General features: G+C 43.4%; 4 protein-coding genes and 1 pseudogene across 4 annotated transcripts in view; 3 read left to right on the plus strand and 2 right to left on the minus strand.

Moving 5' to 3' along the window:
- Window positions 1–3,161: 3,161 nt before the first annotated feature.
- Window positions 3,162–5,660, minus strand: LOC134464526 (uncharacterized). Its single transcript, XM_063217958.1, has 3 exons — window positions 4,020–5,660; window positions 3,340–3,396; window positions 3,162–3,248 (listed from the first exon to the last, which is right to left on the minus strand). Exons 1-3 carry the CDS (start codon window positions 5,657–5,659, stop codon window positions 3,239–3,241), a joined length of 1,707 nt encoding a protein of 568 aa, XP_063074028.1. The 5' UTR covers window position 5,660; the 3' UTR covers window positions 3,162–3,238.
- Window positions 5,661–8,450: 2,790 nt separating this feature from the next.
- On the minus strand, window positions 8,451–11,079 carry LOC134464216 (protein enabled-like). The gene is made up of 3 exons (XM_063217691.1): window positions 10,273–11,079; window positions 8,667–8,723; window positions 8,451–8,572 (listed from the first exon to the last, which is right to left on the minus strand). Exons 1-3 carry the CDS (start codon window positions 11,030–11,032, stop codon window positions 8,451–8,453), a joined length of 939 nt encoding a protein of 312 aa, XP_063073761.1. The 5' UTR covers window positions 11,033–11,079.
- A 31,971-nt stretch (window positions 11,080–43,050) lies between these two features.
- Window positions 43,051–44,158, plus strand: LOC134464527 (P2X purinoceptor 7-like). Its single transcript, XM_063217959.1, has 3 exons — window positions 43,051–43,116; window positions 43,531–43,688; window positions 43,947–44,158. The coding sequence occupies exons 1-3, from the start codon at window positions 43,072–43,074 to the stop codon at window positions 44,110–44,112; spliced, it is 369 nt and encodes a 122-aa protein (XP_063074029.1). The 5' UTR covers window positions 43,051–43,071; the 3' UTR covers window positions 44,113–44,158.
- Window positions 44,159–60,209: 16,051 nt separating this feature from the next.
- On the plus strand, window positions 60,210–63,686 carry LOC134464753 (caspase-10-like; annotated as a pseudogene).
- A 7,851-nt stretch (window positions 63,687–71,537) lies between these two features.
- LOC134464754 (caspase-10-like) overlaps window positions 71,538–72,089 on the plus strand; it is a 3,686-nt gene continuing 3,134 nt past the window's right edge. The window contains exon 1 of the mRNA XM_063218099.1: window positions 71,538–71,851. Coding sequence (XP_063074169.1) covers window positions 71,707–71,851 — 145 coding nt within the window. The 5' untranslated portion in view covers window positions 71,538–71,706. The remainder of the gene's footprint in view (window positions 71,852–72,089) is intronic.

Consider the following 72,089-nt stretch of genomic DNA (forward strand, 5'->3'; position numbering starts at 1 on the left):
ATCAGCTTCAGCTGAATGCCACCCAAAACAAAGTGAGAATGGTGGTCGACTTCAGAAGGACCTCCCCACGCACTAGTGCGCGTGTCTCTATTGAGGGAGAGGACACGGGTGGAGACAGATTTTGACACCTACAAAGTAACCTAGGTGTACACACTGGACAACACAAACCGTGTGAACTGGGCTGCTAATTCAGATGCTCTGTACAAGAAAGGTCAGAGCAGGCTTTACTTCCTAAGGAAGCTCAGATCCTTCAACGTCTGCAACAGGCTCCTGCTGATGTTTTACCAGTCTGTCATGGCAAGTGTCCTTACCTATGCTATCGCCTGTTGGGTAGGTAGTATTAGGAAGAGGGACGCTGGACACCTTGACAGGCTGGTGAGGAAAGCTAGGTCTGTGGTGGGCATGGAACTGGAGGACCTCACTACATCTCCGCTTCCCCAATCATTGACAGCCGAAAACAGGACCCTTAGCAGACTGGACTCCATACAGGACAATGACAGACACCCCCTGCACCAGCTTCTGGCTAACCAGAGGATCGTGTTCAGCTACAGACTCCGGGCCTTCCCCTGCCGTACAGACAGACTACAGAAGTCATTTGTTCCTAGGGCCATCCAGCTCTTCAACACCACAACAGAAAGAACATAATGAAAGAGATTGTCATTGGTGACTGGACTGCCTAAACCACCACCCGCAACCCCCCACCCCCTTCCGACTCTTTTTCTCTACTGAACAGCTACACTTCACACCCCCCCCCCCACCCCCCCACCCCATGGAGCAACGCGCCTGCACTACCTTGGACACTTCAAGGGATTGCCTTAAGGGGGATTCAGAGTAGCACCTCCACGGAGGTGCAGTACAGAAAAGCAGCCACCACGCCCCCCTGTGCAGCGATAAAACAACCCCTGGCTGCGCTAGACGCATGGTTCTCCCAGGCTGAAATGTCCGTGAACTGAGCTATGCCCTTGCACTGTGATTGGTTAACGTGCTTGCAGCAGTTCAGCGAGTACTTGGCCCTGATAGGTCAGTGGTGTTCTATTCTTCTACCCTGCGTAGGTTTGAAGGAAAAGGAAAAACACGATGCGGTTGACTTGGCAGGAAATCACTGGAGTTTACTTGACAGGGAGAAGAGAAACAGTGTTTTATTTCAGTAGTACAACTCCCAAAAAAATCAATTAAAAATATCCATAAAAGGCCATCATGAAAATGATATAAGTTTGTAGTGTGGTAGTAGCAAAGAAGCCTCTTTGTTCGTTTGTAGTGTGGCAGCTAGCTCATAAAAACAGGCTTCGCTAATGTCCTGTAGAGTTTGAATGGGTTTGGCTGACAGTTGCTAAGCTAGCTGTTAATATGGCCATTAGATGTATCTATTGTATTTAAAAACGGCTTTTGTTTGGCATTTTAACCACCTGAACTGTAAAACATGAATAAAGAGAGAATCTTGTATGCTATCATTCATGTCTAATTACGCCACAACTTTTTAAATTAATAGCAAGAAGCATCTTTGTTAGTGGTAGAATTACGTTTCAGGTGGCTAGTCAACTAGCTTTGAGTTTGTAATGACTGATTTAGCTGGCTAGCTACTACTAGGCCCCAGGTGTGAATGGCCATTCAGGCTGTCTATTGTCTTTTAAATGGCGTTTGGTCTAGCATTTAATCTCATGTACTATTTGACTAAAAAGAAACTGATGTTGTACCATCTAATTATGCCCCAACTTTTAGAAGTAGGCTACTAGTGGAATATTAGTTTTAGATAGCCAGCTGGTTAGCTTTGTGATTCATTCTAGGGACTGGGCTCAACTGAATGAGTTAGTTCCCCCCCTTTTGTCACGAGGTGAATTGACATCATTAAATTCTCGGCGGGAAAAAACACCACGCATTCGCACGCAGGACGACTATGAGGAATATACACCCCACTGACAGTACGTCTATACTTAACACCCAAGTCTGCACAGTATGACTATGTATCAGGCTTAAAGTGATACTGTCCCATTTTTGGAAATGAGATTATTTTACACCTCCCCTTGAGTTAAATAATAGGGTTTTACCATTCTCCTGTACTTTCAACCATTCTTTGGGTATGGCAGTGCAAACTTTACCTGCAAGCTAGCAGTTAGCATTGAGTCCTATGAGACCAGTTAGCCGCCGGCTGGTCTCATAGGACTCAATGTTAACTGCTAGCTTGGAGGTAAAATTGGCACTGCCATACCCAGAGAACAGTTAAAAGTACAGGAGAATGGTAAAACCGTATTATTTAACCCAAGGGGAGGTGCAAAATAAGCTTATTTCCAAAAATGGGACAGTATCACTTTAACACAGGACAATAAAGTCACTACACCCCACCTACCTCACCCATCTTACCCCTGGGATAGCAGATGTGAACTACTTAACTTTTGTGTTTTTATTCTTACTGGACTCTCTCAACCACTGGAAACTGCCTTAATTTTTTTGTTTTGTTAATTAACCTTAGGGACTTCTACAATGCACAATCATTAGAACTACTTTGGCTCTTATGTGTACTGAACATGTTTATCTTGACTTGTTGTGTGTATGTATGCAACATGATGCCCTACAAGGAAGGGGAGAGAGAGAGAGAGAGAGAGAGAGAGAGAGAGAGAGAGAGAGAGAGAGAGAGAGAGAGGAGAGATAAATGAGGAGAGAGAGAGAGAGAGAGAGAGAGAGAGAGAGAGAGACGAGGATAGAGAGAGAGAGAGAGAGAGAGAGAGAGAGAGAGAGAGAGCATGCGCATTACAGTAAAAGTATATGTTTTTTGTATGTTTGGATTTGTGTATTTATGTAAGCTGACACCTTAATTTCCTTCGGGATTAATATAAGTACTCTACTCTACTAACCTGTTTGACTAGGAATGCAGTCTCTGAATGACAAATGTATGAACGCCTAGCAGTGTGGGTGCCCACAGCGAGACCACTTGTGCAGAGCAAGCAAAACAAATAAACAAACACGTAGCCATTAAATGAACTCAAGTCAGATAAGAGCCCATTGATACCTTCCAATGATCAACCATTACAGCAGAGAAAAAAAACGACTTGCTTGAGTTAGAATTCTCAAAATGCAGTGTTCAATTAAACTAAACCTTCACAAATAATGATCTAGGTTGTGTGCTTAAAGTCATACTTTTAGACGAAAGGGGAGGAAGACAAAAATATTTAAAATTGCCCATTTATTCAATTCAATGCACTTATCCATACAAATTGCACTCCCGAGCTTGGGGAACAGCGACTCATCCCTTCCTGCAATGGAGAAAAAGGAGAAACATTAACTACAATACTGAATTTTCACAACAGATCAATAGTTTCTCAAATTCAAGTTAATGTGTGCCACCTTGCAGGGAGTACAGCCTGGCCTTTCACATCAGCTGGTGCAGGAGCATCGGGCTCTCTAGAAAAGAGGGAACAAAGTGCATATTCCATACGAGAAATTAATGTTCCATGTGTGTATAGCATTTGGGATAAAATAATTCTGTTTGAAGAAGCCAATTGATTAGAAATCCATCAAGTACCACACACACCAGTCATTTTACATTATGAATCATACCACACCAACTAAGACAATGTTCTAGCATGGCAGCATGTTAAAGGGACACAGATTTAGTTTTTCATTTCCAGAATTCATGCTGCCCATTCACTAATGTTACCTTTTTCATGAATACTTACCACCACCACCAAATTCAAAGTATTCATCATGACTAGAAAAATTGCACTTTTCATACATGAAAAGGGGGATCTTCTCCATGGTCCGCCATTTTGAATTTCCAAAAATAGCCATTTTTAGCTGCAAAAATGACTGGACTTGGACCATACTAGAAAATATTTGCTTATTACTTAGTAAATTCTCATGTAAATATCAAATTTGGCAATAGGCAACCCAGTGTCAATGAGCAGCATAGTTGCAGTACATTTTTTTGACCATTTCCTGCACAGTGCCCCTTTAAACAAAGGCTAAGTTGAAACAGGAATTAGAAAAAACAAACATTTTAAAAGTTTCATGCCTAAGTATTCTACCTTCCATCCTGGGTCTTCTGTTCAGGATCAGCAGTCTCAATAGGAGGAGGGAAGTCCAGGGGGATGTAGGTGGTTTGGGAAAAGACCCTCTTGCCTCGCGAGTAGCGATGAAAAGACCGCACAACATAAGTGGTTTGGAAGCCTGATGGTGCGGTTAGAGTGATGAAGCGATCTTGGCTTGATGAGGCAGCCTCAGCCTCAGCTGAAGGGGACTCTGCACCTGTGGAACCAACAGGGTCTGAACTCACAGTAGCTGCAGCCTGTGGCACCTTAGCCTGCTGTTGGTGAGCTGAAGCCTGGGCCATCTGGACTGGCGCCTGGGCCATCTGGACTGGCGCCTGGGCCATCTGGACTGGCGCCTGGGCCATCTGGACTGGCGCCTGGGCCAGTTGTTGGGTCATCAGAACTGGCGCCTGGGCCATTTGAGCTGCGGCCTGAGCTTGCTGTTGGGCCATCTGAGCTGCAGTCTGCATCTGGGCCTGGGCTTGTTGTTGGGCCATCTGAGCAAGGACCTGGTACATCTGGGCCAAATCTGATGAGCTAGCCCCAGTGGAAGCAGACGCTGTGGAGGAGCTGCCTTGGGGCACCTTACCATGCTGTTGGGGTGATGCAGCCTGGGACATTTGGACTTGCTGTTGGGGAGCTGGAGCCGGGGGCATTTTAACTTGCTGTTGAGACAACTGAACAGGGGCCTGGGACATCTGGGCTGGGGCTTGGGTCTGCTGCTTTGGCATCTGCATGGCCACCTGGGCCATCATTGCTGGGGCCTGGACTGCTTGGCTGACAGACTGTGTTTTCTGACCCCCACCAGTAGCACCAGATGAAGCCCCCTGCTGGCTTGCCTGGTGCATGCCATAGAAGCCTGTTGGAAGCATGGGAACTGCCATCCATGGGATACCTGGGCCCCCATTTGAACCTGCCTGGTTTCCTGGCATCTGTGCCTGGGACATCTGAGCTGCAGTCTGGGGCATTTTGACTTGCTGCTGGCCCATCGGAACTGGCGCCTGGGCAATTTGAGCTGCACCCTGAGCTTGTTGTTGGGCCCGCTGAGCTGAAGCTTGCATCTGGGCCCGGGCTTGCTGTTCGGCCATCTGAGCAAGAGCCTGATACATCACCGATGAGGTAGCACCAGTGGAAGCGGACGCTGTGGAGGAGCCGCCTTTGGGCACCTCAGTCTGCTGTTGGGGTGCTTTAGCCTGGGGCATTTGGACTTGCTGTTGAGACATCTGCACAGGGGCCTGGAACATCTGGGCTGGGGCATGGGTCTGCTGCTTTGGCATTTGCATAGTCACCTGACTCATCATTGCTGGGGCCTGGACTGCCTGACTGACAGATTGAGTTTTCTGACCCCCACCAGTAGTGCCAGATGAAGCCCCCTGCTGGCTTGCCTGGTGCATGCCATAGAAGCCTGTTGGAAGCATGGGAACTGCCATCCATGGGATACCTGGGCCCCCATTTGAACCTGCCTGGTTTCCTGGCATCTCTACCACGTCTTGAGTGGAAGTGGTGAATCCTTTAGCTCCACCAACATTGCCCTTTCCAGGTTCACTGGTACTTGGATTACCTCCAGTCTTAGTTGAACCAAGATCACTCATTGGCTTCATAGATCCCAGAAACCCCAAACCTTGGGGAATGCCCATCCCTGGGGAGGGGAAAAAAAAAAACATGTAGCGACATCAAATAAAAGGCCAGAGGTTTAAGATCATTATTCATCTAAGGCAGTGTTTCCCAAACTATGGTACGCAAGGTGATGGCAGGGGGTACGCGAGAAGATTTTCAAAAAAAAAAAAAAATGCAGGAAAAAAAATCAATACCTTTAATATTCGAATCAGGAATGGGCATTGATGTTTTGGGTATGTCATGGGTATTGGTTAAATTGTTTCAGTATCCTACACATCTTAATTTATTTTTCCATTGGGGTTAATCGCAAAATCAGCTGTTTAGGAGAGTCGTGGAGGAGGAGACGAGTCCCTGCGGCAGTCTCTCAGCCTGCATAGTGCAGCATCAAATGAATAACAAAGCATCATCACACTACTTTCTGGAGTTGTTGAAGAGTTTCTGGACAATTTGCTTCAATCCACAAGTACCTGTGATTACGCCAAGAGTAAGATAATAACTTGCTACTTGTTTGGAATTTTGACAAAATGAGCTTTGTCAGATCTGGTTCGTCAGGCATATTGCAGGCTATGTGTTTATTAGCATGCTCTTAGCGAACTGCTATGTTCATGCAATGTCATTTTTTAGCCAAGAGCAGTCATCGTACCTACTAACACGTAATTCGCAGTGAACAAAGTAATTTGTTGAGCTTGGCGCTGTGTGTTCAATTTAGTTTCAATGTAGGCGCAGTCACAGGTCCATCCAATTTCATTCAAATATTAACTTTGGCTACAAAGTTGACATGGCTACCAGCATGGCACGTTTTAATCTACATGGACACCTATAAGTACCCTCTCCTTAGTAAGTGCTGATGGATCGCTAAACAACTGGTTGAAAACATGTGAATTTAGCAACCTTAATGGGCCATTACATCTCTGGCTGGAAGCCTTTCATAGTGACCAACTGGTGTAGCCTACAGAACATGTTGCAACAACTTCAGCTTGATAACAGGTCTAAGTGAGGGAATTTAATGGTTTAAAAAAAAAAGTTTTTTGGGGGGGCGGGGGGTACGCGGATGGAGCTGAAATGCTTCAAGGGGTACGTGATGTGAAAAAGTTTGGGAAGCACTGATCTAAGGTCCAACTATACTATACCTTGGTGTAGCTGCTGAGAGCAGATGCCATGCACCAAGAGGAGGCAAATCCAAGAGAACCTGCAAAACACAGTGATCATTTCTACCTTAATAGAAAAGCAACTTCAAAGACAATGACTGAATAAAGTATTGGAAATCAACCTTCTCCAAATAAGCGACAGACCAACTGGACCACTTACCTGAACATCATGGCAGTCCCAGACACCAAGCTGTGTTGTCCACACTACCAAGCTCAGTTTTTATATGCTTCCCTCTTAATCAACCTGGTGGCTACAGCTGATATCACTTGCTGTGTGGGTGATCTGGGTGAACATCTAATTAAGACTCATTAAGGTTTTAAATGGTTTGTTTAATTGATTCATTGAGTCAATTACAGTCATTGGTTAAAGATTGCTCTGGGATTGGCTGACCAGGGATGCGTTCCTCAAGGGTTGTTGTTAACCGGTTAGCAACTTACTAGGTTGCTTATGGGAAATTGCATTGTCAATTTAGTTAGCAATGACACCATTGAGAAACGCCCTACAGATTATTTATATATTTGACCAGTTTGATTTTGTATCATCAAACAACAAATAATTAAACCGTCAGTTTGTGTAGGTCCGGAGTTATGACAAACCTTTTGCATATACCCATGCATGGGCAGATCTGTGACCTGAGACAACTCGGTAAAGGAACATGTGGACAAACTTGATTCAACTCCTCAGAAATTGGTTGTCAGTTAATCACATTTAAAGCGTCAATATGTTGTGTTCATGAGCTTGAAATAGATGTGTGATTATCTAATGATTTCAGCCAGACCAGAGAAAGTGAGCTGACAACTATATAGATGGTATCAAATGCTTGGTCACATTTTACATATAGGAAGATGTAGTCATCTGCTATGCAATGCATGTAACTAGACGTTTAACACAAGTAGGCCTAATCAAAGGTAAAGATGACTTTTAGCTTGCAAAAAATTTGAAAAAACCTGAAAATCTAGAAGAAAAAAAAATCACACAATTAAAAAAGGAGGAGTCCAACACCATTACTAGTAACAGGCCAAAATATTGTGTAACCAACTTCCTGTAGATGTAGATGAAACTTCAATCTTTCAGTTTTGAGAGAAAAGAGTTGAGGGAGCAGTACCCTGCACAACATCCCTGGCCCTTACATCCATGTCTTGGTGGACATGTCCAGAAGTCTCAGTATCAGAACTCTGGATGGTCCATTTTATAGATCACACCACTCAGGACATTCTGCCACAGCTATAGAATACGATCCAAAATGATCCATTCCAGTGTGGATTGTTGTCAGCCCAGCCCATTATATTAGGAGTCCATTACAGAAAAAGAACCATCTGGACGTGCCAAGTCAGCATTTTGTGCAGCAACTGATCACTTCAAATGATTGAACAAACAATTTTTGTAACCCGTTTGACTAGGAATGCAGTCTCTGAATGTCAAATGCATGAAATCCTAGCAGTGTGGGTGCCCACAGCGAGACCACTTGTGCAGAGCAAGCAAAGCAAATAAACAAACACGTAGCCATTAAATGAACTCAAGTCAGATAAGAACCCATTGATACTTTCCAATGATCAACCATTACGGCAGAGAAAAACAACTTGCTTGAAATAGAATTCTCAAAATGCAGTGTTCAATTAAACTTAACCTTTACGAACAATGATCTAGGTTGTGTGCTTTAAGTCATACTTTTAGACAAAAGGGGAGGAAGACAAAAATATTTAAAATTGCCCATTTATTCAATTCAATGCACTCATCCATAAAAATTGCACTCCCAAGCTTGGGGAACAGCAACTCATCCCTTCCTGCAATGGAGAAAAAGGAGAAACATGAACTACAATAACGAATTTTCACAACAGATCAATAGTTTTTCAAATTATGTTAGTTAATGTGTGCCACCTTGCAGGGAGTACAGCCTGGCCTTTTGCATCAGCTGGTGCAGGAGCATCAGGCTCTCTAGAAAAGGGGGAACAAAGTGCATATTCCATATGAGAAATTAATGTTCCATGTGTGTATAGCATTTGGGATAAAATAATTATTTGAAGTAGCCAATTGATTAGACATCTATCCAAACTACTACTACTTCTACTCTCACACACACACACACACACACACACACACACACACACACACACACACACACACACACACACACACACACACACACACACACACACACACACACACACACGTCATTTCACGTTATGAATCATGCAAAGTCAGAGAATCTGGAGCTCGCACTCAAAAAAGACTTGAAAAGAGATGTCCAAAAAAAGTGGGTTTTTAATGATCTCACAATATGCCATGCAGTATTTACAAAGGTGCAAAGGTTTCGGGTGATCCCATCCTCAGTGCAAAAGTGACATCAGAAGTCAGGAGGCAATCAGTTACGAATAGCCAATCAGGACACATATTCAATGATGGGTGATTCAGTTGCTGTATGGAGAGATGACAGTAGACAGTAGATCATGTGCTCAATCACAGTCACAGCAAAACAGATTAGACTTTTGTATCATGCAGTGTCTATATTTCAAAAAATCATGATTCAGCAAGGCAAGAAACAATTATAGGAAACAGGTCAAGTCCAAATCCTCATTGAGGCCCTTCGGAGACAATGTTTGCATATAAAAATCCATTTGGCTTCACATTGTAATAATTTGGATTCCACAGCACGGTTTCTGCGGCTGGGGGTCACACGGTCAATCCCAATGAATTGCAGTTGGGCCGTGGTGTGTGGTGCTGTGGAGAAATGTCTGGCAATGGGTGACTTTGGGTCATTCCTGGAGATGGCGCTCCTGTGTTCATTTATGCGGACCCTCAGTTGCCTATTGGTCTTGCCGATGTATTGTAGGCCGCAGGGGCATGATAGTAAGTAGATCACAGAAGAAGAGCTGCAGGTGATGAAGTTGTTGATGTTATATTCTTTGCCCGACCCATGGCACATGAATTTGCTGATCTTCTTGCTGCCTGTGGTGGTACTACAAGATGTACAGTTACGGCAAGGAAAAAAACCCACAGCAGCATCAAGTCTGTCTTTTGGCGCCTTGGAGTGGTCAAAGGTGTCGGCATGGACTAGTGATTGCCTCCTGACTTCTGATGTCACTTCCTTTTTAAACCTACAGTATGTGAATGTTTGTTCTGGTTTTTTTGCACTGAGGATGGGATCACCCGAAACGTTTGCACCTTTGTAAATACTGCACGGCATATTGTGAGATCATTAAAAACCCACTTTATTTGGGCATCTCTTTTCAAGTCTTTTTTGAGTGCGAGCTCCAGACTCTCTGACTTTGCATTACTCCATATTCCAAGCCAACGCACCACCACATAACTAAAGCCACATTGAAAGGCGCAGGCCCTCTTTTTGAATTTTTTAACATTATGAATCATACCACACCAACTAAGACAATGTTCTAGCATGGCAGCATGTTAAACAAAGACTTTAAGTTGAAACAAGAATTAGATAGATAAGATTAGATTAGATAAGTTTCATGCATAAGTAGTCTACCTTCCATCCTGGGTCTTCTGTTCAGGATCAGCAGTCTCAATAGGAGGAGGGAAGACCAGGGGGGAAAGACCCTCTTGCCTCGCGAGTAGCGATGGAAAGACCGCACAACATAAGTAGTTTGGAAGCCTGATGGTGCGGTTAGAGTGATGAAGCGATCTTGGCTTGATGAGGCAGCCTCAGCCTCAGCTGAAGGGGACTCTGCACCTGTGGAACCAGTAGGGCCTGAACTCACAGAAGCCGCAGCCTGAGGCAACTTAGCCTGCTGTTGGTGAGCTGAAGCCTGGGGCATTTGGACTTGCTGCTGGGACATCTGGACTGGCTGCTGGGACATCTGGACTGGCACCTGGGACATCTGGACTGGCACCTGGGACATCTGGACTGGCGCCTGGGCTTGTTGGGTCATCGGAACTGGCGCCTGGGCCATTTGAGCTGCGGCCTGAGCTTGCTGTTGTGCAATCTGAGCTGCAGCCTGCATCTGGGCCTGGGCTTGCTGTTGGGCCATCTGAGCAAGGACCTGGTACATCTGGGCCATACCTGATGAGCTACTCCCAGTGGAAGCAGACGCTGTGGAGGAGCTGCCTTGGGGCACCTTACCATGCTGTTGGGGTGATGCAGCCTGGGACATTTGGACTTGCTGTTGGGGAGCTGGAGCCGGGGGCATTTTAACTTGCTGTTGAGACAACTGAACAGGGGCCTGGGACATCTGGGCTGGGGCTTGGGTCTGCTGCTTTGGCATCTGCATGGCCACCTGGGCCATCATTGCTGGGGCCTGGACTGCTTGGCCGACAGACTGAGTTTTCTGACCCCCACCAGTCAACAATTTTCAAATCACGAGTTGAAATATCCAACTAAAACTTTTAAAACGTCAGACATCTTTGATGATCTAATGATGTAGGCCTAATAGACTTCGACTGGAAAGTTTGAAAGGTTTTAAAAATGGGCTCCCCATTGTAGTTTGTAAAGCAAGAAGAAGAGCAGGGTGAACCGAGGGAGAACATTGTGAGCGCAACATGCGAATGCCAGCTATGACAGTTGCAATATATTGCAATAGGGGCTCTAGAATTGCTTCTGAAGCTGAACATGCGTAGCCTACACATGGCTTTATACCAAACAAAACCAATTATATAATATTATTTCCATAGGTATTTGTGTGTAGGACATTAACATTATTCTTAAACCACTTTTGGAAAACCTGTGAATGACTGTTAGAAAGCATAAATCCTCAGTGGATGTGCTATTTGATGGCATTAAATTCTGCTTATTAATAGCCTATCTTTCTATATTTAAACACGGGGGGGGGGGATTTCTGAAGGCGCCCCTGTGTAAGTGTTCTCTGCCCTTTTTACTGCTGCTTGTTAGGGTTTATAGTTATTTATTTACTTAAGTAATTTATTTGATTGTTACTTGTTTTGCCTATGCAGTTAAATGTTGTTCATTGTTGTCTTATTTATAGCCTGGTCCTGACCATCCCATAATACTACCATTTCATTTCATATTCATGGTCTGGCATTTGTTTGCTCTGAAGCAATTGCAGGAAGCAGAAAGTTAACACTCAGTTATGGTTTGAAATGATTGCACCTCTCACCCAATCGCCGACAGTTACTCAACAACAGCATAGCGCTGACCAATGGCTCAGGCGCAGATGTTTACGTCATTGTCACAAGCGTCCTCCCCCTTTCGCCCCCACGTGGGGCGCTTATTCACTTATTTAATTGGCTGTTTGCGCATCAAAATCCTACCGGTCCAGACACTCCACAGAAAAGCAATGCCAGACTAATAGTGGAGCCAATCCTTTGGCGGAAGTACGTAGGATGGCTCGCGAGGCTATCTTATTTATGCATGGAGCAAGAAGTTGTGATTGTAATTTATATGTAGGACATGTAAAGAAGAAATTGACAATAACATTGACTTTGATTACTTTTGACTGTAACTCAAACTAATCTTTGTAAATGGAAAAGGGGGCACTGGAATTGAGACTGGGCCTTGGGCAGAGAAGCATGATGCTAAACGACCACTTCTAAAGGCACAACCTACTGCACATCTGATCCCTCTTCCTCAAGCAAATGGAGGCACAAATGCAGGACATGTACAAAGAATGAAAAATAGATTTGAGACTGGGCAGTGTGAAGGGCGAGACATAGAACTCAGGATGGAGGTGATGAACAGCACAAATCTCTCACAACCGCTCTTTCAGAAGACAGTTCTCATCTTAATCTTTCCGGTAACACTACTGATGACACACTTGAAATAGTCACTGAGGTTGAAATAAATTTTTCGGCTCTGGAGAACTCAAATACTGAGGAAGTCAGGTCAAATGTAAATCAGCAAAGTGAGTAACATTGTGTAAAGGGAAACACTAAAGATTCAGTGTCTCAGAGTCCATCTGCCATAGCAGATACTGCATGACAAAATGCAGAACCGAAACCTAAACCTCTAATAGCTCCTAAACCTCCTAAACCTCAACATGAACTTGACGTTTCACTTAATCGTTCTGATAACACTACTAATGACACACATGAAAGCACTGAGGTTAAAATGTGTTTCCACCAGTGGAGAACTCAAATACTGGGGAAGTCAGGTCAAATGTAACTCAGCAAAGTGAGGAATTGAGTGCGGAGGGACACACTAAAGATTCAGTGTCCCAGAGTCTCTCTGTCTTAGCAGAGGCAACAGGCCAAAATAGTTCCAGTATCAGTTGTTCCCCACTAGAGTCATCAATTTTGAATAACACAAGCGCAAATAAAGCACCGAAGCCTAAACCTCCACCTAAACCTCAACAAAAAATTCAATCTCCCTTAAAGTCTTCTGGGAATGTGCAGGAAAATCCAGGTGAACTTGAAGATTCACAATGCAAGGGGAATGTTGAATGAGACACCCAACTAGCTTACGTACATGGAGACAAAAGAAGTGTCAAGGACAAAAGGTCACCCACATAGCAAAGTTAAATACAATTATTACCAAAAGTATTTCCTCACCTGCCTTGACTAACATACTGTTTGTACTTAACTGCCATCCCATTCCTAGGGTTAAATATGATATTGCTCCACCTTTTCAGCATCTATTACAACTTAAACTCATCTGGGGATGGCTATCCACGAGGTTGAGAAGTGTGTTTTTAGGGTTTTTGTCCATGTTTCCCGAAAGCCCATTGGTGAGGTCGAGAAGGGCTGATTGAGAAGGGCTGGCTCTCAGTCTCCGCTCCAATTCATTCCAAAGCTGTTCTATCAGGTTCAGGTTAGGACTCTGTGCAGGCCAGTCAAGTTCATCCACACCAGACTCTGTCATCCATGTCTTTATAGACCTTGCTTTGTGCACCGGTAGGCCTACTTATAATAAAGCTAACAGTTGAATATGGAGTACTTACCGTAGGAGCAAGGGAATTTCATGTCTGGATTTGTTGCACCGGTGGCATCCTATGACACTTCCACACTGGAATTCACTGAGCTCCTAAGAGTCGCCCAATCTTTCACAAATGTTTTTAAAAACAGTCTGCATGCTTAGGTGCTTTATTGTAGGCCCTATACACCCTTGGCCAGGCCAAGTGATTAGGACTCCTGATTCTGAATTTGGATGAGTGAGCGAACACTTTTGGTAATATAGTATATTATTAGTCAATTAGTTAAAGGAGAATTCCGGCCAGTTTGGATGCATATCCCATCTTGGGTGGACCAAGGGAAAAGGATGCAAGGGAAAACCGCGAGAAATTTTCATGCGTGCTGCGCAAAGTTGTTCAATTGCGGCGTTTTCGGTTAAAGCCTGGCCCGTCGGGCAGACTTTTGACCTGTTTTAAAGCCCTTAGCTTGTATTAAAACACTTTTGAACGCTTTTTCGCAAGTAAATCTGGTGGTTTACAGTACCATTAGCTGGCACAGGAACGATACAATCGGAGTTTTGAAAAGTGGCGCACCTACCTCTCTCAGCTTCCGCCGTACACCTACGTCCGCAAAATGGTTCGCCGAAGTGATACTTCATAGTAATCCATTTCATTTTTGTCCACCAAAGACGAGCCAAAGGAACCTAATTCACACATTTCCATTTCCTGTGNTGTTGTTTTCTCGCAGATTGATTTCTCACTAGTGAAGCGCAGTTTTGTGACGTCACGTTGTCACATGACTCAGCCAGCCACACAACCAGCCAACCAACGTGACGTCACAAAACTGCGCTTCACTAGTGAGAAATCAATCTGCGAGAAAACAACAACACAGGACATGGAAATGTGTGAATTAGGTTCCTTTGGCTCGTCTTTGGTGGACAAAAATGAAATGGATTACTATGAAGTATCACTTCGGCGAACCATTTTGCGGACGTAGGTGTACGGCGGAAGCTGAGAGAGGTAGGTGCGCCACTTTTCAAAACTCTGATTGTATCGTTCCTGTGCCAGCTAATGGTACTGTAAACCACCAGATTTACTTGTAATGACACACACACCACGGCCAAAGCGTTCAAAAGTGTTTTAATACAAGCTAAGGGCTTTAAAACAGGTCAAAAGTCTGCCCGACGGGCCAGGCTTTAACCGAAAACGCCGCAATTGAACAACTTTGCGCAGCACGCATGAAAATTTCTCGCGGTTTTCCCTTGCATCCTTTTCCCTTGGTCCACCCAAGATGGGATATGCATCCAAACTGGCCGAAATTCTCCTTTAAGACATAGCTGGTAATGTTTAAGGCCATAAAAAGCAATGTCGGCGCAGAAAATAGTTGACATACTAATGACCTTTATCATGCTGAAATGAACTTATTGGAAAGAAAATAGAACTATGGAAAAAAACAACTACAAAAAGATATGAGCACTCTGTTCATAGTAAAGCTACTTGTAAGTCTAGAATGTTAACATACTTTTGAAACAAATGTTTTTACTTGTATGAATTTTTACTCATGCTGCAGACATTGAGCAGTTAAGTTATCTCTGCTTTACACCTAAAAAAGCAATAGGTCCTATGGAAAAGAGTATCAGCTAATTTGAATGTAATATAATGTGATGAACACAAGGTGAACAGAATATATGGTTAGAAGTTTTGAATATGTTGAACCAAATCTCCCTAAAGATCATGTCTCTACTCTGCTCTAGCCACTTAAAATACATGGTTCTCTCTGCCAGGCAGAATATCAAATTTTTCACTACCGCAGCATTGTCACAGAAATCCTATATTGCATATAATATGGCATAAGATGTTCAAGCCTGTTTGTATACCCGAAACATTAATTTGAAACCCGTCAAGCACTACAGCCAAACGAAGACAGATGCAGTCAGCTTAGTTTCCATTGGTAGGCTATCAAGATCCTCATGTGTGTGTGTGTTTTTTAAACACTGCACAGCTCCCCACAAACACACCTATTTGTGTTATTTGTGTCATATCAAGTATGCTATTCATTCTACATTGTTTCTACTTTAAATGTCTTTTATTCTTGGCTATGGTTACACAATGTGTTAAAACATAATTGAATTTGTATCACTTGCTTAATGACTGAGTATAATCTGATTGTTAAAAAGGTCAACCTATACTGTGATTTGTCACAACTAGTGTATATAGGTTTATTCACTCATATCATTTGCTGCACAGTGTTTTTGCATGGGAAAATGTATGATCTTTAAGCATTAATTAAACATCTTATATATATTTGTTAGGCTATTGTTAAATATTTCTGAGGTTAGGAATGTACTGTAATAGGAAGATATTTAGTTCTCTCTTAAACAGTGGAATTTCCAGCAATAGCAACATTGTTATTATATTACTGTGTTTATACTGTGAAACCATTTTAAGCTCTTCTAGTGGAATGCTCCTTTATTTTAATATGTTTTTGTTATCTTCTGCACTTTTTCAGTGTATAATTTTGTGTGTGTGTTTTTTTAAAAGCGTTTACCATCTATTAAAAATCAAATTATATACATTTATTTATTACAAAATTTGTCTTGACAATTCTCAGTATACAGAATAGAATATGTAGGAAGTATATAATACTAATGGGGCCCTACATCACAATGCTTTTAACGTCACAAGCAATGTACAGTAAATTAGAGTAAAGTACTGTACTTACAGTACGAAATCAAACCACAGTACACAACATATCACAAAACACATGTCCCCAGGCCCTTTGCGTTAAGGTAAGCAAAGTAGGCATTTGCCTGGGGCCCCCGAGTAGGAGGGCCCCCCACGAACGACATGTTTTGTATTGAACAGCAATGACAATTTTAAATAGATTTATAGTAAGCCACTGTCATCTGAAGGGCTCTACTGCGAGGGCAGCAACAGCGCCTGCCTAATACTCGAGCCCCCCTCCTTCAAATTGGTTTGCATCAGCCACAGCGTCAAGTCAAGTGCCGAAAAACTTAACGACAGTATATTCAAAGTACCCCCAGCTGAAGGGGGGCCCCTTCCAATTGGTTGGCATCGACAGTGTAAAATCAAGCGCAAATACAAACTGAAAAGGAAGTGAAACTATCTCTTTCGGAGGATGTTGCACAGACGCCAGTTTACATTTAAAAAAATTTGGCTCAAGCCAGATGCTTTTATAAAATCTCGAGTTTAGTTGCAAATGTCAATGGAGTTAGAACGTTGTTCACCCGAATTTAAGTAGTTGCAACAATGTTTAAATGACTCGGAATGGCAATCAAATACTGTCTGTATGGTGGTTGCCCCCTGGAACGTGGGTGGTTATGGAAACGCATGGATAAAAGTGAAAGGTTGGAATACATTCTGTGTGGTCAAGACAACGTTTAAGGTAAGGGCACTGGGTTAATATTTGTCCCGTCACAACTGCAGTCACGGAGTAACGGAGGAGGTTGTTCAGTGTCCCCATTTGTTTGACCAAAACATTTATACAGCACGTGATTTCTTCAAATACATCATGGATTGAATCCGTTCAGTGTGACAGTGTTCAATTTGCAATCTTGTTTGCAATAAAATACACTTTTGATAGTAGTTGATAGAGAGTCATGATTTTATTATGTAAAAATAAGAAATAGCTGCAAATCTGTGCAAATGTATCTGCACATATTCTGTTGTAGGCCTACTGTTCATAAATGAGATATTATCACTACTGATCAACACTAGCCTGGGCACTTTCATAAACCCTATGTGACACACAACATTTTGTTTTCAAACCATATTAGATTACATTGCATGAAACGTGGCTGATGCTTTTATCCAAGCGACTTACAGTTATTTACAGGGTATTACAGTCCCAGGAGCAATGTGGAAGCCTGATCTCTCAGAATTCTGTGGAATGAACACGGATGTTTGGGACACCAAATCTGTGTCAGTTTCACGGATTTTGTCAAAATTCTGTGCTCCTGGACACGGGTATTGTTTCCCGTGATGGACACACGGAAGTGCTTTCTATATTCCCACAGCACTGTGTTAAGTCTATCAGCAAAGACATATTTTTGAGAAATACCTTTTCCAGTTGGTTGATAGGCTATCAAATTCATGTAATAAACGAAAGAATAGTGGCTGTGCCCAGACCAAAAACAATCCCTATCCCTAACCTGTCAGTAAGACATGTTTTTTGAGAAAAAAATATTTGAAATTAGAAATATCCTGAGAAAACAAGACTGTGGAAACATTGAGCTGTGGGAATGTAGAGAAAGCACTTCCGTGTGTTCATCAAGGAAAACAATTTCATGTCAAGGAGCACAGACTTTTGGCAAAATCTGTGAAACTGACATGGATTTCGTGTCCCCTCTGTGTCCATTCCACGAAATACAGAGAGATCATGTTGCATGTGGGGTTAGTTGCCTTGCTCAAGGCCTTCAGCCATGGATGGAGATGTACAGTAGGGCGAGTTGACAGTGGGATTCAAACCTGCAACCTTCTGAACCACCCTCCCTAACCTTTCAGTCACAGCTGCCTCTAATATACAGTATTACTATATATTAATGGTGTATGTGGGTCAACCAAAATATACATTTGAAATACCCTTGTGAGCCAAGTAAAATTACATTGTGGGACAGATTTTCTCCCCGGCTTTGATGTTATACCACAATCCAATCTCACTTCAGCACACTGTGGTTTCTCCTTCCTTCTTCCTCATGCCTTCTGCCCACGAGATGATTAACATTTAGACATTCATCCTCTTGCTGCTACGCCTGAAATTCAAACCATCTTCTAACCAGTTTGACCAGTTTGGCAAGTAGCAGTCATATCAGTGCGCCCAATCAAATTGCATATTTAATTTTGGTACTCTGTGTCATTTCACCTTCCTTTTTCCTCATGCCTTCCGCCCAATGCTCTCAGAGATGTTTATCCCCTTAAGACACGGCTTTATACATTTGTTGTTACTAGTATGGTAATGACCAAGTCATGGTGCATTACTAAAGGGCCTGTGTTGTGTCATAGTATTGTAGTGCTGTGGTAGTTACATTTCAATGACTATTACAGCGTGCCACTGGAGGTACGGCGCGCATTAAGGGGCTACGACATTCAGACATTTAGACATTCATCATCCCTCCAGGAATTCATCATATTGCACGTAGCTTATTTCTTAGGCATGTGTGTCTGGATCCTGGCCCACAATCCTCGAGTCCTCATTGGATGTTACAAAAGTACCTGTTTATTTGTGGCCAGTCTGATTTCACTTTCATTTATGGGTATTGCATGACTTGGTAGGCCTATCCTTTCATGGTTCCTCCAGTCGATCACCTGATGTACTGTACTGAATGTTATTTGTCACTTTGGCATTACCTTGTTCCTCGTTCATCTAAATATCCACTTCGAGAGAACACATTTAAAGGTACACTGTGCAGGAAATGGTCAAAAAATAGTACTGCAACTATGCTGCTCATTGAAACTGGACTGCCTATTGACAAATTTGATCTTTTCATGGAAGTTTACCAAGTAATAAACTCATATTTTCTAGTAAGGCCCAAGTACAGTCATTTTTGCAGCTAAAAATGTCTATTTCTGGAAATTCAGAATGACGGACCATGGAGAAGATCCCCCTTTTCATGTATGAAAAGTGTACATTTTCCAGTCATAGTAGTAGTAGTAGAGTAGAGTAGCTTTATTGATCCCCAGGGGGAAATTCAGGTCATAATGCATACTTAGAATTTGATGGTGGTGGTAAGTATTCATGAAAAAGGTAACATTAGTGAATGGGTAGCATGAATTCTGGAAATAAACAACAAAAAATCTTACACAGTGTACCTTTAAGGAGGTACTTTATTTCAGTGTTGAGAGCAACAATACAGCTCTATGTAAGTCATTTTTTGCCACTGCATATCTATTTATTGGGTATGCGTGTGTGTGTATGTGCGCACCACTGCTTGGGGACTCCCTTCACTAGTATAGTCCAAAGTCTTTGACAACTTTTTGGTTAATACAAATTACTAATTTGTTGAATTACTCATATTCATAATATGATTTCACTTCATATAATTGTCCTGCCGTGTTCATTTTGGGGAAATTCATACTTTTCTTTTCTTTTAATCTGATCCACTCTCCTTGCTGTTATCTCTCTCCCCCTTCTTTCTCTCTTTATTTACCTCTCCTTTCTCGTGATCTCGTGGGAACAAACCCACCCCTACACCCCCCCCCCCCCCCCACCCCCACCTTTATTTTGCCATGCCCATCCACCTCCCCCCTTTCCTCCACTTTCAATGCAAAGGGTAAAAGTGTGAGGTGTGCAGGCAGGGGCAGGGGCGGACAGAGAGAGAGACAGGAGTGGGGTGGGGTGGGGTTGGGGGGGTGGGGGGGGGACTGCAGGTGGACATGTCCCCCTATCTTCTCCTGCCCCCTCCTCTCCCGTCGTCGTTTTCCCCCCTCTTCTTTTTTGTTCTGTTCCTCCTTTTTTTCCCTTTCTCTATTCTTTTGGACGACTTCAGCCTTTGTGCCACCACGGTTATACCTGGTTGCCATGTCCTTCTAAAGCTAGATTTATGCTTCGGACGCATAGAATCTGCGTCCGTCCGTTTTCTGTCTATGCGAGTCCACGCCCCCCTCTCAGAGGCTCTGCGCCCGTCGTCGAGCGCCTCGAAAAAATTCTAACTATCCGTCGGACAGACGCGGAGTACGCAGACAAAAAGGCACTATGATTGGTCGTCTCGCTACTTCCTTGTTCTGTTCTTGTGGCAGCGCAATGCCAGTAGTTTGCGAGAGCAGAGCTGTATTCTGTTAAAAACTTTATTAATGCCTTGTGTGTAAATGTGTGTAAATACACGAAGCTACAAGCTAACAAACAATGCATCAGTTGAACACTCGTGGCACAATGCCTGCGGTTTTACTACAGTTCCTCCACCGAATGTAAACACACATCGGCAGAATCAACTGTCTTTACATGCTTGCATTTTCTGCTCCTGAAAACAGACTGGGTATGTCAAATAATGATACCAGTGCATTGCCTTTGCAATTTGTGTGAAAATACCTAGCTAACCGGGATAGAAAGCAACATTGCTTAATAATGACCGCAGTGCTTACAATGTAGTGAAAGTAGCCTAATCGCGCAATTTCAAATGTGGCTCGCGACGAGACCTCGGACCTCGCAGAACTCGCAGATGCATGAATACAATGTTGGTTCGTGGCCACTCCCACGCGAGTTTTGACGAGAGCAGTTGCAGAAGTCTAATCTGACCTTAACCCTATGCGGAAGGCCTTTTTTGGGAAGGGTGGCTGGCGCTGGGTGAGGGGTAGTTTGGGGGGTGGGGTAGGGCTACCGGCCCAGGGAACCGGCACACGGAACCAGCCCACCCTGCCCCCTCCCCCCATTCCCAACACCCCAACCCTCCTCCCAGAACTGAACCCAACCCGACCCGATCCAACCCCGACTCGCCTCACCTCACCTCACACTAGAGCAGAGCAGGACCTCACATCCTCACCACCACCTACCCCCCACCCCGGACTCGCCTGACTCGCGGCTGCCTGTGCAGAATGCTTCACAGAGACCTGGTACAGACGCGCACTGCACACACACATGCATGCACCCCCCTCACCCCCAACCCCAACCCCCCTTTACCCCCCCAACCCCACCCCTTAACCCCCACCAACAAAACCCCCAACCCCCAACCCCCTACCACCACCACCACCACCACCCTCACTCCTCACTACTACTATACTGTACCTCCACTCCACCCACCAACCATGTACTGTACCACTACCACGAGACAGTTGGTGTGAATGTGGTGTCACTCTATAGTCTCTGGTTGTTGCCAGATAGGGAACAGATTATGCATGGAAGGGTGGCTGTTTCCCTCCTGATCCCATCTCTGTGTCTTGGAAGGGTAACACTTAACTTGACACCGGTGTCATATGCATGTCATTACAGTGTCATAACAGTGTCTTGGCAGAGTTGTGCACGTGTCATAAACAATTTATGAGTGTTGGCCTTAAGTGACATTCGGTTATGGCAAAGACAACCCAAGGTTGTCTCATGTGTCATGACAATATTGTGACACTTTAATGACATGCATATGAGACCGGCGTCAAGTAAAGTGTTACCCTTGGAAGCTGTACTGTAGTAGTCGTGGATGGTCATTCCTGCTCAGTCTCATCATTCACTCCAGCACCCATGGTGGCGTGCACAGCACAGACCAACAAAACTTGTTTTCGAAAACAACGCAGACACTGTGCACACCCCTACTGTATGTCAAGTTCAGTTCAGTTCAGTTAGATTTATTTGATAGGGACAGATAAACATCATGTATTGATTATGTAGGCAATACAAACCCAACAGAATAGCATCATAGCATTTTTAGCCTTGGCCAATGCCCGTCCCTAAGTATTAAAATGGTTTTTCAAAACCATCTACCAAATATGAATTAGTTGCTCAATGAAAAAGTCTTGGTAGAGATCATTAGTTCCTAGTATTGATATTTTTAAGGAGGGAAATAAATTGATGGCAATTACAAAAACAACAGATTAATCGCTTATGAGAGTTTTTTTCTGGCCTGCAATGATGCTAAGATCAAGAATGACCATGCACTTAACATGAAGGGGCTTTGTCGTATTAGCTTATGTTTACCTCACAATTTTTTGTTTGCACTGTTGCTAACTGTCTCTTCTTCTCTGTTCCACCAACCAACCCTCCTTTGTGCGGCTCTGTTTCGCCCAAGAAACGTCAAGAAGCGCCGTTATGACGCCAACGCAAGCGCCATCTAGGGTTCTGGATGAGTCTGTGCACTTTGGGTGCCCAGCTCCCTCCGTGCTGCGTTCAGCAGAGCTGACGTTCGCTGGACTCCTCCTTCCTTCACCACCTACTCCTAAGTACTTCACCCCTTCCCTGCTGCTAACTTAGAGTTAGTGTTTACTTGAAGACTACACGACGGAACATCGATAATGAATGAAAAAATAAACGACTACTGCTACCGGGAACTCCTGGGCATCTTCCATTTGTAGTTTGTTTGGAATTACAGTGCCCAGTTACAACCCCTCCTTTGTCCCCTCCTCCTTTCTTTCAAAGGGACTTTTACTCATCACCCCTCAAACAACCCCCACCTCGAACCCAAACTCTTTTCCTTACCTCTACTGATGTACCCAAACGCCCAAACTCACTCCCTTGATGGGGCGCTGTACTTGGGGGGGTGGCCAGTGTACTGCAGGGGCAACCCGTTCCGGAGGCCGGAGGCACTTTTGACCTTTCACCTTTGGCCTTTCACCTTTGACTCCCTTACAACCCACCCACCCCAGCATGCAACAAGTCCTGGCTGAGGCACTGCATGGCTGAAGTGAGTCACCCATTAAAAAGCGAAAGAGAAAACCACGGAAAAATCACAAACAAGCAGTATCACAAACGAGGAGCAGAACAAAAAAAACGTTGACGTCGATGCTAAAAATGATTTTAAGAAAAATAAAAAAACGAACTTGAGTACAATCAACCACTTCAGGCCGGCCAATAGCTGCGAAACGTGAATCCAAGAAAAGAGGTGGTTGGCCTCTGGAACAGACAGGCCACATGTCCTCACGGTGGCGTTGCAACCAGACGTACGTACTGTAGGCTATATGTGTATGGAAGAGGCTTGTAGCCGTCACATTGAGAACATCGATCAATTGTCGAATCGACATATCATTTTACACTATTGCATAACTTGCATTTCCTTCTTTTTGTTAGAATTTTTCGCATGTTGTCTTGCAGGTGTTTTGGCTGTATTAATAACAAAGAGTGGTGGAGAGAGGACAAATCCGATAGGTGAATTATTTTTGGCCAACAGTTAAGGACAAACAAAAAAACATGAGAGGAAGCTATTCCGAGCAGTGAGCACCTTTTTTCTACAACAACGCAATAGCAAGGAACTCAAGAGTCACGACACACGACAGACAGATACCATACAGGGGCGAGTTTAGGCTATTTTTAGTGGGGCCACGGCCCCACCGTGACTTGGCTCGGCCCCACTAGCTCAGGAGCCTTTTAAAATATTATTTGTGAATTGTATTGGAAATTAATGCAATTGCGCAGTCGCTTTGCCCCTGCGCAATATTCTGCCCCGTCTGGCAACCCTGTGTATGAACTTCAAGAAAGGTCTTGTGACGAGTCTGCTACACCTCTTCTGATTGGTTTGCATCTTCATGTAACTGGTTGCCGCCAGAGTTGTGTTCAGTTATGATTTTTGCGAAAGTAGTTTCTGGATTCATCATGCAGCCGAGGCAGAACCCAAATCTGCGCATATTCTTGTGATGAGAAGGTATGATGCACACTACACACAATACAGTGGTGTAGGCTACTGTAGTGCTATGTGCAGACTATGATAGCATTGATTGTCATCATAATTGACATAATTTTGTAAGCTGGTAAATGTTGGTAAAAAAAAAGGGTTGCAATGAAAGACCATTAAAAACGTCCATTATTAGGTTGTGGATATCCGTGAAACATGCTTAACATAGGTAGCGGTGACTAAGATTTTGTCAGGTGTTGCCTTGCGACGCACAATACTTTCACTTTTGCCAGTGTTATGGGACTCTCTGTTGACCACTTCATGCAAGGTGAGTCAATCAGAATCACAAAAGCTTGAGGTAGCAAGATAACGGAAAGGGGAGTCAAAATACAGATGGAATACAATGCGTAATCAACCTAGGCCTAATGTGGAAACCATGCCATTTCTTTGCAAACATATCAGAAAAATCAGAGTACAAATGATGAGGACATAGTGCTAAATAGGGGTTATTACTACTAATAGCCTACGCTACCATCAGGACAGTCAAAATTATATATCTGCCTGGCAGCGTTTAGAAGTTGTGACTCGAGGGAATGAAACATGTCTTGGAATAGCGAACAGCAGGCAAATCTCGGCTGAAAATTAAATTATGGCGAGTCACCATTACATTGATAGTCGAGGTTCGCCCATATGCAGGGGAGGTTTATCCATATTTTGGTGATGCTGTAATTGTGATGTGAGAATACAGGCTCTCCGACTTCTCACTTAGCCTAATGATTGGGAACTGTGTGAAGTTTATTGTGATTGTTATTGAAACATACTGGCTCGGAATGATGAGTAACGTTGGTGCCCGCGCGGTTTACTGTCCATTTACATTTGTGACAGGGAGCGCGCACCTTGTTGCGAGATTCCCATCATCGGCATCGGCATGACTTCGGGCAGGGGATGTTTTAATTGTTATTTTTATGTTTGCTTGAAAAGGAGATGTCAGATTTTAAAAACTCACGATGAATATTTACCTGTTGAGCTACCGATTGGAACTGTGATTTGTGGTGCAAGGAGCGCACATGAGAGAGAAAACTCTTCTGTCTATTTTTAAGTCACTCAATGGCCTAGCCCTAAATAAATATATTGCAGATATGCTACAGTAATACCATCCAATTAGGAGTCTTAGTTCTTCAGTGTCTTCTCTACTTGTTGCATTTAGCCATTATGCTGCCAAATGATGAAACAAGCTTCCTGTTCAAATTACTGTACCTGTAGATCTGCCCTAACAGTGGGCTATCAAGTTTTGACAAAAAAGCTTAATTTTCATCTGGCTTTGTATGTACTCTGTATAATACTTCCTATAGGCCTACTTTATTATAATATTTTCCTCTCTCTTTTTCTTTCCTCTCAATCACATAAGAACTATGACAACCTAGGGTGCATATCTGACACACAGTAGGCTACAAATCACAAGGATTACCTATGTAGGTAATGTCAGTTAGATTTTGTGGGGGAAAATGTAATGTCATGACTTGTGGGTAGTCCTTCATTGAGTGAACTGTTATTTAAATTTTTTAAGCCTTTTGAAAACAAAACCTCAAATCTGAAATAGAAATGGAACGCTTGCTCTGTCAGGTACCTCTGTCAGGTACCACTGTCAGCACCAGGGGCCAGGCCCACCTAAAAAACAAAAGCTAAAATCGCCCCTGATACCATAACTGACAAATACACACACCCACCCACACACTTTCTCACACACACCACACTCTCTCTCTCTCTCTCTCTCTCTCTCTCTCTCTCTCTCTCTCTCTCTCTCTCTCTCTCTCTCTCTCTCTCACACACACACACACACACACACACACACACACACACACACACACACACACACACGATCCTGCCTCACTCACACAAAGAAATGGTGTCTGTGTGGACCTTAAGTCTTTTGGCCTTGTGTTCTTCTCACCAAACGTACCGCTAGGCACCACAGTCTGTAGAAGAGAAGAGAAGAGCTGCATGATGAAGACGAAGACAAGAGGGCAGCCTTTCCTATCTGCTCTGCTTCCCCTGACTACTGCATGACAAAGGATTTAAAATAAATAAAAATAAATAAACAAATAAACAACTCACGTACTTACTATGCAAAATAAAACATTGCACAGACCTGCTGATTGGTTAATATGAATATATGATATTGTTATTATTATTACTATTATTATTATTTAAAAAAACATGTTTTTCGTTACAGAACAAACAATAAGGCAGCATTTGTGCTTGGCCACTTCGACTTCATTTGTCTTTGGTAAACACAGAGGAAAATTAGCGGAGAAAAAGAAAAAAAAAACAGAAATTCAAAGCTCATTTGATCATATTCATTTGTCTAAGTTGGAGGAATCAACCATTTGTCGTTTGTGATTAAGGAGAGATACATTTTTCTCATGAAATGTAATAATAATACTAATGATGATAACAATGATGATGATAATATTAATAATAGAAAAATAAAAGCGTTTCAAATTGATCTTTTCAGAATTTTCTCGGGTAGAGGTCTAAAGATGTGGGGTGTCCTGTGTGCCGTGTGAGGTTACTTTGGGTGTCCGTCATCATCATCATCATCTTATTCTGTCAAAAACGCTCATCTCATGGCTCTCCATAGAAAACATATTCAAAAATATTTAAATAAAGGACTTGACACAGTATTGTATCATAACTTGACAATGTGTGTTTGTGTGTGCCTTTATATTGTCTTTGTATATCTTTATCACTACAAATGACGTGATGTAATATTATATTGGCCTATACCTGGTGGGCTGTTCGGGTGAAATTGGTTTGCTAGAGTTACACATACAGGGCAAGCTACAGATTCTCAACTGACGTGTAATGTCTTCCATTCTACACTGTAAAAAATGCCCGTTGAAATTACGGCAAAAAACTGTCAAATTGCAACAGTCAGTGACCGTAAAATGTAAAACAGTTTATCTCTGTACTAAATACGGCAAGCTACTATTGAGTCAAAAAGCGCTACATAACTTTATTTTTGACAAGTGTCATATGTAGAAAATACTGGACTGTTCTCTGTAAACGAAAATATTGGAAAATACCGTTAAGTGAGATGAAGTAGTCAAGAAACGGTACATAACTTTATTTTTCACTGGTGTCAATATGTAGAAAATACTGAACTGTTCACTGAAAAGAAAATATTGGAAAATACCGTTAAGTGAAGATGAAGTAGTCAAGAAACGGTACATGACTTTATTTTTCACTGGTGTACACATATGTGCACAGCAAATTTGTCAGAGTTAGATTGATCAGAGTTAGACTGGTGTTCAGCCAAAATCTAAACATCAAGAGTTGCAGCAACACTACACAGTGTATCTGTATCTTCACAGTAATCTGAAAAAGTCTACCTGGGACAGTAATCCCTTGATTCAGTCTCTTAGAAGTAGCCCAGTCTATTTGAAACTGTCATTCTAACCCATCCAAATCAATCTGTCAATCAATTCCTGACCTCACCTGAGTGCTAAGGGCTGTCATGCAATGATTAACTGCCTGCACCTGCCAAATGCTTCATCACTCTGGTCACATGGTTCACTTGAACATGTATTTAAACAGGGACTGTTGCATTGTACTGCTCACTGGTTGCTAGCTAGCTAGGTGGCTGGCTGGCTGTAAGGCCGGCCTGGCCTGGCCTGGCCTGGCTGGCCCGGCTGGCCCGGCTAGCAGGTCACATTGTAAGGGTGGCTGCATGGCTTGCTAACTAGCTTGTTTGTTAGCTTGCTTGCCCTGCTAGCTTTGGCCTTCATTTTCCTTAAGGTTATTTTCAGGCCTTTTTTTAAATAAAGAATGCATTTGCATACCCTTCATTGATGATACTAGACTGGTCCACCTCCCTGCACTAGACAATCTGGCAATTGGGCATTTATTTAGGTATCTAATTAGGTTGATGTTTATCGGACTCCAGTGAGTAGAATCTGTCCAATCAGTTGTCTGTGATTGCAACTCTATAATTGGACTCACCTGAGTATAATCAGTCCAATCAGTTGTCTGATTGTAACTCTATAATTGAACTCACCTGAATATAATCCATCCAACCACTGCTGCCATAATTTTACCGTAAAATGTAAAAAAAATAATACCGTTATTTATTTAACGGTAGGCTTTGGCAACCACTGCTGCCATAATTTTACCGTAAAATGTAAAAAGGAAATAAACCGTTATTTATTTAAGGGTAGACTTTGGCAACCACTGCTGCCAGCAGTTTACCGTAAAAACAACAGTTCTTTTTTTACTGTGTACCAAACTCATACTAGTGTTCTGCAGTGTTCATTTGGTGCTTTTTTAGTCAGACTGTCACTGTGACGTGAGACGCCTCTTACAGGTAAATAGGATAAGACAAATGTGGTTGCAAGTGCTCCAGTGGCAACCTCGGTTATGAATGAGGTTACAGAGCTGTTTGGGCTGGACTTGAATAAAAGGAAAACCTCAGTGCCCGTACTAAGACCCTGGGCAGGGCTGCACTGGTAATCTGGCATGCAGGGCGTTTTCCCGGTGGGCCGGCAGTCTTCAGGGGACGATTTCTTTTGTCTTCATCCAACAGCACCATAGAGCCTAATAGGGGATGTTGACAAGTTGTTGTTGTTGAGCTTTAAACACTAAACAGTACATTTGTCTGCACGAAAAGACAACTGGATTTAGCCTGAGCACAATATGCTGTGTGAACCTCCGACACATCAACCAGGCAGCACAAGTCACTCGAGAGCTCATTCATTTGTTTGACCAAAACATTTAGACAGGACGCGATTTCTTAAAATACATTATGGATTGAGTCCATTCAGTGTGACAGTGTTCAAGTTACAATCTTGTTTGCAATAACATACTCTTTTGATAGAGTCATGATTTTATTACGTAAAAATAAGAAATAGCCGCAAATCTGTGCAAATGTATCTGCACATATTCCGTTGTACTGTTCATAAATGAGATACTGCATATCACTACTGATGAACACTTTCATAAATCCTATGTGTGACACACAACATTTTGTTTTCAAATCACATTACATTACATTACATTGGCTGATGCCTTTATCCATAAGACGTTATTTACAGGGTATTACAGTCCCAGGTGCAATGGGGTTAGGTGCCTTGCTTGAGGGCTCTTCAGCCATGAATGGATGTGTAGGGCGAGGTGACAGTGGGATTGAAACCTGCAACCCTCTGAACCACCCTCTCTAAACTTAAGGTTATAGCTGCCTCAACAGTATTACTATATATGCATGGTGTATGTGGGTCAACCAAAATATACATTTGAAATACCCATGTTAGCCAAGTAAAATGACAATGTGGGACAGATTTTCTCCCCCGCCCTTGAGGTTCATACCACAATCCAATCTCACTTCAGCACACTGTGGTTTCTCCTTCCTTCTTCCTCATGCCTTCTGCCCACGACATGATAAACATTCAGACATTCATCCTCTTGCTGCTACGCCCTGAAATTGAAACCATCTTCTAACCAGTTCAACCAGTTTGGCTTCAAAGTAGCAGTCATATCAGTGCGCCCAATTTTGGTAATCTGTGCCATTTCACCTTCCTTCTTCCTCATGCCTCCTGCCCAATGCTCTCAGAGATGTTCAAGACATTCAGACATTTAGACATTCATCATCCCTCCAGGAATTCATCATCTTACACGTAGCTTATTTCTTAGGCATGTGTATCTAAATCCTGGTACACAATCCTCAAGTCCTCATTGGATGTTACAAAACCTACTTGTTTTTTTTGTGGCCAGTCTGCTTTCACGTTCATTTATGGGTATTGCATGACTAGGTAGGCCTATCCTTTCATGGGTCGTCCAGTCGATCACCTGATGTACTGTACTGAATGTTATTTGTTACTTTGGCATTCCCTTGTTCCTCATACATCTAAATATCCACTTTGAGAGAGCACATTTAAGGAGGTATTTTATGAAAGCCACAATACATCTCTAACCATTATACAAGGGAAGGGCACCTAAGTCATTTTTTGCCACTGCATATCTATTTATTGGGTCTGTGTGTGTGTGTGTATGTGCGCACCACTATCATGATAAACTTGGGGACTCCCCTCACTAGTACAGTTCAAAGCCTTTGATGTTTTTTGGTTAATACAAATTACTAATTTGCTGAATTACTCATATTCATAATATGATTTCACTTAAATATCATTTAATTATAATATAATTAAATATATATAAATATAACATAATTGTCCTGCCGTGTTCATTTTGGGGAAATTCATATAAAAAGCTGGTCAGACTGCAACAGGAAATAATTCTCTCACCAGTTTTTCTTCAGGAAGTTGTCAGGGAGCCCACTCCAATGATGTATGCCTATTTCATGTGTTTTTTCCTCCCTTCTTCCTCATACCCCACACTCTGCGAGATGATAAACAGTTTGACATCCATCATCTTCTCCTCTTCCTGTAACAGCCTGCAACTGATCCACCTCTGACCAGTTTGACTGGCTTCAAAGAAGTAGAAAATTAGCCTACACTCTATCCGAACTGTATTTCATTTGGGTAAAATGTTGGTAAGTAATAATAATAATAATAATAATAATGATACTTTCGTTTTATATAGCGCCTTTCAAAACACCTAAGGACGCTTCACAGAGTGTTGTGTTGGAAAGTGTGAGTGTGTGTGCGCGTCAGTGTGTGAGCATGTGTGTGAATGCATGTAAGTGAAAGTGCTTGTGGAACTAGGAGCCATAAGCCTCCAGGAAGAGATGTGTCTTAAGGTGTTGCTTAAACATGGCCAGTGAAGGGGCATTCTGGATGTGGTCGGGCAGATTGTTCCAAAGAATGGGAGCAGCAACATGGAAGGCTCTGTCACTGGTGGCCTTGAGCCTGGTACGAGGGACAATCAGCTGGCCCTTGGAAGAGGACCGCAGGGATCTTGAGGGGTCATAGGGGTGAAGGGGTTAATCGCAATTAATCGACAATTCAACCTATAAAAGACCCAGGTGAAATGGGCATGTGAAAAGTGTGTGTGAAGAGGGGTGTGAATAATGGAAATATTTAAAACACCTTTGGATTAAAGAATTGAAATAGTATAGAACTAATTTAAATGTGGTATTTTATCTACATTTTTAATTAAACTTTTTAGATTTGGTAGTTTTTTTCCCCGTGAAATATTGAGATTTCGGAGGAAAAACACCACTTATCAATTAATCGTAAGTCGATCAATAAGGCTATCAATTAATGATTAATGAATTAATCGATAATTTGCATTCCTAGTCTGCACTGACCAAACTCTCTACAGAAATGTCTATGAACAGTAACATCTCACATTGACTATATAGCAGAGTAGAGTAGAGTATCATTTATTAATTCTGAGGGAAATTAAGGTGTCCAGTAGCATATATACAGTACGTACATAACCAGATAGAGAATACACAAGACATTACACAAATAATTTCAGACATAAGCCTATTAACCATAGCACACACATACATACATTTAGTCAAAGGCACACACACACACACACACACAAACACACACACACACACACACACACACACACAAACACACACACACACAAACACACACACATGTGTGTGTGTGTGTGGTCCTGTTGGGTTGGGCGACTGTGGTATATCCTGTTGATGTCGGTACTGTATAAAAGGGAGACAGTTCCAGTGACAGTCACCCAGACACACCTGACACAGATCAAGAGGTATGTTTGTTCTTTGGGTTACATAATTAAACATTAATTATTGAAAGGTTTGGATAATACCAGTTTGCTTGGGTATCATGTAGGCTAATGTTTTCTCTACTCTCCTTGCCAAATTTCTCAGTCTTTTGTTGGATGATAGTAATGTGTAAACAAATGATTTTTGTGTATGCATTGTCAATACGAGTTTGATGTTGCGTGAACATTTTCCTAAAAAAAGTATATAATTACCTCAACCAATGAGGTTATCTTTTCTCCTTCATTGGTTGTTTTTTCTCTTAACAGCCTGAAAGCTGAAGCTTTTTGAGTCCGCTACATCCGTGCTCAAAATAATAGCAGTGCCTTTACAAAGGTGAGTGTAGTGTCTACTTATTAGTCACTTACGCCTTGAGGTGGTCTTAATAAGTTGATGGTTTATTTAAAAGGTAACAAAGGTAATCGTTTTTTCATAAAAGTTGTCACGAAAATAGTTTACTGAAATAATCAGCCCAAACGTAAATCACCATCGGAAAATAACTAAACCTTTATGCCTGCTGGCGTCTTCTAATTCTAATTCCAAATCCACAGTTCCACATGCATTCAAAGTTCTGAGCAGCTGTCATTAATCCAAAAAATTTGCAAAATGGCTCCTACAGTGAGTAAATGTCAAAATTCTTCAAATATGTTGTACTTTAATGAGCAAAACTGCATTTGAGATTCTTAACGTTCTATTTCAAAGCAATAACATTGGGAAAAGTACTTCGATGTTATAATATTTCACAGAAAGTGAAGAAATGTAGGCTAATGTTCAAGTCTAGACATCTGTCTTTGGAAACTCAAAATTGTTCTGTACAAATTCACAAATTCAACTTTGTTGAGCATCCTAAACTAATATTTTGCTGAATAATGGTTTCTGATAACTGCTTTGCATCTGTGGTATGTCTGTTGTAAGTCTGGTAACGGTCAACAGGTGTTGCAGCCCAATTTAACTACATTCCACAATTGCTCAGCATTTCTTTGTTTTGCCTCATGAAAAACATTTCTGTCAGCTCACACGTTTTCTATGGGATATTAAAGTCAGGGAATTGTACTGGCAACTCCATTAGTGGGGGGTCTGTTTGTCTGGAAAGTTGAATTTGCTCGCTTGCTGGTGTATTTGGGGTCATTGTCTTGTTGAACCATCCACTTCAAAGGCATTTCCTCTGCAGTATGGGGCAACATGACTTCTTACAGTATCCTGATGTACTCAAACTGATTCCTGGTATACAGTAAATATAGGACCAACATCGTAGTACAAACAGAGTACAGAAAACAATCTCCATCATGATACTTGCACCACCATTGGATTGAATAAAATTGTTTTGGGGTGTGGGTCGCAGACAGTTTGTCAGACATCCTGCAAGCATAGAATTCAAGCCACAGTAGGCTATACAGTGAAGACGGTTAGGCAAGATGATGCAAACATCATGATATGCGGATGCAGTGTTGGTCTGTTTTTGGATGGTGCAATAAGAAGTCTGACATACTGTTTGACAATAAATACACACACACACACACACACACACACGCACGCACGCACGCACGCACACACACACACACACACTCACACGCACGCACGCACGCACGCACACACACACACACACACACAGCAGAAGTGGTCATACTAGTAAAGTGAAATGTGTAAATCTGTATACAAGGTGCAAGAGTAAAGTGCCAGTGGCAAGGTGAAAGACATGTTCATGGAATATGTGGGCTTAAGACATAAGAATAATTTGTGGGATAAGTAGGCCTACATAAGAAAAATGCTGTCATGAGGCACAACCAAGAAACGCGAATACATTCCACAAAGGAATACTGTTAAACTGGGCAATGTAAAGAAATAGAGTAAAAATCCTTTGTATTCTCATATTTTACCAAGGCTTAGCTAGCAATTTCCTAAAAATGGGGTGGACTGTTCATTTAAGGGATTCCCTATTGTGAGATATCCTTGGCAAGGATCTTCAAGACATTTGTCCACGGATTCCACTAATTTGAGGAAATTCATGGAAAGGGTGATTACACTTTTTTGGTTTTGCAACCATTCATTTCTCATAAAGTTGTGAAGAAGCTCAAACATCATCTTGTAGCCTATAGCACGGTACATGCATGAGTGCCTTGAACTATTTACACCGTAATGACACTTTGTTTTCTATGTGACATGTTTCATAGGTACAATCTTCAAAAATCATCAAAAATGGGTGGGGCAGAATCTCGTTCCAACACTCATGTTGCCAATGCCACTGGGCATCGTCTCTTGATAGCCTACAGCACAGACAAGATGCGAACCGTAAGAATTACAACAAGAGGGGGTGCCGGCCTCTGTGCATCCAGACAAGGGATCAGTGGCGATATATCAAGCTCCATTGAGGTTGAGCAAATTTGTGATAACCGAGTTACCAAGCTCGAAATTCCTGTGAAAAAGTTTGTTAAATTCAGTGGAGAAGGCACCATGCACGCCAGCATTTATCTGCATGTTTGTGAGTGCTGTCCCGGCGGCGACATGAAGATGATATGTGAAAATTATCCTGTTCCCAGTGACAGGTCTTTTATCGTGACCAAAGACCACAGCATCATGCTCCAGAAGTATGGAGAAAACATTTGGATAGATGAGCACAACATTAACCATTGGTCTACTTGAATAAACAGCAATAGGGCTCTAAATGAAGACCAGCCAACCGTCCAAATTCTGGTGAAATTTCAGTTTGGCTGGTAGGAAAGACCAACTTATTTAGCCACTTTGACCTATTAGTGAGTGTGTGTTTGGTTAGTAAGATTAACATCTACAGTACTAGCCAATTTGGCTGGTGGTGAAAATGTTTAATTTAGGGCCCTGAACAGCAATATCAATTGTATTCGAGCTCGTATTTTGTGCAGAGATGAATGAGTGCTGTTGGCCTTTGCTCTGTGTTACAAACTACACATATGGATTAAATAAAAATTGGATGACACATAAAATGAGTTTGTGTTTCACTGTATTAATAACCAGTGTTGAGCAAGTTAACTGTAATGCATTAGTGATTACATTACATTACCGTTACTGTCTTTTCAAAGTAATCCCTTACACTACAATATTACTACAAGCTATACAACAATATTTCTCAAGCAATTCCTTGGATTGAATTCAAGGAATTACTTGAGGAAGGTCACAGACCGAAACGTCACAAGTAAAAACTCTGCAAATGTTGAACTGTGTGCGGGACCTTCTTTGTCTCTATACGTTGGTGACCCAGTGGATCCACTACGCACCTGGCAAAAGGAGGTGCAAGAATTCTAAAAATAAAAATAAAATCTCCACAGTGTGCCTGGACCTGCACAGCCTGTAATTGAAGAGCCTCTGACTTCAGGCAGGTGTCTCCCAGGGTAGGGCCTCATGACGTATGTCTGTAGCCTCATAATGCACGCCGTACCATCTGAGGCACACGCTGTAATAGTCATTAAAAGGTTAATTACCATAGTATTACTCTACCATGACATAACTCAGTCATTGTCATTCTGGTAACAACAAATGTATAACGCCCTGTTTTAACGTGTTAAAGGGAAGGCATTTTCTGCCACTATGCAGACTCCCTAGTTCTGAAGCTCCAGGCAAGGGAGGCGGGCAGTGGGACATGAAGCTTTCCTTTTTTCAGGCGCTTCCCCAGCTTTGAATTATCAAAAATTCATCCATCGCTGTTGCTCGCTCCCGTATCCTTCAAGATTCAAGATTCAAGATTCAAGACGTTTATTGTCATTGTTAATGAAGGCAACGAAATTGTGGGTGGAGCAACAACACTGCGTAGTTTGAAGTAGGCCTATAGAAGTAACCAAAAAGTAGTAGTCAAAGAAAGTCTAAATTCATGAAGTATATCATGAAGTATAATACATTAAAGTAAATAATAGTAGTAATAAATTAATCAAGTAAATCAAACAGTAAAATGAGATCCCCCTCCCCACAGTTCAAGGTTAAACCCAGTGCTGTTGATATTTTAAGGCGCACAGCACACACACACACACACACACACACACACACACACACACACACACACACACACACACACACACACACACACACACACACACACACACACACACACACACACATATAAGTTAACAAATCAATAGGATATTACAGTAAGTGCCATCCCTTAAAAAGAAAAATCACTGAACATCAGTCCAGAGACCTATGTAAGAGCACTAGAATTAAGTAGTCTAATGGCTTCAGGGTACAGGCTATTAGAAAGTCTTGTAGTTTGTGCCGGTAAGGACCTGTACCTTCTGCCTGGGGGCAACAGTTGGAACAGGTGGTAAGCAGGGTGGTGACAGTCTTGCAAAATATTTTGCACTCTTTGTAGACAGCATGTGGTGTGGTACCTATCTCAGGGAGAGGTGTCCCAATGATTCTTTGTGCTGTTTTCACCACACGCTGGAGTGCCTGCTGGACTGCTTTTGTAGAGCCTGAGTACCACACCAAAGACTCATAGGCCTACACCAGAACGCTGCTGATCGCAGAGTTGTAAAAGTTCACCAGCAGCGGTTTTAATTTAAAATTGTGACACAGACCTGGCTGGTTTTTGAATGGGCACATGTGTAACGGAGGCTAACTAGCAGAGTTCGCGTGGAACGTTGGTAAACCTCCCTCCCAAAGCCTCATACAGTGTCGATGCCGTGGGGGCGGGAGACTAGTTTCTTGGTCCAGCGGTATCGTACTGTGTCTCTCATTGCCGGACCGTTGTAGTTGACGAGGTCGCATGTTCACAGCCCCGAGGGGGCGAACAGGTGCATGATGACCTCCATCACACATGCTTCCCATCCAATGCACCTATGCAGTTGGGGAGAACTCCACTTCCTCTGCAAACCAGAGGCCGCTTCCCTCCACAACTCACAGGACTCAACCTATATGACCACTGATTGTACTCTGCTGCTGCTGCTGTGTGTGTGTGTGTTTGTGTGTGTTTATGTTTATTGCCCATCAGTATGTTTGTTGTATTATTGCACAATGTGTGTGTGTGTGTGTGTGTATGTGATTATGTTCGTGTTATGAGTGAATGTGTCAGAGAAAGTATGTAAATTCATGTATGCTTTTTTACTGCTGTGTGTGTGTGTGTGCGTGTGTGCATGCGTGCGTGTGTGCATGATTTTTGTTAATGTCTCATGTATGTTTAGTTTTACTACACATTAGACTGGTCAACACAATTTCAAACTTCTGTGCTAACCCTGTTAGTTACATAGATTTTTTGACAGCAAAAGTACACTTGACTTGACAACCCCTATAGGCAGAGGTGTATTTATCTTAAGCTCCTCCCAGACTTCTATTACGATTCCTGCCACAGTAGATTTATGCAGCCTGAAATTAGAGCCAATAGTGCACTGGTCTCCAAACAACGGCCCGCGGGCCAACTGCGGCCCGCGGGCAGCAAATTTCTGGCCCGCCATGAGGTCCTTAAAAATGAAACCATAAATGCGCCTATTTGTGGCCATGCGCGATTTTCGATCACAAAAACGTCAATTATCTCTCCTAAGCATTCACAAACAGTTAAATCTTATAATAACAGTCTCATGACAGACATTGACAATGAGGGAAAATGGTGAAGTGCAATCTGTTGTCTCCTAGACATCTAGAGAAGCCGTTATTCATCATTGCGTTTACCTCGGTCATCAGACCATTCGCAATTGTGCGGTATCGAAGCACTCTCCTCTCTTCTGGTTGAAAATGAGGACAATTCTCTCCTTCCCTATTTTTATGTATTTAGCAGGCCAGATACATTTTGTCTTTTGTTTACTCACATTTATGTGAAGTTTGGATGACAATTATCCCGTATTTTGGAAGTATCATTTATGCAAGGTAGTAGCCCGTAGAGACGTTAACGCAATTCAAGCTCCAGAGAACAGTCGTTACCAAAAGAAGGGAGGACAAAAACGAAACCAGTTCCTTTAAAATGTCTTGGAAATATAGAGCCAGGTAGAAGATTAGCTGAGTATTCCTGAAGGTCAACCTTGCTGGGTGCAGCCTGCGCGCCGCTGTGAGCCGCGCCCTTTCTATTAAACCTGGAGAGTCATGAGGCGCGAAGCGCACAGTTATTTAAGCCAAGTCGGCAGAGTTTTCTCAACTCTCTTCTGTTTGCAAATGTAAACGATTCTCCTTTGCTTCTATTGTATGTTTTTGTTATATCAGTTTTGCTTTGTCTTGCACTCGTAATATTCAAGGTCTGGCTGACCGTATCTGTATTTCTGTATCGCACGTGTATAATCTGAAGGCGCCACGGGAGCATCTGAGAACAGTAGGCTACCTTGCTCCACCCTACCCCTAACCCGAATTTCAGAAATGTCCAGGAAACATACGTAGGCTAGTAGTTAGGCAGAATAGGGTTTAATATTCCTGATGGCCCACCTCATCTCCCCGACGGTGCACGGTGCTCATGAGCGTGTTTCCCTTTGTTCAACCAGAAGAGTCTTGGGCGCTCAGTTAAGCAGTTAGAGCACTCACTCTGTTAAATCTAGACGATTCTCCTCCCCTGCACTATTTTTGTGTATTTGTGATATCACCCTTTTTGCATTTTAGCTGGCGTACTGTAGTAGGCTAGCCCATTCTAAATGTGGAGGATATTTTTCCCCCGTAGTTTGGTAGGGGCGCGTTATGCGAGATCAGTTGAGCAGAGAATGCATGATACATCGGGAATGCGTTGGAGGAAAACTAATATGATTTTCGAAAACGACCGCAATAAAGAAATATATAGACGAGCATTCCTGGAAACTAACTATTTCATCTGTCTGGGTGCCACCTGTTGCATGGGCTTGCGTCTTTTCTGTTCAGGCAGAGGTGAGATGCAGCGCACAAGTTCGGTGAGATTTAATCGCTATGGAAATGACTTTTGTTCCTCAATCGAATTGGGATTTTAGCGCACATTGACATATATTTGTTTTAGGTCTTGTCATGTAGCCTAAATCTCTCTCCCCCTCCCTCCCTCCGTGCCGTGACTGAAGTGGCTCTGCTGGAGAGCAAACATGCATTCTCTCTCTCTCTCTCTCTCTCTCTCTCTCTCTCTCTCTCTCTCTCTCTCTCTCTCTCGTTAACCTGTCCACAGTTGGTCTTTATTTACATTCCTCCCTGGCACTATATTGCAACAGCTAATACTAATAGTTTAATATTTCAACAGTGTTTCTATTATTTTTATTATTATTTTGTGGGGGGGGGGGTCTGGCCCGCGGCCTCACTTGCTCTACATTATTTGGCCCTTGGGAAAAGTTAATTGGAGACCACTGCAATAGTGGAATACAATACGTTCCTCAGGAATCTACCAAAATAAATAGAAAACACAGTTTTTACAACAGTAATAAAGTTTGCCAACAAAAACAAAGATATTGCCAAGGCTTGTGCAGCCCTATCCAAAACACATCTGATCACTTAAAGGTGACATATTAAACCCCTTCATTCAGCAGTTAGAATTGGTCTATGGGCTATACAGAACACGTCCATGAAGTTATTTATTCAAAATCATCGGAACACCGAAGTTTCGCCAGCTTGAAATCTTGTCAGCGCCAGTCACTTCTAAATTGCGCTGTTCTGCTCGGTCCCTGGTCTAGCCACGCCCCATCTTGGCTTGCAGCGCAGCCAACATCCAGGATGGCCGCAAGAGAACTGGAGCGTAGCACCACCAAATCGCAATGGCTTTTAACAGACCGGCAATTATCCAGCCATACCTGCTTGACCCCTTGTCAGACCCAGACGCCGAACAAGAGGAAGAGGAGCCACCTAGATCCCCACGAATACCAAAACCAGTTTCTGAATGGTTAGTCAATTTTGTACTTTCTTTCCATCTGCATCGCTGATCTCTCAAGTTTCAGCAGACAGGCTAGCCAGCTACTGTCTAGCAGAGTAAACGTAGCCTACTGTAATCGTCCTATTAGAGATCATACTGACCAAACAATATGATTGCATCCCTCTGTATTTCTATTATCTTAAGTCTATGTAAATATTGAACAGTGTTTTGACTGGAAAGGCTAGGCGAGGCGATATTTTGTACCATTCCATAGGCGCTATCGTTTCAAATGGTACCCAGATAGCAGATATTTTGGCTTTGATTTGGCAGATATCTGCAATTTATGGCCTCCTTTTGGCAAGCCATAAGCTTTTGGCAAAGTTTTGGCATGGTTATGGTTGACCTGGGCGCCAGTGAATTGGGGCGTTCCTCTGGAAAGCAAAAAAAAACAAGATTTGGCTAAAATATGGGTTGCTTATGGCTTCCCACAACACATTAAAACGCGCGGACTGTGAATGAATGAGTTATGGCCAGGTTATGGCATGTGTCAGGTTAATCTGAACCTCGGGTGGAGAGCGGGACAGCAACGTTCTACATTGGTGCGTTTATGGCAATCCAAAAGACTGCCAAAATCAACTGTCAAGAGAAACTCGTGCTTGCCTCACTTCAGTTTCCCCAGCGCCAGTGTGTGTCAGACTTCAGTTTATGCAGGTAAGTGCAGTTGACACGTTTTTATATTAAATACAACCGCCGATGACTTAAGAGATGAGGCATTTTGTGTTATCGATTTTCATGTTGATTTCATAGGTCTGTGACCGTCGGTTTCCGTGTTATGCGCTGAAACTTTGATACCCTTTTAACAGGAGCTAAAATACAAACGTCTGTGACACACAACTGTGACATTTAATCTTAGTTGCTACCCTCATACTCAGTAACGGTTGATTAAGTGTTGTTCTGTGGTTGAAATTCACTTTCAGATATCAATGCCAAGGGAATTTCAATCAAAGAACAACAACACTAGCAATCCCAGCTAACTGGCCAACGACAGTTAGCAAAAGCCGGGAGCTAGCTAACTCAGGCATGGAGCATCTTCTACCTATTTGGCACAAAGCAGAGCACTATCTAGCAATATCTGTCTGTCACGGAAAGTGTTGGACTCACTGTAATTCTAGCCTACTACTGAAGCAATCGAGTGAATCTGCTTTTTTCTACATTGTCTTTTCAGATGTGCTGCTGCTGAAGGCAGTCACCCGGTGGAGGAACTTGTTTTTTGACAGGCATAGCGTATTACTACAGGTTGGTTCCACAATTTATTAACCTCTCTCTCTGGTCTAATCTTCGTTCGTTGTGAAAGTCCTTGCTTTTAATGTAACTGCTTTTAAGTATACGTCTGTATTGGGTAATGCAATGGTCGGTTTGTGTTTAAGCGCTGGCTATTTAACATGATCAGTTGTTAAGGCAGTGTGTATTGTTCAGCTATCAACAACAGGGGGTAAACCGTATACAGAAATGTGGCCCATGTAGGCCTATGTAATCTTGCTCTAACATTTGTAATACCTCAACACAGAGAGTAGCTTACTAGAGGTGTCAAAGGTAAAAGTAGAAGTGAATTCATGGTGAAATGTAAACAAACGCCTGCCCCCAGACCAGGATCTCGGAAAAGACTGAATAAGGGGGAAAAAACACCTCAGATAGGCCTACTGACAAGTAGTGGGAGCATTACTAATTGGCAGAAAGCTTTAACAATGGCACATGATATAACATAGTGACCCGTCTGTTTCACCAGTTATTCTACTGTAGGCACACCCAATGAGATAGATAGCCTACTGCTTTGTTGTTATTGAAAAACCTAAAAGCTAGGTTAAAAAAAAACTCCAATTTGACAAGTACTCTGATCTTAGAATCAGTGGGCTATATACTCAAGTGCAAGTTATATGTTTTGGCAGGGTTTTGTTTGATTGAGTATTGTTTTTTTTTTCCTATTCTTTTTCTCCCTTTTACTTTTGACAATTCCGTAGATGGTTGTACAATCTACTGTAGCCTACTACTCATGTCATTTAAAATGTATAAAATATGAAATAACATCTACATTCTCTCTTCAGATGCTGTGCTGCGAACGGACACTGCAGTCACCTGTGGGAGGGGTCAATCAAATCGGATCTCAAAAACAGGTACCAAATTTTACACCCCTCTCCCGTCTATTACTCTATTAATCAAGTGCATTTGTGCCGCCACTTGGCCAGGACACCCTTGTTAAAAGAGATTTTTAATCTCAACAGATTTATTTTCCTGGTTAAATAAAGGTTAAATAAAAGAAGAAAAAAAATGTAATGCCACTGTTTTCAAAGTTACTTTTGCATGTAGTAATTCAATTTGGTTTATCTTTTTATTCTTTCCTAGATGTCGCGAATCTGATCTGATCTACCTACCTCTATGTGGCAATATAGTACCTGCTTTTACTGGCCAGGGGACCAAGATGAAAACAAGAGGCCTGTACCCAGACATCCAAGCACCCATCAAGTCACCCAGTCCTCCACCACCTGCTGTGCAGCTATACCCATCCATCAAATCCAGCCACTTGCCCACCCTAACCAGTCACAGCATTTGGAGGCAATAAAGTATAATGAAATGTATTTAATTGTCTTGGTTTTTTTTTTTTCTAGATGCATAAATATTCCAGTTTCATTGTTGAAAATCATGCATTTTTTAAATGTGCGATTTTCAACAATAAAACAGGAATATTTAGTGATCCCAAATGTAGCCATAATGGGGCCAAATGTCACTTATTTGTCTTATAAGTTTCTCTGTATACTGGTACTTACATTTTAAGTATACAGGGAAACTTATAAGACAAATAAGTGACATTTGGCCCCATTATGGCTACATTTGGGATCAATTATGGGTACATTATGGCAGTATTTAGGGTAATTTATGGCTGTTCTGGGAGAGTTATGGGTACATTATGGCTGAATTATGGGTACATTATGGCAGTATTTAGGCTCATTTATGGCAGTTCTGGGACAGTTATGGGTACTTTATGGCTGCATTTTGGCTGAAGGGAGGGGTCTGGAATTCCTTTTGGGGCCTTTAAGGCTGTACGTGGAAATCCCAAATAGGTTTTGGGTGAACTTTGGTCAATTTATGGCTGGGTTTGGTTGGTTTTGGCATGCCAAATTTGGGCCACTTTTGGCCCGGGGACTCAAACCGAAGCCAGCCAAAAGGCCAAGACACAATTTGGCCCAAAACTCTGCCAAAAACATTTTGCTATCTGGGTATGGAACCTTCAGAAAGACAAATAGCTTGTGCACCTTCGTAAAGCAACTTTAGAAATTACAATGATATGACAATACAAATGCCTTTAGCTTTACAGGGGACGTGGTCAAGGAGATCACCTAGACCAGTGTTTCTCAACCTTTTTTTGTAGGCGAGGCACCCTTTCAGTTACTGGAAATGTTCAAGGCACCCCTAAGCAACAAGCTGTAGCATGGCATTGCATCGGATATCACAGGGCGACCTAAATTTACTTTATTGTGCGTAAGTGGCAGATGAAAGACTCCACTGAGCACCGACTAAGCAATACTTTATTAATTTAGACAAATATGTGTTAAATTACATCATTTATTTATAAGCCACGTTTGCGGCACCCCTGAGGGGTCCTGCGGCACCCCAGGGTGCCCGGCATCCTGGTTGAGAAACACTGACCTAGACTGTACATTGCTGGAGGAAATTTGACTCATTCCCTCCGTCCTTTCATAGGTTCAGATGTCGGAACTGTGGTGCAATGCCTACTGAACACGAGAGCTTGTGCTGTCAGGAGGTCCCAGAGGTAATGTTTTCTCCATCACTTAGTGTGTAGGGTATCTCTTGGTGTTTGTCATGTAGGGTTAGCGTAAACAAGGGTAGCCAAAGTAGAAGTAAATAATAATAATTAAAAAATAATACACATGCCATGGGTTTCTTCCAACACAACACCTTGGTAGAGTAACTGGTTTGCAGTAGGCTAGATTGTTGTGTGATCCTGCACTGGCTAAATCAAATTTAGGGGGAATATTTTTATGGCATCCCCCCAGTAACATCTCACCCCCACATTAGATGCAATGTAGTAACTGTAACAAATATCGTGTGCCGGTTAGTACTGACCACACTAGGCTAATTCTACTTTGGCCTCCTCAGGTGACAGGGCCACCATAGTATTTGCTTGCAACACTCACCTTACCTGTATCATCCTACTACCTAACAGGTCACAAGGCGCATGGAGCAGGTGGAGGGCACTCAGCCTCAGTGTGTTATCGACCATCCTGGATTTTATGCCACGTCCCTCAATGTGTATGTGCTTCAAGCCATGTACAACATCTACAGAGCAGATCATGGACCAGTACGGCTACGGGGCATAGAGCAGTATGTTCACTCTTTACTTCTACCATATCACAAATGTATGACAACTTTACATTTTCAGCAAACAGTCTTAGCTTACTTCTTGTGTTCATATATCAGTAAAGGCCATATTATAAACACCAATGAAATGTAAGAATACCTTATGACTGGTACATTTTGTGTATGACTAATATCTTCAAATACAAGGTGACCCAAAACGTGTGTAGAAACCAAAAACATTTTTTATTATAAAAGTCATCTAAAAGCACATTTTGTTTGTAGCCGTTACAGATATCTGGCCTACAGGATGTTTGTCAGTTGGTGTTGGGGATTCCTGGGGCGCCACATAAGAGTCGTGGTTCCATCATGTGTCGTCCTGCGTGTTCGTCGGGAGTTTCCAGATAGTCAACAGCAATACATGGGCTTCAGACTGCCTCCCCTGCGTTGAAGCGGAAGATGCAGCTGGTGATCACCCCCTCCTTCTCAGGCCCACTTCAACGCATCCTATGCAATGAAAGACATGTTGTATTTCTATTGTATTTTCACATTTATTTTGCAAAACTATTCAAAGTGTAAATTTCTTATGTAAATATCCTGTTTTTACTGTTTTAATTCAGATTACAAGTCTTATTTTTATAACTTTTTCTATATAATTAAAATAAGAATTATTTACCAGATGTTGCCTCATTTTATTCGGGCTTCACTCTTGCCTCCCTCTTCATGGCATTGGAGTAATGGGTCCTGTAGAGGGGATCTGTGGATGTGGTGGCCTGGTCTCGTGCAGCATTCTCATTGAAATGGAGGGCTGCCAGGAAATAAAGAGAAAAATCGAACGTGAAAATGGTGGTGTATACAATGCAAATAGTCAAAAAGCTATGCAATTAACATTTCCCTTCCCAAGGGATGCCAACATACACTATTTGGAGCAAATTGTAATTGTAAGATGATGCTGCAGGCGACGGGTCTTTACTGGTGTTGAATTGAGGGGAGGTGGATGCTCAGTGAGGGGATCTGTGGACGGGCCATAGTCTTTGCAGCAGCATAAAGTAGACTGCATGCACTGAATAGAAATCTCCATTTTCTAGTTTTTTTCTTTTCAGGTGTAATAAAATAGGGGCGTACCTGCATTGTGTGTGTGTCTTTTGTTTACTGCCTAAAGACACTTGCTGAAAGATGCACCCCTTTTCTATTACATGTTGTTTTCATTTGTGTCAGCACCCTTAAAGTAATTAATTGACATTCAATGAAGCCTTAGCTTGCTGCAATTGATAATGGATCTGCTGCAATACACTACTCACTAAAAGGATGACATGGTTATGACAAAGTAAAACATTTCAGAGAGCTCAGAAAATTACCTTCACTTCATAGACAGCTTTATCCCAGGTCAGCACTTTGAGTCAGGTTCCATTCTTCAGGTCACAGGTGGGTCAGTTCGACAGTAGACTTCTGTTTCTGGCTGAATCCGATCTGGCTGGTCTGTTACTGAGACAGGACAAAGAGATACATTTGGAAAAGAGACATGGCATGAGAGTATAATTTACACTCAGCTTGTAACAAAAGCTTTAAATCAAAAGAAACTGAAACTACAGTCTACACCAGTCTTGAAAGTTATGCTTTGTAATTGACATAGGGTCTGGGAAATTGTACAGAGTACTAACATTTTGTATCAAAACCCGAACACAGAATACAGAACACAGACGTAACACAGAACATATACATGAAGTCTGTGTTCTGTGTCACGCCTGTGTTCTGTATTCTGTGTTCGAGTTTTGAGGGTGCGGGAGTGGGGAAGGCAGCAGTGGGGAATCTAGTCAGCTGAGGCTATGTGAAGTGCGAGGTTTATCATTACGTATTGGTTATGTGGCATGGCTGTGGCCGACAACAGTCGTAATAAAAATGACACTAGAGCTACTGTCTACACCTTGTGCGTTCTCTAGCTACCAAAACGCTAGGCTTACATAATGAACTCACACGTTGTGGGGCGAACTTTAGGAGGATTGGATGTCTTGGCTATCATTTTGGTTTAGGTGCTTATACTAATTTTGATGCTATCTAATTTATTGCCCATGATTCACGAGTTGTCTCAGATTTACCTGACTCGTAGCTAGCTCTAACCATTAATATCAGACCCCCCCCTGAATAAGGGGACTAGTGATGCTGGGCTACAAGCAGACACTGCTCATAAAAGTTGCAAATGTAGCGTCCGTTAGTAGGATCATTTCACGACAAACCAGACACTTTGGGTTGCATTCACTTTCGGGCTATTGTTTTAAAAGTAAGATAATTGCTATAACGAGGGGAAAAACGTGAATTCAGATTGGCATAATGCTACGAGTAGCATGTTAGCCTACCACCAAACATGCAGCCATAGAGGTTCCACAGCTACTAAAGTAGCCTAGATAGACAAACGTTTGAAAATACTCACAGGTTGGTCCTTCATCATTCTGACTCTTCCCAGACAGTTGAGACATCGGCGAAATCTGTCGGATAGCCTGCTAATACTGTCCAAGATTTCCAAAGCAGTCTGGTGTGTAAAAATGGTTTGACTTGGTCACTGTAAGATGCTTCCCAAGCAGTTCCTCAAACTATTCAGGGCGGCTGCAACTCCACTAATATGCTAACCTGATAGCCACACTGGAGAGTAGCCTGTGCACATGTTCTAGAACTAACTTGGGGTGGGGCATAGGCTTACCGGGCAGTAGAGCGAGAGAAGAGGAAGACCCAGAATATACACCACTCGTGAAGGAATAATAAAAAAAAACACAAAACACACAAAAATAATAAGACAAACACCCATCGTGCGGCACAGCAAAGAAAGGGAAGAGGGGTCCACCACCAAGGTCTGCCTGCCGGTTGCCTTGCTCCGACCACACCTGTCCAAAATATAGAAGAGAGAAAAAGGGGCTTGAGACACAGGATCGAGTACAGTGTATAGGCTATGTCAATTCAGTACAGAGTAATGCAGTCCACTCTACTTAACTTTGCTATGGCAATGCTGCTCGAGGAGGCACTGCGCCGAAGGAGTGCAGCCACCCTGGTTGAAGGGATAAAGTAGACCAATGTTAAGTAACTACCACTGAACATGCACACACACACACACACACCGACAGAGACCCACACACACACACACACGCACACACACACAGAGACCCACTGGGACTGGAGAAGCCAGTCCCCCCAATGCAGTTAGGCTGCTGCAATCCGAGGAACAGACCTCAGAAGACCAGTCAGGTCAGGTCCCACAAAATTAATCAACCCAAACCAACAGAAAACCAAAAAAAAAGAAAGAAACAAAAACAAAAGAAAACAGAATGTCTTCAGTTAAATTTGATAGGACAACAGAAATAATATAGCAGAAACAGGCGAGGGGTATGCCTCTCACGAATCCCCCACGTCCACAAAATAATCACAAAATAGAGGTGTTGCACATTGCCACCTATGCAACGAAAATAAATCAAATCAAAACTTAAACACAAAATAGCCTATGCGGTCAGCGGTGTTGCCGCGAGTGCAGGTAGTCAGCAGGTGACATTGCGCATTGCTGGGGGTATGCCTGCGTTGATGGAACCCGACCACAGTAGCCCACGACCTGTCGCGCCAGTGGAAAGCAGTAACCCAAAAGGGGACTATGTTCCCAAACAGAGCAGCAGCCTGTGATGCCGCGGAGTCACCCTAGTTGCTGGTCACTCCCCGCCCTGTAAATATGGGGTATAACAATTAGGCCGACGGATACAGCAATTTTAACAGTAGGGATTACCAGCATCATGTATAGGCTACATACCGAGTGGTTATGCTGCGCACGTAGCCTCAATCTGAATCGTGATGGCGCAAGGATCTCCGTAGCAGAAGCTAAAAATAATTAAGACAGAGTTTGACCCATATTTACAGGTAACAAAGCGGCCTACTGTCAGCGTAATAAAAAGATCACTTATCCTACCTTGCACACGCTTCGCGCACTACTCGGAGGACTTCAGTGCTCCAGCCACAAGCCGAGCCACGAGCAATTACAGCAGGAGAGACTGCACGACAGGAGAGCGCACATTAGAGGCAAATCGAAAAACCCTCCCCGAATGCAAGGCCCTATAGCGAAAAGAATGCTCCTTACCTGTACGAGTCAAAGCACTCGCTTACAGCGAGAAGCACCAGCTAGAGTGTCCTCCCCGACATCAACACAACCCCCGGTCAGTCAGTCCCTCCAGGAAATCGCGATGTTGCGATCGCGTCGTTTTTCGCAACTTCAATGAATTCCTGCGAATTCTGCGCGAGAGCGCAACTTTAACCAATCACCGCGATTTCCCGCAACTTTGAACACTTTGAACCAAACCATGTTGCGCTGACTTCACTGACGTCGACAAACTTCCTTTCAAAAAGGATAATGCAATAAAAAATACAATAAAAAAGTAACATAGCAATCAGTCCCAGCACTTTACTATGCATGTACAAAGTTGTCGGTGAGGGGGAAAAACTAATAAACGAATGTAGGAAACGCCATGTTCTCATTGCGCGTCTGCTCGCATGGTCACAGGAGGGAAAATGTATGACTAGTCTGGCATAACCAATAGGCCTACATTTTTAAAATGTGCTAGGCCTACATAAATATATAATTAACACTTCATGACAGTCATCTACATTACGCCAAGTAGGGCTCCTACAACAAGATGTGTTTTCTTTTTTCTAGCGGTCCACCTGCTGGACCACTTTGGTGTTTGACTTGTGCGCATACAGAAGGCAACATTTTCCCTCCGAATTGAGATGCGCAAATGCCTTGTCCACAACAAAGGAGTAATTTCCATCCTTCATTGTGAATGCTGTGTGCGTGCCTGGCCGATATAGTAATCTCTTTCGCGCAAATTGGGCTATGGCTGGATACGAGCACTTGGTGACCGTGGTGACCGTGTCGTCAAATCACTTTCGTTTAACCTGGCGCGGTCAAACGGACAAGGAACACTGAACATGAATAAAACCAGAGCAGACACGTTGGAAAGCTGTGGGGGTAAGTTGGAAAACTACTTTCTGTCTCTCCCTCTCCTCTCTTCCTTGCGCGATTGACAGCTGAGATATTGATTGACAGCTGAGAGTGAGACCTCCGTTCTGCAGGCGACGTGGTGTTTCATAACAATCTCGTCGTCTTTTAAATTCACAAGAGCACCAAAATTAATATAATTTCTCAGCATTATTCAGCAAGCACCCTTCACAACAGGAAATCTGTGAACTCCATCCTCGTTACATTGAATGATGATCATCAGCCGTTAATTTAAAGCCGGCTGACGGCGCGGGAGAACAACAACAAAAAAAACCTAGGCCTATGCCTTCTTTCGAAAGCGACCCCTCCCTCTGCTTTTATTTGTGTTGCTTTTGACAAGCTTGAAAATTAAACGCCGACACAGGCAGGCTATGTGTAGCAGACGACTCACATTAACCAGGATTTCAGTCACAAGAGTTCCTGTCACGCACCCTCTTCAACTGGGTGGACATGCCCAATTCCGCCCGCCTACTTATAGTTAACAGGGGTGATAGCAGTCCGGCGCCGCGCCGGAAATCCGGCGTAGCGTGGCTGTAGAAAAAAATAAAATAATAATTTCCCCAAAATTAATAAAATAATAAACTATCGCGTAGGCCTTCATTAATGTATGGTGAAAATAAATGAGCGCGCAACAGCCTGTTGTAAGAGACGCGAAAGGAACCCAAATGAGAAGCAGCCCATAATTGTATCATCCCGACATCTTACTGAAAAATGTATCAATTTGTTACGTCTTGCTCTTGAGTCACTCACCACATCACTGGCGGCAGTCTTCTAGTTCTAGTGAAAGGAGAAGTAGATTGGCTGTCAGTATGCACACTAGTAAAGAGAGTTCTAGGCCCCGTTACCCTTCTCAGATATTTTCACTGTCGACGGAGGCAAATCCAAAAATGGCATCTCGTTATACTGAAGAAACGGAAGAAAGTACTATAGGCCAAGTCTAGACCATTTGGATTCCGATAAAAATTAGCAACTATTGTTAGCACAAATCCACATGGCTTGCTAGTTGTGATGGGTGTGTTGAACCGTGTGGATGTCAGTGGAATACTAGTGAAATTCTGTGATCAAGAAAACGTTTGAAGGTAAGGCCATTTAGTTATTAATTTGCCCACTGTGGCATGTTGGCTTGGGCCCGAATGATTTTGCCTTGCGCAGGTTACTCCAAAAACCTGACCATAAACGGCTTATTGATGCGCATAAACGGGCTCAGTGAGAGTTTGAAATAGGTTCGTCTATTTTCCTCATTTATGTGCGCTAAATGACTGCGCAATGTTGACAAACTTTGATGGAGATGGACGTTCTTTCAAAAAAAGTCTGTATGCTCAAAACGGTAGGCTATGCTATGCCCGTCATGATACTTTTTTTCTAGGTGTAGTGCGTAAATGTGGTCTGCATTGGAATAGCGGCTACCATTGCGACATGTCCAAATGACAATGGAATGCTTGGATCGCTAATGTTTGGCAAGCCTAGTTAGCCTACACCCCTTGTAGGCTAGTGTGAGCTGAGTTCGTGGGTTTTGGTCTACTGTTGATTGAGGGATGGTGTTTTGCGTCATTCCTGACAGCACGTGTCAAACTGATTTCAGGGAGATGTTTATATTAGTTATGCTGACTAAACCAACGCGCTCTGTGAAAACCCCCAAACAGCCTCGCACAGGTTCACACAGCCTTTCTCTCTCGCGCGCTCCCTGTCGTAGCCCTTCTGCGTAATGGAATCCAGTTATTCCACGCACGATGCACAGGTTGTATTGTCTGCACGCTCTGGGCTACTTAATCCCTACTCTCGGGCAGGGGGCAATTGTCAATATCAGACTCTCATGAACTTCAAATACTTGGCCTACGTTCATGTGGCCACCACGGTGTCACCTAGACATGCAGTGAATGTTCATCTTATCTTCACGCCCTGTGCTATTTTCATGTAGCTTAATTCGGTCCTGTCTTTGTTTTTGTTGCTTTCTGTTATCTTTTCAACTCGTACATTGTAATGGGCGTGTGTACACGCGAGTGATTTTCATGTATTTTAATTGACTACAACCCAATGCGAAAGTCGCGCAGTAGTCACACAGGCTATATATACTGTCCTGTCCGTAATAACCACTGGTTCTGTCATCCGTGGAGTCGAAATATGCGATGTGAACGTGGGCCTGCATGTAGCCAATCATGCGCTTGTGCCCTAAATATCATGTACCGGTAATTAAAGGGCGTTTCCCTACAACGGAAAGGCAGGGGTTATAGCACAGCCCTTAAACAATCTGTGGTTATAGGTAGACCATGGGGCCACAAGTAGGCTATCTAAACGTATGTCCAGTAGCCTATACAAGTTATATGAGCAATGTCCCAATGAAAATGAAACTTATCAGCTTGCAGCAAATGTCATGTCATTTAAAAGTATTGCTCAATTAATTGGTAATCACCTCCTCTATTTTGGACAGAGTGTAGTTACTGTACTTTGGAGTAGTATTGCCTCCTACTGACCTGTCTTGGTATGGCTGCTACATATGTAGCTTTCAGTTAATTCAATGTGGTAAAATATGCACCATGTTTTCAGAAATGCATTCTGGTGTTGAAATGTTGCATTGGTTCAATACCCACCTCAATAACTTTAGTGCAACATCACAAGCCTAGAATGCATTTCTAACTGCATACGTTGGTATTCGTTTTTACAGCTAGAATTGAACGTGGTGGTCAGTTTCTTTCAGCCAAGTGCTGTAGCCTACCAACAGGGAAATGATCTGTGTTTTCGTGAATAACACTATAGAAATAATGCAAAAATGAAAACATTATCTTAAATGTTTGAATAATGTGTTTGAATAATAATAAGGCCTACATTACGTCTCATATGCAGTATGTCCCGTCGTCCCCCGGCCCCCCCTCCCCGACCAGGAAAAAAGTTCAGGCTCAGGATTTTTTTTCACTATCACCCCTGAGTTAATTATGTATCCACTTTTTAAGTCAGGAATGGATATTGACATGATACGAAGTTTGTATGCTTACAATTTGAAACGGTGATGACATTTAAAACAGAGTCAAACGACCATAAACAGCATTGTAATGAAGGGTGTCGTAGACTAATGGCAGCATGAAAGAGATGGAACTTTTCACGACGACATTCTGGCTAAAAACTCGCCCTGGCAGCTTCCCTGCTTTGCCTAAGAACCAAAATTATAATATAAAAATGGAAATAATATAAAAACACCAGAGGACTAGAATGTGGCAGTGTCCTTTACTTTCAAGCGTGGGGAAGCACATTAAAAATCGCAACAAAAATCGCACCTTTCACTTCATGCCGCAACAAAATCGCAACAACACAGTAAGAATCTTCGCAACTTTTAGCGCAATTTTCTGGAAATCCTCGTGCACCATCTGGCAATTCCGACCGCGATTTTTTGAGAAAATGCCCGCGATTTCCTGGTGGGACTGGTCAGTGGTGGAACGGTGTCTCACTGCAGTCTAATTATGGGAAGTTGGAATCCGCCCCGTAATCAAGCAAACCCCGCTCCTCCAATCAATGCAAATTTCGGGAAATGGGTGATAGAATGCAATTCCACCCGCTACATTCTACCCCCACTTTTTAAGTCGTTGCCCCGACCGACCAATGGGGCAATTTTCACACAGGGGCGTTACTTGTTGACGGCTGGGGCGCTTGCTCATCCACCTGGGTCACTACAGTCCTGGGAAGATGGTGGTGGTTGGAATGATGACCCGCGGTGCACCGAGTTTTCCGGCGCAGCACTGGAGAAAGCGGCACCACAGTACTCTCCCCTGCCACAGGAGAGTTTAAACGAGGGGCTGCCAAGGCAGGAGGTCCCTGCGGCACCATGGAGCGACCATCAGAGCACGGCTCCGGGGAACCTGAAGCTTCACCTGGAGAGAGCGACAAGATATCCTCCTGGGGGTAGCCCCACCTGAGACCACAGGGGCCCTGTCGGGAGGAGTACCGGGGTTCGGCGTAGGGTGAAGTGGAGCTGCCTCAGAAGACAGCAACAAGAAATCTTCCTCACTCGGGGATCCTCCTCAGGTGTACCAGCAGCTGAAGCCATCGGAGGCCTATCCAGGGGTGAGTTTCTCAAAAGAGAAGTTGTTAGCCTGTTAGCAACTTCGGTAGTTGCCAATGGGGAAATGCATTGAAAACAGCAAAGTAGCTACTGTAGTTAGCAACTTTGGTTTTGAGAAATTCACCCCAGGGGTGCAGAAAAGGCGCAAGGAATTTGTGCCTTCAATGAGTCCCTATGAACAGTCCGCACCTTCTGCAAGTTGTCTTGTGGTAGCCTAGCGCAGCCAGACCCGTACAGCAAAAAGCTGTACCAGGGTCTAGGAGGGCTGGGCGGCAGTGTGGGCGGGATAAACGGTTGCTTCAGCACTCAACGTCACGCAATAGGATGGTGGAACAACCAATCCCCACACACTTCTGTGTAACGTCACAGCTGTCTTTCACAACGTACACGCGACACGCCCCTTTGAAGGTGCAGCGGCAACTTCGAGCCGTCGTAGCAGTGAATTCGTGTGATGACCACAGCCACAAACAAGTTTCCTAATAAATCGTGTTTTCACTTATACAGTTCAAAAATGCATCGTTTTCAACCACATGGCCCTCCTTGATCAATCAGCGAAATGTCGAGCAATGTGGGGCTTGTTAAATGGTTATATTTATGATTGTTGTCAACATGGCATGTTCGGTGTTAGCTAGCTAGCTGTATACCCATAACTAATACATGGCTAGCCGCTAGCTCGGTAGACTAGGTGTCATTCCCATCTATTTAGTAAGCGACCTACACACTTTCAAAGCTCCCAAATGTCTCGTTTTCAATTACATGGATCTTATTAGAATTTGGGGCAGGCATATAATACAAGGCTGGATACCTAGCTCTGTTATTGACGACAGGTTAGCTAGCCACTAGCGAGGGCCTCTTTGTAGGTGAAGCGGCAACTTCCAGCCGTCGTAGCAGTGAAAGCGTGTGATGACCACAGCCACAAACAATTTTCTTATAAATCGTGTTTTCACTTATACAGTTCAAAAATGCCTCGTTTTCAACCACATGGCCCTCTTTGATCAATCAGCGAAATGTCGAGCAATTTGGGGCTTGTTAAATGGTTATATTTATGATTGTTGTCAACATGGCATGTTCGGTGTTAGCTAGCTAGCTAGCTGTATACCCATAACTTTCCCTGATTGTCGCTCCCAACGCAGGACGCTCCCCGGTCAGCTCGCTCCCACTAGCCAGACTATCGATCCCATCTATTTAGTAAGCTACTCAAAGACTTTCAAAGCTGTCTCGTTTATAATGGCATGTGTCTTATTAGAAATTGGGGCCGCAATTTCATTCTACACCTACAGTAGTGGTCTGATAATAGCGTGTGACTATCTGGTTCTGTAAAATGCTCAACTTAGCTTACCGAGCTAGTTTAAAACATCGAATGATCAAATGGTAATGTGTTGAGATCTATTTGTGTCCGATAAGTTCATGGTGTATTATTACATCAATCCATGTCAGCCACGAAATGTATTATCATCCAGGCTTTTTAAATTAAGTAAACACTTTCGTGCTGTACGTAGCACGGACGGACACCATGCTTCTTCTTAGAAAGTTTCCTGTTTACTAGGTAGCCCGGCCCCCCTCGCGATTTGATTGGCCCTGTCATCGGATAACTTTCAGCCTCGCAAAACGACCGGGGTCCGCTAGACTGCCCCCGGGAGCAAATTCAATTTGCGGTCGCTAGGGGCGTCTAGATTTCTAGGCTAGTCTTGTGGGGCAATGGTGTAGACCAGTGTTTCTCAACAGGGGTGCTGCGGAAACGTGGCTGATAAATAAATTATGTAATACAATACATATTTGTCTAAATTGATAAGTTAATGCTAATCAGTGGAATCTTTCATCTGCCATTCACGCACAATAATGTAAATATAGGTTGCCCCAGTCAGCTGCAACTTCGAACGTAGGTCGTGTGACGTCTCCAAATGTGTCACTTTTCTAAGCTTGTGTGGTATTAGATGCGATGCCATATTGCTGCTTGTTGGTTTGGGGTGCCTTGAAACTTTTCATGAATTGGAAGGGTGCCTCGCCTGAAAAAAGGTTGAGAAACACTGGTGTAGACAGCCCCACCCTGGTCTGGTGCTTTAAGCACTTGGTACACCACCGAGCTCCAAATGTCTTGAATCTTATGCCGCCCACGGGCACTATGGTCTCGGAGATAAACCAATTGGCCAACTTGCAATGGGGCCTCACGAACTCGTTGATCATGCTGCTCTTTCCGGCGATTAGCAGCCATGGTCAAGCGCTCTTTTGCCCCTTCGAAAGCGAGTCTGAGTCTTGTCTGATGCTCGATCATCCAATCGTGTACGGTCCCAGATACAGGATCCTGGACCCTGCCCAACAGAAAGTCCACTGGCAGGGTGGGCTCACGGCCAAACATCAAAAGAATCGGGGACTCCCCGGTGGCCTGATGAGGCGTGGTGTTATAACAATAAAGGACCTGGGGAAGACAAGCAGTCCAATCACGTTTCCGTGTCACAGGCAGGGTGCGCAGCAGGTTGTGAAGAGTTCTGTTATAGTGTTTATGAAACGAAAACAAATGGTCATTCCCCTTAAAGCCTTGTTTTTTCTGATAGCATCGATGAGACTTTGAACCCAATCATCCTGGAGGAACTTGTGAAAATGGCAACTCAAAGTGTGAATTCTGTGAAATTTGGTGTGACTAATGAGCTGGGCTGTGACATCAAAGAGGAGAGTCCCTGGTTTGCTAGTATGGCGATCTGAGAAAACAACACACATTTGATGGACCCACATCTCATAAAGGAACCAAAATTCTGATACAAACATCAGTGTGTCGAAAAACCACACATCCAACCTCATGAGAAAAAAAAACAGCAGCACAAATCTATTTCAGAGGCACTGATACATCTGCAGAAAGTGACATGTCTGACAGACGAAGTGACGATTGTTGACCTAGCCTGTTTGTTTTCTTTATGGTTACGGTTGCTAAGGGCGCTTTGCCATGACCCAAAGATGACATGGCGTGTGTATTTGTTGACAAATGGGGGGCATTTTGATTCAATTGCGCGATATAGCGTGATTGAAATGCATGTACATGCAAAAATATTATCAACTAGAGAAAAAACGGAGGTAATAGGCTGTTGGAGCAGCCCCGAAATCCTAAAAAAGAAGAAGAGAGAAAAAAAGTAGGCCTGCGCTATATGCATCTCCGTTTATTCGCTAAGCAGTAGCCCAGTCTGTGAGTTGGCTGTCCTCGACCGAGAGCACCACGGAGGCTGAAGCGCGGATATCCCAAAACCAATTTATTGACCAGTTGAATGGCAATCAACAAAAAGTGCATATCCCGAGAGCATTTGCATCGGTTTGGCATGTAATGTGCATTACCCTTTCCTGAAATCAACATACAAAGCAGATGGACAAGGTAAAACGTAGCCTAAAGCAAAGCAGTGCACGAGCAGTTACAGGGGCAGTTTCAGTCTGCACGCCGGCGATGTCAATTGTTGGAACTGCTTGAGACAATAGCATTCTCTTCAGTCCAACCATGCCCACGATCTCCACATTTGTGGTGAAGCACGAGGGGTGGAAATGTTCCGAGCACAACAGTGACCATGAGCTTGCTTCAAAACCACGCCGGTGTAGCAGCTTGTGATATGCACCGGAATTCTCATCCACATGTACATCTGCTTGTACGAGGCTATGGCAAGCGATGTGGGACAAATGTATGGCAGGAAGCGAATGTCAACATAAACAGAGATTACACAATCTTCGATATGGTCAGCAAATGTTTTGGGGCTGTCATTTATGTTATGCCTACACTTTGGAATTAGATCAGAGTCTTGTTGTTACACAGGCATATTTGATTTAGCCCAACTGTACCCTATACTTAACTTTACTCAGTCTATCCTACAAGCAGATAGCCTACAGGGCGGATGAGAATCCGGTGCATATCACAAAAGCTGCCACACCGGTGCCTGCGTACGAATTGGATCCACAGAGCCCTTGTTTTAGCCTTCTCCACAGTTGGCCACAGTTCCATCATTCTTCACAGAAGGGAACTTGTGCAAAGATATTCCTTCTGTCAAGTAGCCATTTTTGCAGCTGGCACCGTTCGGCCCTCCAGCAACACACTGCTTGACACTGTGCTTTGGTTTGGTACTAGCCGCCATTGATCTGAACAAGGTGGAATGAGGTGAACTCCCCCCTTTTATGTCACGCATATCATTTGCATAAAATTTGCATGTCACCAAAAAAACCAAACATAACACTTTTTGGGAACGTTTTAACATGACTTTTAGGACAAAATATCACCCAGACAATATCCCATTTTATTCACAAGGCTTAGAACTGTCAGAATCTGTCCTGGAAATGGTCCAATTCCTTTACTTTGTTTTCGTTTCATAAACACTTTAAAGCGCTCACACTGCCCGTTACCAGCCGTGTGGTATGGGGTGGTGCGGGACTTGGAGATCCCATACAAGGAACACAGTTGTTGGATCAGGCTGCTTTCAAAGCTGCGGCCCTGGTCCGAATGAATGCGGCCAGGAACCCCGAAGCGATAGAACCATTCATTCAGTAGTACCTGGGCCACAGTGCAAGCACGCTGATCCCTTGTGGGCACGACCTGAGTGTACTTACTGAAAACATCAGTCATAACCAGAGCATTTTCCATCTCGTTCTGAGCTGGTTCCAACAGGGTGAAGTCTATGGCTACGATCTCGTTGGGCCTAGAGGCGAGCAGATGGCCCATGAAACTGTGCGGAACTGATCCAGAGTCCTTGGCCACTTGGCAGCGGGTACAATCCTGACACCACTTTTGAACATCCGCTGCCATGCCCGGCCAATAGCAGCGCAGACGCATCAGTTCAGTAGTCCGCTCCACACCTTGGTGGCCATGATCCTGGTGTAGATTATTCATGACCTCTGACCATAAAACTTCAGGCAGGAGAAGCTGCAAGATTTCCTCTCCCCCGTCAGGACGACGGACTCTGCGGTACAAAACCCTGTCTTTCTCCCGGAAGCGCTTCCACTCTCGCCGGAGCAGGAGCATTCGCTTGGAGAGACTCTGTCGCTCTTTCCGATCAGGTCGAGCACGCCTCCTCCAGAATACCAGCAAGTCCTTCAGAAGTGGATCCGCCTCTTGCAAAGATTTAAGATCGGAGGGAGATTGACGTGGGAAGACAGAGACCGCTGACAGAGTAGCCTGTACCTCAGCATCCTGAGCGGGGGCCGGCTGAATGCATTGGGGGACTAAGGTGCCAGGAAGGGTGTACTCTCTTAAACCAGCACTGGACATGTACTGACGAGAGAGAGCGTCAGCATTTCGGTTGCTCCTACCAGAACGGTATTTGACCTCAAAGTCAAATACCGCAAGCTGTGCTACCCAGCGGTGCTCCGTGGCCCCTAGCTTAGCAGAATGGATATAGCTAAGGGGGTTGTTATCAGTGAAGACAACACACTTATGCCCCAAGAGGTATTCTCGAAATTTCTCCGTCATGGCCCACTTGAGCGCAAGAAATTCCAGTTTCATTGAACTATAATTTGTCATGTTGCGCTCAGTGGGCCGTAAACCTCTGCTGGCATAAGCTACAGGCCGCACCCTACCCTCCTGCTCCTGAGAAAGAACAGCCCCAAGGCAGCTGAAACTAGCATCTACCTCGAGGATAAACGGTAAGGAGAAGTCCGCGTAGGCCAACACCGGCGAAGAGACCAACCGCAACTTCAAAGCCTCAAAGCTCTCCTCGCACTGAGGTGTCCAAGCGTCCTCCAGATTCTTGTTCGGTGCCCTCCTGGTTTTCGTACCCGAGAGATCTGCCACCAGTTTGTGCAGGGGGCTTGCCAGTTTGGCAAAGCCTCCGACGAATCTCCTATAATAACTGGCAAAGCCCAAAAAGGAACGTAGCTCGGTAACACACCGGGGGCGTTGCCAGTTAGCCACAGCTTCCACCTTAGCGGGATCCGTGGATACTCCTTTGCTGGAGATGACGTGTCCTAGAAAGCCCACCTCTTCCCGGAAGAAGAAACATTTTTCCAATTTGGCCTTCAGGCCCTCGGTGTGGAGCCGACGGAGGACAACTTCAAGTCGCTCGAGGTGTTGAGCAAAGGAGTAGGAAAAGACCACAATGCCGTCCAAATATAGTAGTAACGACTGGTGCTGTTGATCCCCAAACATTCTCTGCATCAGCCTCTGAAACGTGCTTGGTGCATTGCACAAGCCGAATGGCATTCTGTTCCATTCAAAAAGTCTGAATGGCGTACAGAATGCGGTTTTGGACTTGTCTGCTTCAGAGACTGGGACTTGGTTGTACCCGCTAGCAAGATCAAGCGTCGAAAACCAACGAGCACCCGCAAGCGCATCCAAGCTCTCCTCAATACGATGTAAGGGGAACGCATCTTTGCGTGTCTTCCTGTTCAGCAGACGGTAATCGACACACATACGGAGGCTTCCGTCTTTCTTCTTAACGAGGACGATCGGGGAGATGTACGGGCTACTACTCTCTCTTACTACCTGGGACTCGAGGAGTTGATTGATGCGGGCTTTCACCACATCATATTCCGCAGGTGGAATTTGTCGATACCTCTGTCGAACAGGCACGTCATCCAATAGGGGGATGTCATGGGAGATCAAGTTGGTACAGCCCAAGTCGCCCTTATGGAACGAGAACACGGACGCATACTTTTGCAGCAAGCTCTTAACGTCGCCCTGTTCCGCAACAGACAGGGTTGACAAGTCCACGGACTCAATTCTGTCTTGCATGGGCGTCATGGTCTGCGATGACATTGTGGCGATGGTCGGCCTCACTTCCGAGACTCCAGTTGGCAAGCTGACGATCTGTGCACTGCTGAGCAAGCCCAAACTAGTTCGTGGGTAAAGGAGAACATCGGTCACTCCGACATTGACCACTGGGACATACGCTGTGCCCCCCGTCACCGGGACCAGACAGGGCGACGCCAACAGACCTGCGGGCAACCCCGACTCTGGAGGTTCAAAGAGAGCAGTCGGACCAGCCAATTGCTCCAAGCAAGTACTGGGAACAAACTTCATGGTACCACCTGCAATGCGTACAGCCCGCGTGCCCCGAGCTCGGGCCAGCCCCTTGGATATTAAGGGGTTCAGTACTTCCGCCTGATGGTAACGCTGTAAGGCCTCAATGACGGTCCCTGGGGCTTGGGAAATCGGAGGGGAATCGAACAGGGAGGGGCCGTGTGTGCCAAAAAGTTCACGATAGCATCTGCTAATGACATTAATTCCCAGGACCCCCGGAGTGGTAACCGGGCCGCCAGGTGGGTCCTTCACGACCAAGATACCACAGCGGGGCATAACATTGCCACAGAAAGCCACATCCAATTCAAAATACCTGACATAGGGAATAGCAAGGCCATTGGCAGCCTTCAATTGCAGCCACTGGCAAGAGAGCAAGCGTTCCTGGCCCCATGGCTCGAACTGTTGTAAAAAGAAACTTTCAGTTACCGTAGAAACCATTGATCCAGTGTCTGAAAGACATGAAACATTGACTCCTCCTATAGAAACGTCGATATGGGGGCAAGATGGCATGAGCCTTGCCAAGTTTTGACCGGTTGAGCCTGAAGACACCCCAACTGAGCTTTGGCTCGACGGCTCAGTGGGCTTCAGTTTCCCTGTTGGTGAGGTTGCTGAGAAGACCCAGCAACACCGGAGGACTCACCAGAGAATGAATTGGCCCTTGAACAGGGGGGCACTCGCGGCCCATCGTAATCTCTGGCAAAATGACAGTGCTGCTGGCATCGATGGCAGACCAATGAGCCCCGGAGTTGTGGTCGGCTAGGCATTGGGTGGTTCTGCAAGGCAACCACAGTTTGACTGAGTCGAGATATTTGCTCCTGTTGCTGTTTCAATAACTTCATCATCTCACTCAGTTCATTACTTTGAGACATCACTGGGGCCTCTGGTTGTACGGGGCCCGGTGAAGCAGCATGTGGGTGGCCTTGGACCCTATACTGTATACCGTAGGCAGAAGGAAGAGAAAAGCTACGCCCCCTAGCACCCCCAGGAAGACCCTCTCACTCCCATGTAATAGCCTCACCGCGTACCTCAAGTAGAGTAGCGTGTGGCTGCCGGCGTATAAACTGCTTCAACTCTCGTCGGAGCACACTGTCCAAGACATGCTCCACGAACTGATCGCGGAGAAGGATGTCAGCATTCGTCATACTATCAGGCGCTCTCTGCTTGACCTTTTCCATTAAAGCCATTAAGGCTAAAGAAAACTCATGTAAACTTTCCCCTTCCTTTTGGAACAAGGTATAAATCAGATTTCAAGGAGTGAAACTGCTACAGTGGCAAATCAACACAATGATGAAAGACAAGGCATATTGGATTGTAGAAAATGTATTAAATAGTATTTGGAACAAGGTATGAATCAGATTTCAAGGAGTGAAACTGCTACAGTGGCAAATCACAAAATGTGGTCAGTTTGAAAACATGCAAACCAAGGAAAATGTAAAATCACAAAATGTAGTTTGTTTAAATCCAATTCAATATGCCTTTAAGAAAGGTATTCGCTCCAACAAGACGAAACTGATAAGGGTCCTTTCCCCAGATAGAACCCCCAGTTTGGTTTTGCAGCATGTTCAGGAGAAAAACCTTCTTACTGACCGGGAGTACAATCATCTTTGCATCGAACATGGAGAAAAGCTTATCACTGAATTGTTAGACAAGCTAATGAATAAAGGTGACCCACACTGCGAGCGCTTCATTTCCATATTGAGAGATAAAGTATAGATAAGTATAAGATGACAGATGCAGTACATAGAAATGACACTGAATGACAATGGACATGATTTATGTAACATGAATACATGCTATAATAAAAACAAATCTGTATTAGGCCTACAAGGTGTATTGCCTCTGCACAATCCTTGATATTTTTTCACCACTTGTCCGCCCCGTTTCGGTGTTCACATTTAAGCTGCATTCATCTGTTTGTTTTCCAAATACTTCAGTCCGAGAAGCTGGTTTGGTAACGATTTTCAATTATCACATTCTAATAATTCATTAAAATTATTATTTATAGGCTGCCGATGTTAGGCATGTGAATAGTTTTTTATGACCATATGAATATGGTAGGCTACTCATTGTCTTTCATCGGTTTGAGAATGTAAATATGTAAAAGGTGGGAAAAGACACTTGTGAAATGTTATTGCTCTCCTGATTACTTTTTCACAGGAGACATACGAGATGATTCACAGTCATCTGTGTTATCATCAATAATGTGGACTTCGGCGAAGGGGCAAAAAAACGAGATGGATCTGATGAAGATGCAGGTATTTGATCATCCATGCTGGTCTGATTTGGAATGCATGACAACAACAATGAAATAGACATTATTGTAAAATTAAGACAGTTAGACATAGTTGTCTGAATTAACCCCTCAGGACAGCGTTGCAGTAGTTAAGTAATTTGTTTCTAAAGAATGTCTGCAGCCCAGGGATGGGCAACTGGAGCGGTAGGAGTTAGATCATTCAGTGGCATGTGGCATGTGCCAGTGACATGCGGAAGTGGCATCAGTGGCATGCTATTATAAAACACATTTTTCCACTAACAGGTTAGGTTTAGGAATGAGTTTTGGTTTAGGCACAGTTCGACATGTTTATAGGTTGGTGTACACACATTTTTCACTGACAGGTTAGGTTTAGGAATGAGTTTGGTTTAGGCACAGTTCAACATCGACATGCGGAAGTGGCAGGCATGCAATGATAAACACATTTTTCCACTGACAGGTTAGGTTTAGAAATGAGTTTTGGTTTAGGCACAGTTCGGTTGGTTTACACACATTTTTTCACTGACAGGTTAGATTTAGGAATAAGTTTAAGGTTAGGCACAGTTTGACATCGTAATAACCATAGTGACCAACGTGACATGCCAAACCGTGACGGCGCTAGAATACATAAATAATTACAAATAATTACAAATAATAATTACAAATAATACTTATTATTGATAAATATGATTTCACTTATTGATAATAATTAGCATAGGTCTGTGGTTAATATAAAATCAATGGACATGCCACTGCGGCACTTCCGCATGTCACTGGCACATGCCACATGCCACTAAATGATCTAACCCCCTTTCAACTGGAGGCCCGGGGGCCACATGCGGCGGCTGGCCCCTCACTCAGTGCGGCCCGTGTATAAGACCTAATTTAAAAAATAATGATAATTATGCCAAGATTAAAAAAACACTACAGAATCGATCTATTGTAATTATAGTGTTGGTGATAGAGAACACAATTTCAAACAATATCGGTAGTCAGTGAGCAACCAACAAACTCTGCGAGTTGTGGTCATATGGCCCTCCGATGGTGGCGATGAAAAAATGTGGCCCTCCTCCTCATCGAAGTTGCCCATCCCTGCTGTAGTCTATTGTCATAGTAATGTGTGCATTTAAGAGGCTACTCTCTATTATTTTGTTCAAAATCACATTTAATAAATACGTTCAGCCTTGTTCTTATTCATTTATGATTCATTTTGCTTGTGTTAGCTGCACTGGAAAATGTCTTCAAATGGCTGGGCTTCACAGTGAAATGCTACAGGAACAATACTGTGGATGGAATGAAGCGTGTCCTCCAAGAGAATAGTCAGAGGGCTGGTGGAGACTGCTTCATCTGCTGTGTACTCAGCCACGGTGGATCAAAAGGCGTATTCGGGTGTGATAATAAAGTTCTCTCCACGGAAAAAAATACTCAGCCCATTTCGAGGCTGTGTGTGTCCAGGGCTCGTTGGGAAGCCTAAACTCTTCTTCATCCAGGCCTGTCGAGGGGGTGGTATCCAGGAGGAAGCCAGGCTCGCTATGGACAGCATAATGGAAGACACACAGGATTCTGATGATGAACCACCCCAAACAATCCCAACTGATGCTGACTTCCTAGCTTTTAGGTCTACTGTGGATAAGTACGTGTCCTTCAGAGATGAAGCACAGTGCTCATGGTTTATCCAGTCTCTGTGTGAGCAGCTCAAAAAGGGTGTGCAAAGATAAGTAGACTAACTATGTAACAACTCCCCTGATAGAATCAACACCAGGAAAGAGTCACAACGCAATAATTTCACGGGCGGGTTTTACACTGCAAATACGGTAATCAATTGCACTACCTGTAGCCATGTAAAAGTTATGTACAAGTCGATACACGACAAGAAGCCGTCAGTAACAGTAACGCACGCCAGTGCAGCACAGAAGTTATATTAAACACAAAATGGTTTGTGCAAGTAGTTCACGCTGTATTGATGGAAGATTAAATATTTGCCAACAACACTCATACATCAAAGTCGCACACACAGAGAGAACTAATAAACCCAAACGTAGTCAGAAAAAAAATACCAACAAAAATTGCATTGCTCATATCATGAAAGAAAGGTGACCTTTACAACTACTGCTGTAGTAAAATGTTATGTAGCCATCAACTTCTCTTGTGTTGTAGAGCAGGGTTTCCAAACTTTACCATGACAAGGCCCCCCATATACCAATAGATTCCAGCCAAGGCCTCCCTTACATGGGTCATGCCGCACTATTTTTCTATGCATCCTCTTTCACAACCATATTCTAGGTCTGTTAGTAAGTGAAAGCATGAGACGAGGCAGTTCCTTAAACTTTCAAATCTTCATTAATTAAATGTTCATTAATCCAACACAAAAAGGTATATCCAACAAAAAAGGTATTAAATCCAAAGAGCATTGTGTAATCCAATATGTCCAAAGAAAAAATATATTTCCAAGTCTTTTGTTATCAACTCTCCAAAAATAGAAAAAAAGGAGAGGAAGAAGATAGAGAGGATAAGTGTAGGGTTGTAATGTGGGTGTGTGGAATTGTGGCTTTTGGTGGAGTTGTGTTGTAACTTGTCAAAGTGTGTACTATTGTTTGGGGGTGAAGGGCAAGACGGAGAGAGCAGCGAAGTTAGTGGCAATATCCAGCCAGTTCATTTACTCACGAGTCTTCTTATTAAAGAGGGAACCACCCAGGTCCTTTTAGACGATGAATTCCATTCTTCTAGGCAAAGATAATGTCGGCACGCTTACGGCAGTTCTTTCGGATTTCACGAAGGCTCCGTAGCAATAGTGTCAAACGTAATTGTGTTAGATCCAGGCTGGATACTCAGGCTCACGAATATTACTGTGTTGTGTGCGTGTGTGCGTGTTGCTACTCTCATTTGAAGTGAGTGAGGGGAGTTTAAGAAACAGGAGGAAACTAGAATGCCACACTGATTGCAATTGCGCTCAGCTGCGCTTAATTGGGACGAGCTCAGCGCAGGTGAGCGGGGGAGGGGAAGAAGACAGACCGTCACAACAGGGGTCCTTATGGTGGCCCAAAATTCAAATCTTTCATGGGGCCCAACATTTCTGGCGGTGCCCCTGATACTGAGTGTCCATGAATAATCATCATCAATGTAAAGTGTAATGCTTTATTTCACTTGATGATGTAATTCTTTGGGACTTGGCACCCCTAAGACATTTGGTGCCCTAGGCAGAGATTCTAAAAGTAGGCCTATAGGCTATATCTTATCCAGTCTCTCTGCCCTAGCAGGCCTGGATAATGCCTGGCGATTGAGAGAGGCTGAGGGTGAAGGGTGTGTCAATATCTTACATGTATACTTTATTTTGTAGCCATCTACACCCAGCACACTTCTCTTATGCACAAGGGAGAATACAGCACATAGAATATACAGCACTGTACAGTTTACACAATATACGGGCATAACAGTCCACTAGCTTTAATGTTGCGTGCCCTAAGGTATTTCTATTCCTGCTTAAGGTGACAGAAGTGGAGAAAGGCATTCATTCATTTTACCTTCGGCAGGGGAGAGGGGTGAAAAGTAAAAGTAGAAGGACAAATACAGTTCACTGCAATTCAGTGACTGACAATTACAGTAAAATAGGACCATCTAGTGGAAGTATGATACTAAAACTAGTAGATAAGTGCAATGTGTTCTAATGTAATTATGGGCAAGTGGTTAGACACAGGGTTGTAGCCCAAAGTTTGCCGGTTGGAATCCTGACCTGCCAGGTTGATTGCGGGAGTAATTAACCAGTGCTCTCGTCGACATAAATGTGCATTGAGCACTATGTGATGTGGAGTGTTGTGCCACAATGACAATGGGAGTTTCCCAGGGCAGCTTTAATTTAATGTAATGCAATGTAATTGAATGGAGATATGAGCCAATCGGACATTCTTGCTGTTAATGTAGGCCTATGTTACTACAATGTCTTAAATCACAGAGAGACATGAACACACCCATGTGGAGATTCCTTTAAAGAACCTTAATGTGGCCTGCGTTATCTCTTTACCGTAATATTTTTTATATTTTTAATATTTTTAAGATGTTTAGTGACTACGCCACTCTCATTTGTTAGGGTGAGAGAACCCAACCATCAAACACTTGATTTGACTTTCCCCGCAACAGGTTAGTGAATAACAAGAGATACAACTGTCATACAATTCAGAGTTCTTTTTATTTTCTTTCTTTTCGTAATGAATCTCCTATTTCGTATCGTAATGAATCTCTGCACATAAAGTATGCCTCACGGGCTCAGTCAAATATAAATATAGAATATGAACTTTAACAGCATTTATAGGCACGTCATCTCAATATACAAAATTGTGCAAATGTGCTAGTTATGCAAAAGTACTAATGGTAATTGGCAATTGCACGAGGGGTAGACCAAATAACAAAAATTGCACGGCAAACAAAGTTAGTAAATCAAATTATACAAAAGAAAACAAACTGCCAAAAGGGCAAAATTGGTAATGGCCACCACACACACACACAAGCCTGTTAGACACACGTCTTTGGTCTCCCCCTACAGCAAGTATAGGTTCCAAAAGGAGTCTGGGATTTAAGATACGTCTCCCAGTAATACTTCAGTGTTCATACCCTAATCATATACACAAGCTCCGTCTTGGCGGTTACTAAGTAGAAACTTACACGAATCCCTTCGTCTCGGATGTTAGAGTGAAACTTACACAAGCCCCTTCGTCTTGGATGTTAGAGTGAAACTTACACGAGCCCCTTCGTCTCGGACGTAACAAAGTGAAAAGGTTGCACAGGATGACTCACTCACACAATAGGACAAAACAAGAAAAAAAGGTTGGGAAAAGAACAGTGATGCCCCCCTTCTCTAGTGACACTGCATCAGTGTAGTCGAAGGCACCAACTCCTCCTATGTACATTTAACGAGAAAGTTACCATTAGGCACGGCATTTATAACTCGATTCAACAGGAGTTGTGTATTGTGGAAATGTGGGCGCTCCCACAGGTGCAACCACGACACCACAGCGCGATATCAAAGGCACCACGCCGCCAGTCCCGCCATCACACCTGCGGAGCACCCCCACTCCCACCCCACACAACTCCCTACACAAGTCAAGTGCTAAGCGTCGAAACTCTTACAGAAAATGCCGGCATTACCTCTGGTTCTCTCGAAGCGGCATGCAAGCAGTCAACCACACAGGACACAAAGTGGAAGCACATCACCAGCGACACTGTGATAGAGTAACACTACATCAGTCACAACAGAGACTACGTTCGCACACACGAGAGAAGCGTACAGAACGCATCTTTTACCTTGAGTTTGCCCAGCTCAGCACACCATCCCAGAACAGCAGCCGACCCCACGCCAGCCGCCGATGGACAGGGCTACAATTAAGTTAAATGGTGTCAGTAACCAACAACTAAGTACATTACAATGCACCAAAAAGAGCAATAAACCAACCGAGAAGGACGCCTACCTTTCCTGTACGATGGCTCAACCACAAACGGAGGGACAGAGGGAGCGGTATACCCACGCTACACTCTGCAGCATCAAAAAACATAGCCTCTTTGCTAGCTAGTTACCACCGCAATGATTTATGCTACACACCTGAAGGAAAGGGGAGTGTCGTTACCCCGTCAGAATAAAGGTTCAGGATAACCACCGGTTACATTAAGTTGCATTGTGGTGGAACCTAAAGGTTTTCCGAGGGACCCCAAAAGTTCTTTGACATACTGTATCTGCTCCTTCATGCATGCGCACCTGTGCCAGGCCGCGCCCTCCTAGTGACGCAACACCTTCGGCGTTACAGACTCCATTACAGACTCCTGAGCAGGCAGAGAGAGACAAGGAACGCTGCAGCGCACGGACAGACAGACTCCAATAACTAAACTTCAACTCCCTCTTTTGTTTCCTGTTCCGTATTAAAGGGATAAAGGAGTGTATATAGGCTAGCACAAACACCACATTATCAGGTAAAGTTTTAAAGTGATTGGAATATTGGTGTTAAGAGTTTATATTAGTTAACCTAAAGAGCAAGCAACAAAATTAAATGATTTATTTGTTGACTTAGTTTGAATGAATGTTTGTGTCTAAGTTCCAAATCAGTTATCCTGTTATTAATTATCTGCTATCAGAATGTCAATGACCAAGTCGTAATGTATTACTGAAGGCTCTGTGCATTGTCATAATGGTGTACTATGGTAGTAAAGTTTTTTCAGTGACTATTACAATGTTCCAGTGGTGGAACGCTGTGTAGGCTATTAAAGGGGTACAAGGTTTGAGTGATTAGAATGTGTTTAGATTTAAGATAGTTAACCAGAACAGCGAGTAACAAAATTAAATCATTTCTTTGTTGATTTAGTCTTCAATGAATGTTCATATCACCTATTTACAGAGATGTCAAAAGTAAAAGTGAAAGTAAAAAGAGAAACATGTTTTTCTTCGAAAATAGATAACGTAGGCCTATCTGAGTAACCAGTAGACAGTAGACAGACACACAGGTTTTCAGATTCCCGGACTCATCTCCCAACCCCCTTTCCCTGAACTCTGAATACATTCTTGAACTTGAAATTGCGCTCTTGGGTCCTCGTCTGTCGGTCCTGACACGTTAGGTACAATGGAGTAGGCCTACATGGTGTAGGCCTAACCTACACCATGAATTTACTTTTACTTTTGACATCTCTGCCTAGAGTGTAAATGTTCAGGGTTTGTCAATGGACTTTAGCTCCGTTCAGATAGCAGAAACGGAAGTGATGAGTGCAATGATGAACCTGCTCACCTGGATTTTATGATAGCCAGCGTGACGGTGCAGGCCGACAGAGTTTTTTTCACCCTCCATTGTCCACTCATCCCTCAATCAGCATTTTGTTCTTACTTATCATATCCCTCCTAGCCTGTGTCGCCAACATCAATGCTAGTGCTGCTACTGTAGTTGAGATAATTGTAAAAGATGCCTGCCTCCCCAACAGCAGTGCTCTCTTTATTGTTTCCCTCTTTTTCTCCACTCCCCCTTATGCCATTTAGCGCCTCCTCGACTCATTTCCCTAAACTACGGTAAGTAGGCCTATCCGACCTCCACCATCCATTTATCTCCTCTTCTGCTTTGACCAACATCAGCTTGACCACTATCACATCACTGAAGTAGGATATAGAATGCTGAACGGGGCTCTCAAGTCTCACTCTTTGAGAGTGTGACACACTCATCTGAGCGAGTTCACACTCTCACACACCACACATGGTATTTCACACTCTGAAGTTTTGATAACTTATCCAATCGGCGCACATTATTTCATCCAACTTATCCAAAGACCCGTCAGGAATAGGTAACAGCGCTTCTGTGTTCAGACTAGTTACTACGCTATTCAGCCAATCAGAAAATAGATTGTTTGGTTGTCGGGCAGATCAGAGCAGTGGATCAGAGTTTCATCCAATAGCGCGCACAGCAGAGTTCAGAGAGAACTGTAAAATGTACGAATCGCAATTACGATCAGAGTTCGTTCAGTGTATCCAATGGAAAGGGGATAGTTCTAGTCGCTTAGGAGCTGTCACATTTAGGATGTTTCTCTTATTGCATTTGATTTAGAATGTCAGGGAATAAACCGTGGACGTAGAGACAGAAGAGGAGTTAGAGTGGGAGGTGGAAAATGCAGAGGTAGTGGTAGAAGAGAGGGCAAGTAAGCTAAAGAAGTCAGGGGGCAACCAAGTGCTGGAGATATAGGCTACTGACTGAAAAAGGGCATTATGGGTCTGGTGCTTAAAAAAGTGATTGGACTTTAATTTAATTTGAGCTGCTAATGTCAATGCACAATAATAAACATATAGGCCTACAGGTAGCCTATTTTAGGCTATCCCCCCACAATGAACATTGTCTAAAATCATCCCTCTCAATGAAAATGGTCAAAATAACCTCCCTCTAAAACAGGCATCCCTTCTTCACATATCGTGTTAAAATTGCACTTTCAGCAACTACATTTTCAAAATTTTCTCGGGGGAGAAACCCCTGAACCACCAATAGGCCTAATTAGAATCAATCTCTGTGACCATCCCCAGCTGCTTTTATTTTACAACTCGAGCACTGGTTAGGGCCAGGAAAGCATAAATAAGAATAAATAGTGTATTTGGTCTTATCAAACTTTTTAACTAGCTGGGTTGAAGGGAAACCTAGTGTCGATAGGTCGATGGGTGATGGGGCAATGTCTCCCCCCCCCCCCTTTTTTTTTTTTAAAAAAAAATCTCACTCCAAACAATCTTCAAAACTTGAGAGCCCTGATGCTGAATATTCAACATTCTATTTCAGTTAGTTTGGTGGGAGGCTAAATGAAATTCCCGCAAGGTAATACTTTACTTCAGTTATCGCAAACAAATTGCGATGAAGGAATGTAGTGACTAAAGAAAGTAGATTGGATAAGAACTATTACTGGCTGGGAAATGCATTGGCCACTGTGTAGTAGGGGGGGCGTAGCCTGAGGACATGGTGCACGTCTTCACTGCCAAATTTGATTGGATCCTGTTTGAGGACGGTTCAATCAATCGTTCCAGAAATTTCATCTCACCCTGAAGATGCCCTGATAAAAACAAACACATAAAAACATTGTGAGCGGGGCATCATTTTTATTGATTTTTACAAAATTCAAAATGGCAGGGAAACTACCCTGGCGGAAAATAACGTCATAAGGTGCATTGTATTCGTCTTGGTCCAAGAATTCCAGGGATACCAAGTTTTTGAAAATGGGACCTACAACGGTTCAAAAGTTTTCCTGTTGGTGACGCTAGAGAGTTCAGGCTATCCATTAACTGATTACAAGCACACATCTGTGGGCCGGGACAAATGTTTTGGAATTGGAACGGGCTTGCTATCTCAAATGATTCTGGCAGTTATGGCATCCTGTAGAATAAACGGTCGGATAACAGTAGTATGCTTGCCCAGCATACAGACTAGTTACTACGCTATTCAGCCCAGCAAGCATACTAAGTTAAGTAAGGGTTAACGTTCGGCGAGAAGGTCGCTACCGTGGAATAGCAGCACGACAGAGAGAATCTTTAGACCCCGACGCGGAGCGGAGGGGTCTTGTTCTCTCTGAAGTGCTGCTATTCCACAAAGCGACCGACTCGCCGAAAGTTAACCCGCTTATTATATGGATATACTTAAATGATTCACACATGGTGGGGACATTTCTTTAGGCCTATTTAATGTTAAGATTGTTGCTGCGCAAAACAAAACAGTGCCGTTGTGAAACACGGCAACAGCTAGGTAGCCAGGACAACAGGTGTTGTCTATCACAGCAGCTGATTAGAGTCTTGTTGAAAAGTCGCTTTAGCAGTGAAAAGTCTTGTTGCCATTGGCAGCGGTCTGTTATAGACCAACCCGTCCGTTATCGAAAAATAACAGACGTGCGAACGTTGGGGAGCCCCGTTGAAATGAATGGAGCATTCGACCGATGACGTCACACCATATAATAATGCCCAGTTAATGCCCAGCAAGCATACTAATATCAACTCAATGCATGAATGGTGCATGAATATAGTAATAATGCAAGAACGTCTTATTTTCTCAGATCTTCCTTCTAATGGATCTCAATAAGAATTTCATTCGTTCCAACAAGCCGGACCTGATAACGGAGCTTTCCACAAAGGCCAGTTTCCTTTTGCAGCATGTTCAAAAGAAAAAACTTATTACTCCCCGGGAGTACAACAATCTTCACCCAAGGAGCAAGGATTATGGAGAAAGTGTAACCACTGAGTTGTTAGACAAGCTAATGAATAAAGGTGACCCTCAGTGCAAGGACTTCATTTCCCTATTGAGAGAGGACCTAATGCTGGATGAGTTTCCTGGATTGAGGAGCCTCCTCCTGAGTGCGCCTGCGGCCCCCAACCAAGTGGCTGCAGGGGCTGCTGCATCAGGTAGGCTATCTGTTTGTTTCATTTAGATCCACATTATAGGCCTAGCTTTAATGCACTAGCTATTCATCTTGGAGTCCATCACATTTCAGATGACAAACACATAGAAATTACACCAAATCAAAATGGGCATGATTTATGTCACATGAATACATATTAAAATACAAAATACAAGATCTGTATTACAAGGTATATTGCCTCCACACAATCTTACTGTTTATACGTTCATCATTTGTGCGTC

The sequence above is a fragment of the Engraulis encrasicolus genome, chromosome 15, assembly GCF_034702125.1.
Source record: "Engraulis encrasicolus isolate BLACKSEA-1 chromosome 15, IST_EnEncr_1.0, whole genome shotgun sequence".
Classification (NCBI taxonomy): Eukaryota; Metazoa; Chordata; class Actinopteri; order Clupeiformes; family Engraulidae; genus Engraulis; species Engraulis encrasicolus.

Bases quoted from the DNA above. Each gene is read 5' to 3' on its own strand.
- LOC134464216 (XM_063217691.1), bottom strand. From the start codon at position 11,032: ATGATGGCCCAGGTGGCCATGCAGATGCCAAAGCAGCAGACCCAAGCC. The intron at 8,724-10,272 runs GTAGACTACTTA...CCCCTTTTCTAG, and splicing joins CAGAAGACCCAGGATGGAAG to AGAGCCTGATGCTCCTGCAC. The intron at 8,573-8,666 runs GTGGCACACATT...TCTCCATTGCAG, and splicing joins CAGGCTGTACTCCCTGCAAG to GAAGGGATGAGTTGCTGTTC.
- LOC134464527 (XM_063217959.1), top strand. From the start codon at position 43,072: ATGCCTACTGAACACGAGAGCTTGTGCTGTCAGGAGGTCCCAGAG. The intron at 43,117-43,530 runs GTAATGTTTTCT...ACTACCTAACAG, and splicing joins GCTGTCAGGAGGTCCCAGAG to GTCACAAGGCGCATGGAGCA. The intron at 43,689-43,946 runs GTATGTTCACTC...TTTTGTTTGTAG, and splicing joins CGGCTACGGGGCATAGAGCA to CCGTTACAGATATCTGGCCT.
- LOC134464526 (XM_063217958.1), bottom strand. From the start codon at position 5,659: ATGGGCATTCCCCAAGGTTTGGGGTTTCTGGGATCTATGAAGCCAATG. The intron at 3,397-4,019 runs GTAGAATACTTA...CCTCTTTTCTAG, and splicing joins CAGAAGACCCAGGATGGAAG to AGAGCCCGATGCTCCTGCAC.